Source organism: Vicugna pacos, chromosome 23 (assembly GCF_048564905.1).
Source record: "Vicugna pacos chromosome 23, VicPac4, whole genome shotgun sequence".
Classification (NCBI taxonomy): domain Eukaryota; kingdom Metazoa; phylum Chordata; class Mammalia; order Artiodactyla; family Camelidae; genus Vicugna; species Vicugna pacos.
In genome coordinates this window covers 25,976,125-26,048,213 of record NC_133009.1, presented here as the reverse complement: position 1 = coordinate 26,048,213, position 72,089 = coordinate 25,976,125, and the positions used below count along the sequence as shown (strand labels likewise).

The following is a 72,089-nucleotide window of genomic DNA, read 5'->3' as shown; positions in this document are numbered from 1 at the left end:
AAAACCATTGGGTTCCATGTTCAACTTTAAAAGATAATACCAGGTAATTTTCCAAAATGATTAACCAGTTTAGACCAGCAATAGCTAAGAAATCTGACTGATCCATAAACTCTCCAACTTTTGGTCTAGTTTAAATTCCCAACTCTTGCCAATAAATTGAGCATAAAATGGTGCCTGTAATAGCCTTGATTTGCAATTCTGTAGCTTAATTTGCTAGGCTACATTGCTATTAAGAAGCTGGGACACCTGCCATATGTTTTTAGCTATGTGTTTTTCTCCTTCTGTGAAGGGTCTGTTCCCATATTTTGATCTTTCATTTTTTAAATCTCTTTTTCTCCTGAGCTGTTTGAATTTTCCTTACTCTAGGAATCTTTACATATCCTTGATACTAAGCCACTGCCAGTTATATGTGTTGCAGATGATTTTCTTTTCATTTGTAGCTTGCTTTCCCACCTTCTTTAAGAATTCTGATGAACAAGATTTCTTAATTTTAATAAAGTCAGAATCATAAATCTTTTCTTTTATGGTTTGCACTTTCTGTGCCTGTTTAAGAAATCCTTCCCTACCCCAAGGTCTGAAAGCTATCCACCTATATTTTTCTACTGAGTGTTTTAAAGTTTGCTTTTGACATTTAAGTCCCTAATCCATCTGGAGTTGATTTTGGGGTATGGTGTCAGGGTGGGATCCAAATTCATTTTTTTTCCAAATGGACAACCAATTTTTCCAGCTCCTTTTATTGAATAATCCCTCTTTTCTCCACTTAAATGCCAGGCCACCTCTGCCCTCATTAAAGTTCCACATATGCATGGATCTATTTCTGGGTTCTCTGTTCTATTCCACTGGTTCCTGTGTCTACACCTGTAATGTGGTGTTTTGATAACAGCACAGCACTTAGAAGATCTTGTCACTTATAACCAAGGAAACTAGAACAGGTCACCTGACTATTCTGTTCAGTTTTCTTATTTGTAACCCATGAGCAACAATCCCCACCTCACAGAGATGTTGTGAAGATTAAAGGGATATCACAGATATGTTTTGTCATCTACGAAATTCTGTAAAACATTCTATATTGTTATTTGTTTTGTAAATAGTCTCAAAGTGCTTCTTTCTTCTTCTTTTTCTTTTTTTTTTTGTTGGTGTTTCAGAAATCTTTTGGTTGCTAGTAACAGAAAACCTGAGTTGTACTAGCTTTAAAAATAAAACTTAATGGCCCACATAACTTAAATATTTCATTGGTAAGGCCAGCCTTAGGTGATGCCTTAAAACCAGTTACTCTTTAAAGATTCCCAGAAAGACTTTTCCGTTTCTCCTCCCTGAATCCTGCAGGGTTGCCTTCCTTTGGCGGCCTTGTGGTCATAACGTGGCTGTGGGTGGCTTCTGGGGCTACATGTGGCCTTGTTCACATCCAGCCTTAAGACAACTTTCCTCCCAGTGGCTTTCAGAAAAGAGAGGAATCTCTTTCCCAGACATGTGGGGCAATGTTCCGTGCCTCACACCTCACGGACCTCATCTGGGCCACGTTCTCGGTCCTTATTCAAGCACTGGGTGGGCAAAACGGGATGTGAGGATGGGGCCTCCTTCCTGTAACACATAGGAACTGTGTACAAGTGTTGAAAATCTTGTTACTATTACTAAAAGGAAGCAGAGAATGAATACTTGAGCAGGGGTACCCCCATAGTAAATAGTCATAACATTTTTATTTTCATTTTTTTGATTGAAATATAGTCAGTTTACAATGTTGTGTCAATTTCCAATGTACAGGATAATAGTTCAGTCATTCATACTTATATTCATTTTCATATCCTTTTCAATTATAGATTGCTACAAGGCATTGAATATAATTCCCTGCACTATACAGTATAATTGTTGTTTATCTATTTTATCTATAGCACTTAGTATCTGCAAATCTTGAACTCCCAATTATCCCTTCCCACCCTCTTTCTCCCCGGTAACCGTAAGTTTGTTTTCTATGTCTGTGAGTCTGTATCAGCATTGTGAGTAAGTTCATTTGTGTCTTTTTTCTAAGGTTCCACTTATAAGTGATATCATATGGCATTTTTCTGTCTCTTTCTGGCTTACTTCACTTAGAATGATGATCTCTAGGTCTATCCATGTTGCTGCAAATGATATTATTTTATTCTTTTTTATGGCCGAGTAGTATTCCGTTGTATAAATAGACCACAGCTTCTTTATCCAGTCATCCATTGATAGACATTTAGGTTGTTTCCATGACTTGGCTATTGTAAATAGTGCTGCTATGATCATTAGGGTACATGTATCTTTTTGAATTAAAATTTCCTCTGGATACATGCCCAGGAGTGGGATTGCAAGATCATATGGTAAGTTTATTTTCAGTCTTTTGAGGACTCTCCATACTGTTTTCTACACAGATGCCAATATCCTCATAACTCAAGGTGTTATTGATTAGTTTTGCTTGTTGTTGAACTTTATATAAATGAATAATATAGCATATACTCTTCTCTTCGGCTTCACTCACTCCGCATCATGTCTGTGAGATTCATCCATGTGATTTGACATATCAATAGTTGGTTCTCTTTTAACTGCTATAGATTAGCTCATATTCCACAATTTACTTATCAGTCTTCATGTTGATGAACATTGTGGATTGTTTGCAGTTTGAGGCAATTATGAAAAATGCAAATATGATCATTCAGATACATGTCTTTTGATAGACATGTGTACTAATTCCTCATAGGTGTATATATGTCTGTAAATGAAATTGCTGTCACTATATTTAACTTTCTAAGAAACTGTCAAACTTTTTACCAAATGGCTGTACCAATGTATACTCCCACCAGCAATGTAGAGGGATTCCAGCCCCTCCGTAGCCTCAACAGTATGTGTCACTGTCAGTCTTTTTAATTTTAGCCCTTCTGGTGGGTGGAAAATGGTATTTCACTATGGTTCTGATTAGCATTTTTTCTGATGAGTAATTATACTGAAAACTTTTTCTTATGCTGTGGCTCTCTGGATATCCTCTTTTATAAAATGTCTGCTCAAATCTTTTGTCCATTTTAAAACTGAGCTCTATGCATCTCCTCAGTCATATTTTTACTCAAGAGAGAGACAGAAAGAAGAAGAGATACAACAGCAGAGGAAATCCTTATTTGTTAAGCAGTTATTTCTTAAATACAAATGAACAATGAGAATCAATAGATAAATGAGAACAAACGACATGAAACAGAAAGATGAAAGAAAAACAGAAAACTTGATCATAGAGAAAAAAATATATTATTCAGGAAACAAAAGGAACAAAAATAATGTAATTTCAGTAATTTGAAATTGCACTGTATCCACAAAATAAGTATAAGATACTCTAAAAAAACAAATCAGAGGACAAGAAAGTCTTAAAAAGTAATAAAATGACTACCAAAATTAAAAATAAAAGTTCATGAAAAATAAAGCCAGGGAATCACTTAGTACATTAAAAAAAAGTGGCAGAAAAAATAAAAAGCATGAGAAAAATATAAGAAAAATTAAAAAAACACTGTTATTCTCAGATGAAATAACTGGGAATACTAAACAATCCAAAAGAGACTTGCTATAAGGAATAATAAGTAAAGTTAGCATGAACACAGGATACAAGCTCAATATACAAATCAAGTATTTCTATATACTAGAGAGAAAGAAATGAAAAATGAAATTTAAAATTTACCATTTCTAGTAGCAGCAAAAGATGATCAAATACTTAGGAATAAATCTAATGCAAAATCTGCAAGACTTGAAACTACAAAACATTACTGGGAGAAAACAGATATGTCTAAGATAATTGGAGATTCATAGAGAGATACAACATATTCATGGATTAGGAAGTCTGTCTTTTTAATATATCCAAATTGAACTATAGGTTTAATGCAATCCTAATCAAATAAGAGCAAGACATTCTGCGGAAATTGACAAGCCGGTTCTAAAGAATATAAGGAGTGTAAAAGACCTGGAATCACCAAGAGTATACATCTTTTCATTTGTATGTAGGAGGATTTATGTATTCTGGACACAAGTACTTTTTAGCTGTATGTATTGTGAAAATCTTTCTGCGTTCTGTGGCTTGTCTTTCAGCTCTCTTGATGGTATTTTTGTATGAATAGGAGTTTTTCATTTTAACGGAATCCAAGTCCAAAATCTTTTCATTTACGATTAGTGTTTTGTGTGTGCATTCCTTTGCATGAGTAAAAAGGGAAACAGGTTCAGACTATTTCCCTTTCTATTGTAAGAATGTAAGGAGAAGGACTTAAATCTGTGATGCCTACCTGTACCGTAGGCATTTACCTAAATGGCTTATTCCTGTTTCTTTAGAGACGAAGCCTCCATGTTTGGATAGGAAATGACAGCCTGGCTGCCTGTGCCAGGCGAGGGAGGTTGAGGGCAACTATTTATTGTTTGATCCTCCAAACACATGTACTGTCACTTCTCTGAAGCTCTCTTGAGGCGTATTCTGAGCAGTGGCTTTATTATGCACTATTTCCCTCAAAACACCAGAAAAACCAAAATAGAATCTGTTAAAAAAAAAAAAAGATTATCTTAGGGCATGTGGTCTAAAGATATGTGCTGAGAGAGGCTTTAAAAAAAAAAAAGCTATATACGTTTTTACTCTTCCGTGATGACTCAATGTTTTTGTCACTTGCAGATATTTAGTCTATATGTTGATGCCAAGATCAGTTTAGATTGTAACATTTAGTGAGGGAAATCGTTGGAGGCATCGGAACAAAACAAACCAAAAGTTAAAAAGTTAAATGTTAAAAAGTTATATCTGAGTAGAGGGAATAATTTGGGATGATATTTTCCTGTGTGTATAGTTTTTGATCATAAAAATATTACAAATGTAATTTTTAATAAATGGGATAGTGAAGAAGAAAATCATTTTTAAAAAAGGAATGAGATCAAAGATTTATCTAAACCAATGTCTGGAAAACATATAGTGACTGGTTCAGGCAATGTCCTGCACCATCTTTGCCCCCAAACACAAAAATGAAAATACATGGTTTAATATTGACCTAATGGTTCTAAAAATCCTCAGACATCAAAGAAAGATGCAGCTATGTTAGCTGCATGGAATTTTGCCAAGGGCATTTTATAAGGATTATTCAAAAAGTGTTGAAATAAGAATGATTTTCTGACTAACCTGCAATTAACCATAACATTAAGTGACTCCAAGTGTTCCAGTCCCTTAAAATTCTGTGTAATTATACTCTTCCCAGTGCCTCATGCTTACCTCCCTAGAATTCTTTGCCAATGTGTTATTCTATATTTTAAACCACCAAAAGACAGTCCAGTGATTCAGAGCTAAGGAAGAAAACCCAACTTCTCTCTATACTTTAAGTAACTATGCAATCTGGCTCTCTGGGAATGAGGAGCCATGTCCCAGTATCAGCACAGGGAGTTACTATGGTCCAAGCAGGTGAAATTAATGTACTGTTCCAAATGCACCAGTGATGTTCTAAGATGTCTCCATCCCAGTCAAAATCTTCATATGTGAGCAGCCCACCCTCCCCCCCAAAAAAACATGACAGAAGACACAGCAGAAGAAAGCAAGGTCTATCTTCGAGAAGGTTACCACTCAGAAGACAAGACCAGATATAAATATAGCAAATCATGAAAAAGCTTATGAACAAGTTATATTAGGACCCTCTCCATGATGCACTGTGTGGGAAGGTAGAGTACAAATGTTCAAAGGAATCAGAAAATACAGTCAGGAATTTGAACTATATCCAGCTTTTTATGCAACTGTCATAAAGGCATCAGCATGAGACTAAAAGAGATTCAGATATGTTTGGGGACATCTGGCAAAAGGGCAGTGTCCGCCTCTGAAAATCTGTTTGCATGAGGACTGGGGAATCTGGGAGAGAACTGATCCCAAGGGAGGGACGGTCCAGGCTGGATGAAGTGACTCAGGAAAAAAAGCCTTAGTCATTGGATGAGAAAGAATTCTGATCACAGTGAGTCTGAGATTTATCCCCAACTTAACCTCAGTTGAGCTTGGTCTGAATATTATGGAAAGCAAACAGTTTTAAGTAAATACTGAAAGAGTTGTTTTACTTTGAGACCTAAGCAACTCTACTTTGGACCCCCTGTAGCAAAACTTCACAGGAAGGGAAAGTCTCTCCCCACCTCTTTTCTGTAGGGCATCACACAAGGTTGATGCCCTCAGGACACCAGCATGGTGCCAGCAGAGCCAACAGTGAGTTTACCATGCGTTGTCAATAGTCTGAGGTGGTCACCCAGGAGGAAATGCCACTCTTTTGTATTAGTGACAGAGATAAGATACCCAGCAGGGGAATAAAGGCAGCATCTGAGACAGGCTTTTATACCCAGCACAACATTAGCAGATGCCAATAAAAGACTGCTAAATAAACCATCTGGATCACAAGTAAAAGTGCCAAATCTGGCAGAGTAGAAATGTACCTTTCATGCCCAGGAGAGCAGCAGCAAGCTCAACTGTGCCCAGTACCACGAAATCTGACTTAGTGGCCACATGAGAATGCAGGGCCAGAGTTCCCATAGGGCAAGAATTTCCAGGAGTCTAGGGGATCTTCTATCCTTATAAAAAGATATGAGATAGTGACAATTAAGTCTTTAACATTAGCCTACCCCAGGCTATCTGCAGGAAGAAGAGGTCTTGAGAAATCTAGGATGTACAATTAATTATGTCTCAAAGGATAGAAAAGAGTCCCTGTGATCTTCAAGATTAGGTTTACAATGAAGGCAAAAATGATACTAAGCATGCATAAAGAAGGAGTATCTAAGTGCCCCAGGATGATGACTTACTGTATGGAAGCTTTAGAGGATCACAATCCTAGGGGGTCACAAAGGTAGAAATCAAGTAGACCATTCATTTCATGTTCAAATATGAACGTGAGACCCTGGAGAAAGCAAGCTGACCACAGACAGGGGGTGAAACAGGCAGTGGGACAGAAATCTGACTTACAGTCCAGGGCTCTTTGAATGGCACCATGAGGACTCAGGCAAACCAAATGAGATTTAATAAGCCTGGCCTTTTGATTCCCAGATCCTGTTAGCAAATCACCTATAGCCATTCTGTACCAGCAAAAAATCAAGCTGGGAATTAAACAGCTAGCAAAATGCCCTCTCCTTGAACGTCAGTGGGGTTACATATATTTCTGAGACTTTGGAAATGTAAATTCCTGCATTGGTTTCTGATATGACTCCTTAAAAATTAGAAGTAGCATTAGAATTAGCTCAAGAAGAGAAAAAGGTTGTGCAATGTTTTGTTTTCTTTTACAAATGGATGAAGGAAACATGGCGGGAAATGAAGAAAGAACAGAATGCAAAGCGAAAAATGAGAACCAGAATGAGGAACAAAAATAGAAGAGTAAGTGCAGGAGAAAGAGCCAAATGAGAAGTCTGGAGTCTTCACATGAAGGAGATGGGTGGGTGAACTCCACCAAGAGTGTACTGAACATGAAGTTGGTCTGTTTTAACTGGTGTGATTTTCTTGACGTAAGTGACAGACCGAAACGGAAATAATCATCATCTGTCAGACTATCAGTTTGACTGTTTCGTGACGGTCCTGGCTATTGTTTTCTTTCCTTTTTTTTTTTTTTTTTTCAACCTAACCTGACTGTTTCCTTGACCAGTCAAGTCAAAACAAGACACTCAATTTGTACACGTCAACACAGGCTTGCTCTTGAGTTAATGGCTCAGAGTCTGAGTCACTGCTATGAGAACCCTAGATCCTAACTTTTCTCCTCTTCTAAATTAGAATGAGATGGCCTCTGTTTATACTTTCATTAAATAGAACCACATGATTACAACCTTTCCACTGGAGGGCGGTGGGGTTGAGCAGAGAATTTATTAACATGAGCCAGTACCATTGACGACATGGCTGCTTTGGTTGTAAGCCGCCAGTGGCTGAGATACACTCCAGCTTTGCTATTTTTCCTCATGAGTTCTCGTCAATGCATGGCTTCTAGAAGCTTCTAGGGGCTTGTGTCTAAATATTGAAGGAAGAAAGAAAGATATTAGTATTTCTTCCACGTAGCCTAACTACTTCTGTAACACCTATGTTATCAGAGATTTTCATTTGAAACCTGAAGCTTCTCTTTTACTTGTCCTGGGGGAAATTATGCTCAGATTCCTGGGAAGTGGTGCTGGCTTATCAATTTGTGATCTTTTATTATGTATGATAATCAAACTGGAATCTTTTAAGGGTGTCTTCCTTTTATTGCAAAGTTCCTTTCTCCATCAAACTCTCCAATATCTGTTGAGACCCAGCCTCTATAATGACCTCCTTGACCATCCTCTCACCTCAAAATCCAGATACTCTTTGAAATTAATCTCTCCTTTCTCTGTTCCCTTAGTGCTTGACTTCTGCATATCCTGCTGTGAATCCTGTTGTATCTACATTGTGACCGTTTCCTGATGATAGAAACTATGTTTTAGCATCACCACTTTCTTAATGAGAAATTAATATTTGTTAAATTAAACTGAACTGCAGAAAGCTAACAGGCAGGGTGCTGAAGAAGAGGTAAGAAGAGAAGGACAAGGTTATTGGTAGTTGAAGGGACTGTAGAGAGATTAAAAAAAAGATGGGACAAGATTGCTTGACATTATCACAGATGGGGATTCAGGGTGACAGGAGGTGCTTGCAGGAAAGACAAAAGGATTCTCAGAAGGTGGATACTGGGTTGAAGACAGAACAGGAAGTAGTCAGAAGTGAATAAAGTGCTGCCATTATAGTAAATGCCTTAACTTATGCCCTTGTGATGGCATCTCATTCTTAGAGGGAAAGGAAAGAAAATCAGGAGAGTAGGAAAGAGCAGTCTTCCCTCCCCCCAGAATACTTCTCCTTCCCCCTTCTTCCAGGCAGTCCAACTTGTTTCTCAGGCTCCTGAGCCTCTGAGATGCCTTGCTGGCGTTGTACCCAGGTGCGATGCAGTGATGCACGCCTGTTCTCCCCATGGCTTCATCAACACATTCTGTGATGAAGTTCCCTAAGTTCATTCCTCCTTTTAAATGTAAATGAAACATGTGTTATTAGATTATAAAAATATACAATTAGCATGTATGTGTGACCTTATTTTTTTATCTCTGTCTTAGTAAGGTTATAGATGGATGGATGGATGGATAGATGGATAGATAGGTAGAGACTGATAGATTGGTTGATAGAAAGAATAGGGATGTGAGTCTTCTGATTTTTTATTTCCCTTCTTTTATGATGAAGTAATCAAATTCATTATGAAACCTTAAGAAGGATATTAAATAAATAAGGATGATAAAATTGAGAATAAAGATGTGCTGTGCAAAAGCAACAGGTGTTGACAATGAAACCAGTAGGCCAATCCATAGGATCCTAGGAAGAAAACACAGGGGTGACTGAGAGAAGCCTGGACCGAGAAATAATCTTTGAAGATTCATGTAGGATAGACGGTCCCCCATACTAAGCAGCCAGCCTCTTGCCTCATCTGTCAGGGCCTCTGTTCCGACTTCTTCATTGCCTTCCAGTCTCCCAACCCCTTCCCTCCAGATGGGGACCACGTACAGAAACTTGAATAGGCAACAGCCCCTCACTCTTACAACTGACAAGGTTTAGAAAGGAGATAGAAGGGAAACCTGTGGTTCTGTTATTTCAGGGGAAAATGAAGTCATTTTTAAATGGTTTCATATATATTATCTTATTTGATCCTTGCAATAATTACCCAGTGAAGGACAAAAAGCAACTTTTATTACCTGCCCTCTTCCCCGTATTCAGTTAAAGAACATTAGGCCTGAGAAGATTTCTGGGAATTACCCAAGGTCACAGGAATGGTGGGAGTACAGCCTGGCTTTCTGTGACAAAAGGTGGTGTTTGTTTCATCAACCTTTCTACTTCTTGGTTCATCCATGATGGCTGTATGCTGTCAAAATAAGCAGTGTTTATTGGATACATTATGGGTCAGACAGATTTTTGTAAACTGGGATGACCTGGGGAGCTAATCATGAGGCATGACTTTATTTTATTAGAAAAATTTGTTCTGGATTCTAAACAACTGATTTACGTACAGTATTTTAGTACACAGCTCTTTTAAAGAGGACTGCCTGTACTAAGCTTCTAGCTTCTAAGGATAGAAAGATAGTACTTTTTATTTTTCCTGTTCTGCTTTTGGAAACTACCAACAAGGGTGCCAATTAGCACCAGATGGGACAGGGACTGTGTGATGTGGAACTCCAACCACTGGGAACTGGAAAAAGTCCACTAATGTATTAAGCAATCGAAGAGCCAGAAGTTGGGCAGGATTTGAGTTTGGCACAACGTAAAGTTCTGATCTGTAAAGGCCCAACTTTATACACAATTTCTATCCCTCTCCACTCACTGCCTGTGAGGAGTATCAAGGGATCTGGGAATTTGAAATTCTAGTACCTTTGCGGCCATAGACTTTCACAAGCATATTGCCTTTCTCCCTGAATCCTGTCTCTATTTGAAACCTGAACTAATCTTTACAGAATAAATCAGTAAAGGTGCAAATGCCTGTTGTCTCGGAAACTTGGATTTTTAGGTATATAATTCTTACTTAGCTGCCTAGATTCAAGAACATTTTCATTTTTTAAATTATAACTTTGCATTTGTACAGAGTCAAGTGTGGAACTGAAGCATTAGATGAGCAACTCAAACTGAAAGTTATCTCTGTTTTACTGAAAACAGAGCTATGTGAAGCAATATAGAACTTTCTATTGATATTCTCCAGATAAATGTCTTTCTTTTCTTCACCTAGCTAGTCATGTACCTCTGATGTAAGTGAGTAGACTGCAGCACAGTCCATTTGGCTTGCTGAGTTCTGTCACTTACCACTCACTACATAAACATCAGCTCTCCCAGGCAGTGATCTGTGTCACCTTGAAGACAGATGAACACAAGACAAATTGAACACAGTTTTGCCTCCGCCTTGGTATAAGCCTGCATTTCATAGAAATGATCAAAGTTAGGCTTCATTTATAAAATGAATGGATTAGATTTAAACATTTCTTTGTGACTTTTTTTTTCTCATTATGGCACACATAGAAAACGGTATTATTCTGCAGAGCTCAGTGGGCCAAAGAGATAAGACAGCTCATGACCAGAGGAAAACAACTGGGGGCTGCCCAGTCAAACCAAGAGCTGAGGAAACCAATAGCTTGGTTCATCTGGAATTCATCAGTAACACACCAGTGTGTCAACACTTACCACTGGGCGTACAACATTGGAAGCTCTGGAGTAAAGGATGTTTATGGACCCACTGGGGATTCCATGACTACTTTTTAGCGTACGTTCACTGTGACTTAATCACTGAATTGTGATTTGAGCACCATGGTCCCAAACCTTCTAGATCATAAACTGGTCCCAGGATGTGAGTCTCTTGGTTAAGACCATTGATAAGTCGCCTAATGCTGGGGTGACCAACTGTTTCAGTTTGACCGGAACTGGGGGATTTCCCATGACAGATGTGACAATACCAGTGCTAAAACTAGAACAGTTCTAGGCAAACCAGGAGAGTTGGCCCTCTAGCTACCATATATTAAAATAATCTATCGAAGAAACAAAGGAAAGAGAATATACACTTTCTGCTTTCATAGGCTTAAGTAATCATTGTTGTCTTCCCAGACTGTTAGAACCAGAGGCAACATCCCCAGTACTGGTCATTGAGTCCAGGTCTATGGTTTACAAAGCAAAATCCTATGACTTTTAATATGACATGTTTTCCTTTGTAGAGTTGTTTTTGCCAGTTTAAAGAGGAAATAGTGGGCTGAAATCAAGTGGCATGACTGAATGACTAGTGTTCAGCAAATGATTCGTGCAAAGGCTTCATTGGAAACATTTGGACTCATAGCAATAGTAGTTCTGACATGACTGCCTCTTGCCTGAGAAACAAATAAACATGGCCTCTAGGTTATACCTTTTTTTTTTTAGCAGCTGCTGGTCCTTTAATTTAATTATAAGTTATAAGTATACTCTTCTTAAAGAGTCAATGTGTGTACCAAACAGTGTCCAGAGTACACTCTGTTCACAAAATTTAAGACAGTCAGCATTGTTGGAATTACATGTTCTAATAAGAGTTGGGTGGACTGGTGTGGGAGAAATAGGAGCCACCATGCCCCTCCTCCCCCACCCAAACTTAAACCAAAATTGTTTTTGAGGTTCAAAAATATTCACATGACAGCTTTCTATGTTTGGCTGGAGTAGACCAAACTGCAATGCCAAGAAAATGATTTCTTCTGTCTTTCATGCTAATACAGATGTCACAGGACTTAAGAGATTCTACAGCCCTGGCTCTTCACGGTCACTCAGAGCTGCTCTTTCATTTTTAATGTGTATTGTGCACCAATTATGTGTGCAGAACCAAGCTCTGTCCTGAAGGGAATGAGACCTAAGCAAGATGACATCCTTCCCTTGATGCCCACATCATGTCTTGAGGGAAAAACCAGCTAAGCAAGTAACTTTCACACAAAGCATAATAAAACCAGCACAGCAGAAATGTGCAATCAGGGAGAGAGCAGGAAGTGGTATTTGAGCTGGTAGCAACTGGCAAGGTAAGTTGGCAGTGAAAGAGGTGAAATCTGGAGTTGTAAAAATAAACCACTGGACGTCTTTTCCCTTGTGATAGGCCATCGAGACAAGCATGCCCTTGCTTCCCTGACTGCCGCATCATTTAGGGGCTCCCTTTTCTGAATGGACATTGACCTTGAAGTCAGATAGACTTGAGTCTGAATTCCATCTCCTCCTTGTATTAACTACTGGTCTGTGTCAATTATTTAGCTTCTCCAACTCCATTCCTACACTATAAAAGGGAATTAATAACAAAAAGGTTTTATTAATATAGAAAAGGTAAAATGAAATAATAAGTGTAAAACTATCTTATACAGAGACAGTGGGAGCCCGAGAGAGCCAGAGAATTCTCTGGGCCCCTTACCCATCTCTTCCTGTTTCTTGTGGAATGCACTGTGTTTACTCCAAACTTGTTAAGTAATGGGATGACTTGTATTGAACTCTGAGTAGTGTGTAAAGAGCTCCCATTTCTTTTATTATCAGGGAAACCAACAAATGCATTTAAAACTTAAAACTAGTCAAATTATATTCATTGTTTTAGTATAAATGTCTTGTAACATGGAAGATGTGGAATTAAAGGTGGGTAGAGGGGGTGCTGGTGAAAAAAAGAGGGGAGAAGATATCTAAGTATGTAGACAGCCCCCAAATCTAAAACAGGCACAGCATGAATCTTATTTCAGAGGTCTCAGTCCTCAGAATTAAACAGAAAAGTTTGCATTTTTAATACTAAATATTTCAGTGAAATCCAGTACCTACTCCTCTTTCCCATGTCTTTTATAGTATCTTTGGTTACTAATATTTGGTCTAAGGTAAACAAAATGTTTGCTGAACACACACCAAGTACCACTTTTTCTGGTGGAGAAATTGTTGAGGGTATTGCAATGTGGGTTTTGCAACATGAACAGCATTCTGACACATGGCAGTGATAGGACTGCAATAATTTTTTTTCTCCTGAACATATTCCAGATGCTTATTTGAAAATCTAATATAAGAGAACTAAACAATGGTTTAGGGCTGGCAGGTAGGATGCGATATCTGTAAAAGTTGAGTTTCTACATTCCCCCTCCTGTAGTCATCATTTCCACTGCTTAATTTCTTTTGCCATTGGTAATATTTTTTTTTCCAGATCCCTACTTCAGCTTTTTTCTTCCTCAATAAATATCCATCTTTAGCAAGGACAAAAAACCACACTCATTAAAACTGCAAAGACAATATTATGTTTTCCCTTTTAGACTCAAACATGGAGCGGAGCCATAGAATAAGTAGAACTGGGTAGAGGGAGAAATTGGTGCAGAAGTGAGAAAGGGAAAGAGAAGAGCAAGCATCAACTCCGTCTCCTTTGGGGCCCACATTCCATTTTCTCCTTCAAGTCTCTGATCAATTAGAAAGCCACATGGCAAAATGCTATGCCTTCTACCTGGTGTCCATTACAGTAGAAGGAGACCAGTGCCCAAAACACACATCAGTGTGTGACTTAGAAAATTCAGGGGTAAGACATCCCAGCGGGTGATATTGGTAGATAAGTAACAAATCACATTTCCACCAAGACTTTTTTTTTTGAGTCTCCACATCCATTTCTTTTCTTGTGCTGACGGAGTCAAATATCTACAGCTCTGGTTCTGTCATACTTGGCAGAATAACACTACAGTTATTGATTTTTTTATGGTTGAGAAGAATTCTATGATCTTCAGCAAATTTGCCTTGCTCCATTACTGGCTCCATCTCTTTGGAGTTTTTCTTTAAATTATCATGATGTTCACTGTCATCAGTATAAATGGCAGTCGTTGTAGGTCTATTATTTTTATAAAATGCTAAAATTCCTTTTAAAAATCTTTTAAGGAATTAACTAATGAATACAACCAATGTGTGGAGAAAGTAACCTACATCTATTCATTCATCTACGTATTTATTCATTCATACAACAATATTTATTGTGTCCCTACCATGTACATGATTATAAGCATTGGGAATACAGTAGTGAAAAAAAAGGAAAAAAAATCCTTCTTATCATGAATTTTATAATCTGCTGTGAGGAGACAGACATAATAAATAATTGGATTACATAGCTTTTTGAAAGTGATAAGTGCTGTAGAGAAAAATGACAGACTAAAAGAGATAGAAGATGATGAATGGGTAGAGTGGCCTTTTAAATGGGATGATCATAGGTATCATGAAGGCGATACTGAAGAATTCAAAGGAGGTAAGGAGTAAGCCAAACGGATATCTGAAGAAACACTACTTCCGGCCAAGACCCTGAAGGGGTCTTGGGATTGTGCAGTGTGCTAATTACAAGACGTGATGGTTAATTTTATGTGTCAACTAGATTGGGCTAAGGGATGTCCAGACAACCGCTAAAATGTTATTTCTGAGTGTGTCTGTGAGTGTTTCTGGAAGAGATTAGCATCTCAATCAATAGACTGAGTTAAGACGGTCACCATCACCAGCACAGGTGGGCGTCAGCCAATCTGCTGAAGGCCTGAATGAAAAAGGCAGAAGAAAGGGGGATTCCCTCTCTCTGCTTAAGCTGGGACTTTCATCTTCTCCTGCCCAGGACACTGGCGTTCCTGGGTCTTTGGACTTGGATCAAGACTTACACTACTGGCTCCCCTGGCTCCCAGGCTGATGATTTGAATGAATTACACCACCAGCTTTCCTGGGTCTCCAGCTTGTAGGTGACAAATCTGGGGACTTCTTGGCTTCCATAACCATGTGGGCCAATTCTTGTTTCCTTTAATAACCCGCCCCACATTTGTTTTGTTTCTCTGGAGAACCCTGACTAATATACAAAATAATACCAGCCACACTGGGTGACCGTATTAATTCAGGGTGTACAAGAGAGCCAGGGACACAATTTTACCATAGCATTCGAAAGTCAAGCTAATAAAACATGTTGCAGTAAAATATCACTCTATTTCCTTCACGTTAGGCTCAGAAAAATTTTATGCTAAGTGAGATCAGTGCTCCCTCTGTTTAGATTTATCAATTAGTAGGTACAAAACATCAGAATACAATGATGCTGGAGCAAGTGTTAACATTATTCAAAATGAGATTAATAGTTTTTGTTTTTTGTTGTGATATAATGATTATACACAAACACTGAGATATTTGTTTTTTGGAAAAAGTTACCGTTGGAGTATATTCTACAAACATTGTGTAAGTTATGATACAAAGTTACATTTTATAGGCAATTTTATTGGTCTTATATCCATCATCCAAAAGTCTCAGGTGCTTAGGTTGGTGGAAAAATAAGCTACTGTCTGTAGAATTTTCAATAAAACAGTCAAAAAAGAGATTGATGTTAAAGAAAAATTGACATAAAAGCTAATATTATTTTAGAGACTCAGTGATTTTTTTCTTTTTTCCTTTACATTGTACACATTAGACCACTTTATGAATTTATTTCTCTCAAAGGATGTAGATTTTTCCAAAACGTCAATTTGGTCTTCAAAGTTGAGTTTAAATTAAGATTGAAAAAAAAATATTTTAAACTCTTGCAATGACTAATTATTTTTAATTACATCTTTATTTGACATTTTGGTTATCTGCATGGAAAACATCAAAAAAGACAGCAGTGGTAGAAAAGTGACTCTTGAACCACCAGCAGAAGGAAAACTTATATTTTCAACGGGGACTCTAAGTAGAACTAATATAGCCATCTTTTTCCAAAACAAAGTAGGAGAATTAACTGCAGATAATTAAATTGGGTTTCTAGGCTGAATGATAACTTTGGAGATCTGACATCTGATCACTGAGCTCACCTATCCAAATAAACGTAGTATTAGTTGGTCTGTTTTTCTTTCATTATATTTGAAGCTAGGAAAATCTAGATGGAATAACCTGTCTCTCACTGACAATTTTGTTTTTTTCCACTGCAAATGAGCTAATGTTCTGTCCTCTTTTTTTTCTGTTTAAACAAGACTCTAAATAAGCGTTATGTTTTTACAATTTACGTACACATACCCAAGCACACCCAACCCGAAAGTAAGCAAAGTTAAACTTAAGTAACCTCCTTAGTTTGAAGTCCACTCGCAGTACCTACTCTCTCTCCTGCACCAATGTCACACCAAGACTCAGGAGTCTCCACATTGCCTGCGGAATCTTGTCATACCTCCCCTCCATGAAGCTTAGTCCTCTGAGTACCAGTTTCTTTAAGTTCTACTAGGAAACTGGCTCATTTGTTGAAGGTAGCCCATGCAAACATGATATTAGCATGTTGCTTCTAACATGAGGATCATCACATCACTAGGGCTTCTCAGAGACAATTATCACAGTGTCCTAAGAGAATCAAATGCAGCAAGAATATCATGATAGCAGATTGGAGAGTGTGGTGACTGAACCAGTAAAATCTTATTGGAGAGAGAGAGAGAGGACCAAAGAGACAAGTCAATGGCAAATGTTCTCACTGACTTAAACCAAATATACTGGATGGGGAAGGACCTTCTGGGTCAGGTCTCAAAAAGGACCACGGAGACTAAGACTGGCAGGCACTTATTTTAGTTAATTAGTAAATAGGAAGTTGGAAAAATTTTAGACCAAAAAAACACTCGTTTTCTTCCACCTCAATCCTCAGTCCCCATCCACAGAAATAAGTACTGATCAGTTTAGCAGTAGTAACACCTACAGGATATGTGTATATGAGATATGTGTGTATATACGATATGCAAGATAGAGAATAATACATATATTACTCAAGAGACAGAATTTGATATATATAATGCACATATAAGACATACACACATAAATATTATATATAATAAATACATATGTAAGTATATATAGGCACACCCACACCACCCACTGCTGGTGTTACTCAAAATGGAATGTCTCAGAATTTGGGTTTTTTCCTATTTTTTTAATTAAAATAGAGTTGTATAATATCATATAAGTTACAGGTGTATAATACAGTGATTCACAATTTTTAAAGGTTGTACTCCATTTATAGTAATTATAAAATATCGACTATATTCCCCACTTTGAACAATATATCCTTGTAGCTTATTTTATACCTAATAGTTGTATCTCTTAATCCCCTACCCCTATAATGCCCCTCCTCCCTTTCCTCTCCCAACTGGTAACTACTAGTTTGTTTTCTACATCTGTGAGTCTGCTTCTTTTTTTATATTCACTAATTTGTTGCATTTTTTAGATTCCACATATAAGTGGTTTCATACAGTATTTGTCTTTCTCTGTCTGACTTACTTCACTTAGCATAATGCCCTCCAGCTCAGACTTTGAAACACATTTTCCTCTGGGTTATTGGGTCCTCTGGATTGTACTGGGGGGATTGGTGAGGGGAAAAAAGTTTTCTAGCACAAGACCAAATTCAGAAGTGAATTTTTCCCCCATGGAAAGGAGATGGAGAAATTGATACTGAGAAAATTTCAAGATACAGGATTTCTCAAGGGATGGAAAGCAAAAGCATATATCAGGGAAGAAGAACGAGCTAACATCTGAGGCTTGTTATGGAATCCTGGCTTTCACTGGCTTCTGTGCTGCAGAGGATACGTGCACCTCATCACAGACCGTGGTCCCATCTGGGGGTAGAAGAACAGCGAAGCAAGCAGTGGCCCATGGTGACCCTGGACAGAGACTACTGAGAGTCAGCTGCCAAGGGGATGAACTTGGGAAAGGACTAAGATGATCCTCCAGTTTCCTAGAAGCACAAGAGGAAAGCCTCCCTTGGGATAGGCTGATACCTGGGATGTAGAAGACATAAGTGATTATAAGTTTACAAAGTGGAGCCCATTTCACATTATATTGGTGCACAAATCACCTCCTTAGACAAATGCTTTCCTGTGCCTTCATCTGAAGGTGTGAGAAAACTAGGCCAGTCAATGGAAGAACAAGGAGTTTTATTTAAAATTCATATAAAAATACATTTTAACAAGTTATTCAAATGTGGAATTAGTATGGAACATTATACAGTTATAGGAAGGGCTGGAGTATAACACACACAACAAGGGAAAGAAGCCAGTTGCAGAGCCTGTTGTATGATTCTGTTTATATGAAATATTCAGAATGTATAAATCCATAAAGACAAAATGCAGATTGGTTGCTGCCAGGAGCTGGGGAGAGAAGAAATGGGGCAAAATTACTGAATGACTGGAGAGTTTTCTTTCAGAGTGATGGAGATATCTTGGAACTAGACAGTGGTGGTGGTTGCACAGCATTGTGACTGTTCTAAGTGCCACAGAATTGTTCACTGTAAAATGGCTAATTTGGAAATAAAAGAGGGGAAAAAAAAGATGTTGTAATTAGTCTTAGGATGTTGAGTTCTGCATCCCTAAATTTGTTTGCCCCAGCATAGCCCAGAGGTTCACTTCTTAGAGACACAGTGACAGGAAGAAAGTCAGGGTTTGCACTAGATAAACCAAGGTTCCCTCTAGACTATGATTCTGTTATAATTTCACACGATCTCTAAAGATCTTAGAACAAAGACAGTGATCTTTCATAAGACCCACAAGTCCTTCACTATCTCGCCGGACAGACCTCTACCCACCCTCTAGGCTCACCTTCCCCCAGGCTTCCTCTTGTTTTAACTGCACCGCTTTCTTTCAGTCCCTTCTACTTACCACAGTCCTGCCTTTCTCTGGACTTCTGTGCGTGCATTTCCACTCTCTTAATCTGGTTAATTCTTATTCACCCTCTACGCATCATTCCTCCAAAGCAGCCTCTCACACACTGCACCGAGACTCCAGTCTGGGGTTAATTCATTGACTGAATTACAGAGGGTTTGCCAAATGCAAAAGATCTACTTATCTTCTCACCATAATTTGCATAATTTACCTAATATATCTTACAAACTAGGTATTAAAGTGTATTATATTAACAATCTAATGTCAGTTGCTTGTCTAACTGCATGCTACTTAGAAGCAAATCTTATCCATCTTTCTTGGCTACATTTACCTGCTCCAAAGCCTTATGCATGGTCAGCATTCTCTCTAAATAAATACATATTGAATGAATGAAGGAATGAATGACTATTTGCTGTGGCTTATTATTTAAGTTTTCAAGTATGTTAACAATCCCCAAACTTGTAAGATACTTAAAGGGCTGCGTATTACACTTCTTTGTAGCTTTCCTTGGGCTTTGCAAGTGCTAAGCATACACTAAGGCTCAGAACATTTTTTGAGGAAGAAGTGAATGACAAATGAAGAAATAATTTCAGAATAACTCTCCAGGAGAATTCAGAGTTTATTCAATTAACTGTCAATTTCTAAGAGCATAATGAATGCATTCAAATGAAAAGCTACACAAAATCTATTTAGGGAAGGCAAGCCCGGGGCTGGAAGGAGACAAGGGAGGGATGGTTATTGCTTGATCACAGCTGTCACATTGTCACATTGTGTGTGGTGTAGTTCTGGAACTTCACAGCTGTGCATCCCAAAAGTACCAACAGCTCCTCTCTGTTATGAAGAATCCCCCTCCTGTAGTTAGTGGTTGCTTAGTTTCAGCCATCGCGGTGGTCAGGATTTGTGATACATCTCAACCTTGCATTTACACCATCTCCCTAACACATTCACTAGACAAGGAGTTTCCCAACAGATCTCATCAGTAAGCAACATGGTATAATGGAATGAACCCGGGACTGAGAGGTGAAATCCTGGGTTGCAGCCCCCAATATTCCTTTAACCACCCAATAAGACTTTAGGAAAAGAGAAGGCAGCCAGTGGTTTGCCAAGCACCTATTCTGTGCCAGACCCTTCACATGCCATTTACTTAATCAGCAAAACCTTTGTTAACATTGCCTCCTTTTCACAGTGGAGGCAACAGAATCTGGAGAGGCTAAACGTTTTGCCTGAGGCCAAATACTTAGGATGTGGTAGAGTCAGAATTGCACCCAGGTTTTTCTGGTAAACCATGTTTTTTCTTTCTGGGCCTCAATTTTATCTCTAACATCAAGGGATTGAGCTGCAAATGATTTAACATCTGCATAATTTTTCAGAGAACACTTAAGCTATTCCCTGATGTGTAACCTTTACCACAGGAAGTAACCATTGTGGCAGGAAATCAACCAGAAACTGACAAAAAATAGGCAAACCTATGAGGCACAGTAAACTGAGTAATATCTTTGAATATTCATTGTGAATAAGGTAGATCATCTTTACACATATGCCTTGCATGTTGCATCGAGATATTTGTGATAAGTTTAAATACAACGTTACAGTGATTCAACAAATCATTTTCATTTTCTGAAACATTGCCTTACTTATTGCATTAAGATATCTGTAACAAGTTTAAATATAACATTATAGTGATTCAACAAATTATTTTCATGTCTTGTCATTTCATTTGCTCAAAGGACTGGTGTTTCAGTGCAGCTATGAGTGCAAAGAAATCTCATTTTGGTGCCTGGACTGAAACTTTAAAGGAAAAAAGTTTGAGAACTAGTGAATAGATACATGTCAATGCACACCATTAACACCAAGAAAAGGCATCCTCTGCTTTGTGCTCATCCTCTCCTGTGTAAGTCAGTCTAAACAGGAGGGATTAATATCTTTCTCAGATGAAAGAACTAGACAGCCTGGTAAGCTTATTTTACTGGCGCGTAATAAAAACTTGGAAGCCAAGGACCAGGCTGACATGAGTCCCTGGGTAAAAGAGGTGTCCCCTTCTTCCTCATCTCTTCCCCCAAGCAGAAGGCAGATGGGGCTCTTCTGCATCATTATATTGATTCTGGGGATCAAAAGTCAAAGTCAACCTTCGGAGAAGCCAATCTGGCACTCACAGAAGTATTAGGGTCACTTAAGGTGTATGTGAAATAAAAAGAAGAGGGAGGGGGAAAAGTGACTTGGGAAAGCCATCAAAGACGGCATTCTGTGGCCAGGCAGAAAGTGACAAAGGAGCCTGGGTTTTATGTGCTTAAGCGACTTGAACCACGTCATCATTAACAAAGCCATCAGGAAACCCTGGCTCACATGTCATTCTGCCTGTAAGTGCAATTTCTAAGAGTGAGAGTGGATGCACCAGGAAGACTATGATTTGTTTGGGATTTTGCCCCCAAAGTGTAAGAATAGCTTAAGCGTTAGGTATTCCTAATTTGTTATAACTTGTGAGCAACTGGCTAAGTTGGCAACCGTGAAGAGGCTGGGACTGCATCGGAGTCTAATAAAAGCCCTAATAAAAGTTTTAGACTAGTTCACACATCTGCAGTCTAACGGGGTGGGGGGGTATTACCTAATCCATGCCTTTGCCACAGCCGCCCCACCCACCCGACAGGATACTTGCTGGAGAATGAGGGTGGAGAGGGTTTTGGTGCACCCTTTCCTCAAGGCGGAATTTACGGCTTCTTAGAGAACCGCAGCCCTCTTCAGAAGGACCATGACGGGATTTATTTAAAGAAATATGGCTAATTCTATTGGGTTCCCATAATTTGCACTTGCAAAAATCCTTTGAAAGGGACTGACGTCTGCCTCTTCAATGGAGAGATATCTTCACCAGGAGACAAAAAATTGGAGTCTGGCATTTTAATGCCTCCCATGCAAAAAGCATCAACTATGTCCCAGGGTCCCCCCAAAGGTTCAAAGAGAGCTCCCCTCCAAGTGTGAGGATTACCTGATTTCACTCCAGAGCAGAGGAAGAGGCAGCGAGCCAGTGGCAAGAGGTGGGGAGCGCAAGATATTTTTCCACAGTTTGGAAATTGATCTAGAACCTTGGGAAAGTACCAGTGGTGGAATTTTTAATTAAAATGTTGAAGCTTTGCAACATGTTGCTATTAAATCCAAAAAAGAAAGCAAGAAAGCAAGAAAGCAAGAAAGCAAGAAAGAAAGAAAGAAAGAAAGAAAGAAAGAAAGAAAGAAAGAAAGAAAGAAAATAAAAGAAAAAGAAAAATCTCCCATTCCAGAATTAGATTATATTTTTCTGAGAGAAAATATGTGCACCATAAGCCGACATGATGATATGTTTAATTAGGTGATTCTAGAGGTTATTCTAGCGCTGGGCATAAACCTGTCCCACATAAGGCCACTGGGTATCGATGGTGTGAACGTGGTACTTAAATGTGAACAGTAGCAGCCTTCAAGACCTGCGCCCGCCAGGAACACACAGATCAAATCAGCTCTTCGAGTCTAGCCACACATTTCTACTAAAAGGGAGAAAAGTCACCTTCTGGGATTTTTCCAGGGCTTCAAATAGTCTCCCTTCTCTCAGCTCATCAAGCTTAGAACGGCTTCCTTTGTTAAGCCTTCAGCCACCCTTGCTTCCAGCCTAAGGAGATTTGAAACCCCTCTCCCCAGGTTACGGAAGATACAATGGACTTTTCAGTTCACCGTATTTTCCTGAAAGAAAATCTCTCTGTCTCATAAAAGCAGCCCCAAACCACACAAAAGTGTGCGGGCAGTGGGAAGGAGAGAGGCCAGGTCCAACTGTTGGTGCCATCACCCCATTAGCCTGGCTGCCAGCTGCCAGGTGCCCGTGTTGGATGAATAGCACCAGGTGCCCCTTGGGGCCAGGCAATTAGCGAGATGATCTGTCTTATTCTAATAAGGAAACTCATTGCAATGCATTTATTGATCAGGTTTTTACCTCTGTGTGTGCATTTTCAAACAAGGAAATACAGACCTATGGACCTGCTTTCACTTCGGTGGAGAATATCCCCTTCCACGTCATGCCCAGCCAAGGGGAAAAGAAAAGAAGAAAGAAGCATTATTAAATTTAAGTCCACTAAGGAACCACAACTAAAAGTATGTTAATTCCACTTTAAAAGCTTAAAAGCTCTGCTCTGTAGTTGCTGTCCTTTTTTTTTTTTCCTGTTCTCTAATTTTCTCATGAAAATTAGAGTGGCGTGAATGTGAGCTATTAAATTAGTCCCCAGCCATTTCATAAAATCACAGCACGGTTCTTCTGTGATGTTTTCATTTGTTCTGCTTGTGCGCCAGATAACCTGGAGTCTCATTCGGTTCCTAGACTTCTTAAGGATGTCTGAGGCACTGGCTTCAGGTACTGGGGAAATCAGGACTTAGGAAGATCAATTCACACTATCTACTAGAAGAGTTAAGATTCAAATGCAACTCTCTCTGGGTTTAGAAGCTATTACACACTTCAGTCCTTCCCAAGGCTTCTCCCTGACGAGCAATGCATAGTAGTCCTATAGTTTCTTTTTCTTTTTAGATTCCACATATGAGTGATACCATACGGTATTTTTCTTTCTTTTTCTGACTTACTTCACTTAGCATGATAATCTCTAGGTCCATCCATGTTGCTGCAAACGAAATTATTTCATTCTTTTTATGGCTGAAGTAGTATTCCATTGTGTACATATAACACATCTTCTTTATCCAGTCATCTGTCGATGGCCATTTAGATTGTTTCCGTGTCTTGGCTATTGTAAATAGTACTGCTATGAACACTGGGGTGCAGGCATCTTTTCAAATGATAGTTTTCTCCAGATCTATGCCAAGGAGTGGGATCGCTGGAGCATCTGGTAATTCTATTTTTAGTTTTTTAAGGACTTCCCATATTGTTTTCCATATGGCTGCAGCAAATTACACAGACGCTTTAATATACATTTATCCACAATTATGATAATGTTGAAATAAAGAAAACATTAGATATATTATTTTTCCATTTCAAGAATTGCTTTTTTCTTTTCTTTTCTTTTTTTTTTTTTTTTGGCTTACTTGCATCTTTTTCATATGTATTTAAGTGGATGTGGGAGTATCCTGCTGACCATGTTGTATATTAGTTACTTTTCTGGTGCCTTTGCACAAATAAGGAAAAGATGACTTCTCTGGATCATTGCTTGACAAGAGAAAGGCACTTTTATTTAAAAGTCTTTCCTCCAGGCCGGACTGAGCACAGACTTGATTTCTGCTGCCCGTCACTCCCTCTGAGGGGCATTTATAGGTAGTGTTTGAATGTGCAGCTTGTGCTTGTAGCCCTGAAGGTTTGCCCACAGTCAGCTCACAGTTATTCTTTCACCCCAATGTCATCCAAAGAAGTCTCTAAGGAACATTTCTGAACTCCGCCGTGGTGTTTTGGTTGAGATAAAGTTAGAGACATTTCTAGCATTTAATGAGAAAAGACCAGGTATGTTAGATGTCTTGCAATGTTCAGGGAAGTGTCAAACTACAAATGTTTGTTCCACATTCTGCAGAGTAATTTTTTTAACTGGTATAATTACCTGAAGTTTGGCCCTAATTTGTTTATACATATAAATTAAAGAATTTATTTAGCAGTTTTTATATATGTTAAATTTTTCCCAAGATGCAACTACTGTGTAAATCAAGAAGGGACTCTATTTTGTTACTTTACAAAGAATGTCTGAACAATTTGGAAAATGACACCACGAAAAGAAACTCTGGTCATAGGATTCGTGTTTCTAGTACAAAACACTTGTGTCAGTTAGTATAAGTAGTTGTTCCATTCTGATCATATGAATGAATGTATTTCTTTCGGTCTTATTTCAAAACATCAAATATAAAGGAAAGTGACAACAATATCCCGCTGACTACTTTAAATTGAGTCTTATGGTTTTGCCCATAAAGTTGCCATTGTGCCTTCAAATTCTATGTTTTATTTTTCCAAATGAAGCAACAAAATCATTAAGATTAAAGAAACATTGTGCAACAAAACATCCTAATAACACTGTTCAAGATATGCCACATTTCCAAGTAATCTTGTCTCTGGGATGTTTACAAATAGTCTTTTAATCAAAAAAAGAACAAATCTCAGACAGTAGTATAAATGATTGCAAAATGTGGTAATCTAAACAATGCTGGAGAAAAGCTAATCTTATTAGCTGTACAAGAATTTACTAGAATGGTGATGGAAAAGAATAAAAATAACATGATTTTTCTTTTTACTTTTTCATTAAGCAATGTTACTATTTCAAAAAGAACTGATGAGATGGGAAACAGTACTGAGAAATTAGCCATGTAATGAACAGCAACAAGCAAATTTTTGACAAGTGTATGGAAGCATCCTTTATGACAATAAAGATTTTCTGCTCACATACATAAGATTTGAAAGGAAAGAAAAAGTTATAAGAAACTATTGTTGTCAAACTTACAGATAGAGGACAAAAAAAAAGGATGTCAATAGTTGAAATTCTTAAAAACATATTAAACAGAAAAAAAATCTCATTTCCAATATCATTGCTTGTATTATAATTAGACCAACTATGATTTGCTAACAAACAAGTTTTTATACACAACAAGTATCATAATGTTTTTGCAGTCCATCCTATTTTTCATAAAGAATTAGTAGACAAACATCTTGGTGAAACATTTCACAAATCAATAAATATTTTTATCAGTCTTAAAATTAATAAAATTTAGGCGAATCCTTTGAATGACAGATTATTTAGAAATTTGTGGCATGACAAAGATATTAAAAAATTTATCTGACACACTTAGTAATTTTTTCCTACATTTGAGATGGCTCCCAGGGGAAACTGCTTATAAATATTTTGTTCACTATTTCACACTGTTGTAGAGTTATTCATCCAACCAATGAAAAGTTAGACAAATTCAATGCCAAAATTAAGAGACTGAAAAATGATGTATTTATTTTTCAGAGTTATTGACAAAGTTTAATGAGGTGATCCTTGAGATGCAAGGGAATGAGATGAATCATATTAAAGTGAAAAGAATTTTCATAGAAATTATCAAAAAACTAAATTTCTTTTTAATAAACTTTTTCACTGAGCATTTTCTTTGTTCTTCTTTCCAGCTGTTGGATCAGGTTAAAGATAATAATATTGATTTGGAAATATATTACTCTAATATGGCTGAACCCAAAAGATGAGATGTAAAGATCTGAATGAATTTTCAGGAGTGATTGCATGGGATTTATTTATTTGAAACAGAAAAGGGCATGTCAGTCAACATTTGCAGGCAGAGTTACCTGAGAAAGGAAGGACAGGGGACAAAGAATTTAATCAGTTACAGAGTTATGAATTTCAAACCTACATCTTTGGAAATAACCTAAATTACTTACTAGAGCATTTCCAACTCCTTATTTAGTTGGAAAGCGATTCAGAGTTATCACACAGTTACTACAAAGTACAGTTACTATAAATATATTGCAATGGTCACTGCTTAAAAGCATACAGCAAAGATGATGTTAACTGTTTTAACAAATTTAAAGCCCAACATTGTTAAATTAGTGGAGTTACATAAGAAAACATAATTGCATTATGTTTTAAGGATTATTTGTAAAATATTTATTATTATTATTATTATTATTATTGTTATTACTCATATATATAGTAGCTCAATAATAAGAGAACTGTGCTGTAAAAAAGTGTGTATTTGTTTTATTTATTTGGGTTGCCTTTTTTTCTGAGAAATGAAGTATTTTATTGAGACAGTTGTTAGAAAATTAAGATCATATATAGTTTATGTTTTATATGAAATATGTATCATATGGTCTACTCTCAAATAATGTTATATTCACTTTGCAAGTTACATAAGAAGTTTATAGCAGTGTTTCTCCATTTTCCCCTCCAATCTTTGGCAATGTTATTGTCATTTATTTAAACTCTACACTACATTGTTACTTACTCTGCTTTAAACAGTCACCCATATTTGGAGAAATTGGAAAATGAAAAAAAAAGTCTTTAATATTTGCCTGGTATTTGCTATTTCTAGTGCTCTTAATTCCTTCATGTAGAACTCAGATTCTAAGCACTTTCTCCCTTAGACTTAAGAAGATCCTTTAACATTTCTTGTAGAACTTAGAAAACAAAGTCTCTCAGCTTTTGTCTGTGTGAAAATTTCTATTTCATTTTTATTTCTGAAGACCTTTTTGCTGATTTAGCATTCTTGATTAACAAGAGTTTTGTTTTGTTTCAGTATTTCAAAAATGTCATCCCTTGTCTTCTTGGTTTGCACTATTTCTGATAAAGTCAACAGTAATTGTTACCTCTGTTTCCTGATACATAATGTGTCTTTTTTTTCCCCTCTGGCTGCCTTTGACATGTTTCTCTTTCTCATCAGTTTTCAAGAATTGTATTACAATGTGCCCCTTTGTAGTTGTCTTTGTGTTTCTCCTGTTTGGAGTTCATTAGGCTTCTTGGACCTGTGTGTTTATACTTTTCCTCAAGTTGGGAAACTTTCTGAACATCATTTCTTCAAATATTTTCTTTTCCTGGGACCCCAGCTTGCACATTTGTTAGACCTTTTAGATGATCGGGGGTGACTGGGATTCGATTTGATTCGATTCTGAACAGCGTGAATGTTACAAAGTCGATATTCTCCATTTTGTTGTCTTCCTTTGAAAAGTGTTGAATTTCTGTTCCAGCAGCAGCTAAATTGTGTGTGGATTAGCTTGATTCTTTGGAATCTTGTTATTAAGCTTTATTAGGTCACCAAGCCTCGAGTAACCAGTTTGGCCCTCCTCACAGGGCATGGCTTTCCTGGGGCATCTCCTAAATGCTCCAGATGTTTAATGATGTCCTTCCACTCTGACGGATCAGATTCAAACTCTTCTCAGCCTGTAAGTGCTCTAGGATCTGCTCACCTTATTGCTTCCAGGTGCTTGTCTTTCCCTAGTAGTTATTTTTCTCCAGCCTCATGGAGTTCCACCCTCAATTTTGAGGACTTTGATGCAGATTTTCTGGAGATTTCTCCACAATTTTCTTTCCCCTCTGGTTCTCTGCCCTGCAAATTCTAGCTCTCTCAGCCTCCCTGGGCTCTGATCTCAGTCCCAGGCTCAGCAAGACAGCTGTGCTGCATGTAGGCTGTGCCTCCCAGTCCTGTGGTCCAGAACCTGGCTCTGGACCCCAAACCAGAGCTAACAGATGACACACTTTCCTTGTTTTCCATCTCTTGGGAATCACTATCTTACACTGGCTCTTGTTAATTACAGAACACATTTGTTTCTTACACTTTGTACAGATCTATGTTGTTTATGGTGGGAAGGCTATTCCAGTACCAGTCCTTCATCTGTGTCTGGAAGCAAAAGTGAGTTGCCTATTAATTTTGATTTTCCTCTTATACTTCCCCCAGAAACATATCATAAAACAGTTTTCTACAGACTCCGTGTGGATTACTCTTTTTTTTTTTCTTAATCCACCCTCTTCTCCCTACCACCTGCCAAAATATTTGGCCTTCAAAGTCTTAATAAATAGCAGAAACTGAAATTATTGTCTAACAGGTGGCAGGAATTTAAAATAGAAGATATGTTTTCTGTGCTCCCCTGTCACGACTCTGCCCTCAGTCATTCTGCATGAATTCTTTGGATCCTCCCCTTACAAGTGAGATACGGCTCATTTGTCAGACTGTCACACTTCCTCGTGTCTCCATTTTATTGCTTTGCAATTTTCTTTGGCATATGATTCCCAACTTCAATGAAGGCAGTTTCTCTCTTTCCCTTATTATACACGAATGAATCTAGGTCGCTACAACCTATCCAAACACTCATTTTCATTTGAGTGTCACACCTCTGCTGTTTCATGTTCCTGCTTTTTATATGCAGCATGGTTTCTTATCTTCTTGCTTGTTGAGAATCCAAACATAATCATCTAACTACTTCACTGCATCTTCTAAGTAGTCCTGTTCCAGGCGTTTACACAGTGAAATGCATATTGTTCTAAATTGCTTTTCTCTTCATTGTTTTTTTTGAGGGCATTGTGTTTACATGGAGAGACATTAATGTTTTCAAAATTATGTGTGTAGGTAGATGATATCATTTATTACTTTTCTTCCAGCACGGTAAAAACTACATGGCAATATATTGGCAAGAGGGCATTGGGTCCTATAGGGTTGGAGATGACGATTTACTTGGTTAATACAAATTAGTAATTACTTTCCATGTTCAAAGCATTGTCTCATGTGAAATATAAAGGTGAGGTGGGTGGCCTCAAGGAGTTCAATTTTATAAAACAGATACCCCAGAGCTCCATGAAAATAGGACTCACATCTATTTTAGTTGCTACAGTATCTCCTGCTCCTAGAACAGCTATCGACACAGAGAAGATGGATATATGCATCCTGAATTAATGAAGGTAGTCCTTCAAAAAGCCTAATCAAGGGCAATATGTAAAGAATGACCTGATCATGGTATGAATGGGACACTGTAGGGGTTTGGGAGAGGAAAATACCAAACCTGCACTGACCATAACAGGCCTCTTACAGAAAAAGACTTTTCATTCAGACCATGATGCGTAAGCCAGATTGACACACAGGAAGTTGACAAGGGCATTCCAAAGTGAGGGGACCAGCAAATGCAGAATGACATGGAATGTTGGAAGAATGATCAGTAACCAAGTTTGTCTGGGCCTCAGCAGCCAAGTTTAAGTAGAAGAGTAAGGAGAGAAGAGACTTGAAATTTGGGGCAGGTCAGATGGTAGAAGGAACTACACCACAGACAGGAGAAACCGGGCTCATTTATGACACAATGAAAAGAACACCCAAAGAAGTTTACTTTAGCTTCAGTGTGTAAGGAAATTATGATGTCAGGAGACAGGACTTCACCTAGGGGTCCTTCTCCTGATCAAATGTCCACCAAATATGTGAGCGGCAGGAAAAGCTCTTTTTTGAAACCAGTAAACCTCAGAATAACATTATTATTTTTAATATCTTGTACCTGTGATGAAGACACAAAGAGAAATTAGATGGATTTTAAGTCATATATAGGTTTAGGGAAAAAACAGACTGCGTTTGAAATAAGAGAGTAATGTGATGAGATTAAGAGGTCTTCCCGGGAATGTGGGTGTTCTGCCCCTCTTCATTCTTCACAGTGGACAATTTTAATATCATCCTGGGCCCAAGGCACTGGGAGCAATGCAAAGTCACAGTAGTTCAAGCTTCAAGAAAGGTGTCCCCTTTCAATAAGAAACATTTGAAAATAATGATTGACACAAGGAGAATGTCACGTACTGAAGTTGGCCGTTTTTAATCTTTCCTGGATGCTTTATCATTTCTTCTCAGTAACTGAGACTCTGACATCCTATGTATACGTCCCTGAGAGCCATGGATTCATTCAACCTCTAAGACAATGGCTAATAATACTTTATTTATTCTGAAGCCCAGGCAGCAAGATGAAGCCCCTCTCCGCAGACTGCAGCTGAGATGACACAAGGAGGCTGCAGTGTGGATTCAAATCGGCACTGGTCAGAAGGGATGGAGAGCCCTGTAATCTTGTGGTATAACATTCGGTTCTCAGTGAACACCGCAGAGTCCATTATGGGCCCCAGAAATCCCCTGGTTACTTCCACTCCCACACCCTATGAAAATAATTGCTAGTTCATGCCCAAAGATTAAAACAGCCACAGCATGAAACGGCTTCAGTGTTCCTCTTAGCGTACTTATTTGCTTAAGCCTTCTTCCAGAATATCCCATCAGTCAGAATTCCAGGCAGTGCTTAAAATGTGCAAAGTTGCTAAGCTTTCATCTCTGACTATTTTGACTCGGTCCCAGTCTCTTCCTCTAAGTGGGGTGTGCTTTTTATTTTCATTCTTTCTCGTATATATCATACCTTTCTTCCATTTGATGCCTCCTGGTTTAGCTATGGTAACCAGGAATGAGGCCTCTTCCAAACTGAGTAGAGAAGTGGGGGAAAAAAAAGGGTTATTAATGGTTTTTTTCTTAATCTGAAACTGCACAAATAAAATCTTTGAACTCTGAGTGAGCAAGAGGAATAACCAGCATTCTCCAAATGGATGGGGTGATTCGAATTAACTTTAGTAACTGAGATATTCATTCTATCATTCTAATTAATTCTAGTAATTAATTTTAATTCTAATTAATTCTCATGGCCTAACTCTAATGGACCTTTAGTCCTGCATGACAAATGGTGATTATAATAGAGGTACAGTAATAATAGCACGGTAAACCAACACAGGAATGGTATCTCCCTATCTTCCTGTGCTATCCTTTCTTGTCTCTTTTGAAGAGCATAATAAATAGAAATGAGTTTATTTGTTGATGTGAAACTGAAGCAGGAGAGTATGGGATCCAGAAGGTTGAACGATGGTGAATTTGTAAAGAAGGACCTCAATAAAGCATAATGGATCCTGGGAACTCAATTATTTAGCACGACTTCTTCTGTTAAATTATAAATAACAAAAATACCTCATCTTTATCAAGCACTTACTTACTATGTGCCAAGTAAGTGTTTTCATGCATTTTCATTATTTAATACTAATAGTCTTTTTATTACATAGTTCTGTCCAATTTACAGACACAGAGACTAAGCCTGAGAAATGGGAACTTGCCGAAGTGAACTAGTGGGTGATGGGGCTAGGGCTTAAAACTGACTCCTTGTTCTTAAGCCCTTTGTTATTTTACTTTATATATATATACATACATATATATGTATATATATATTATATTACAGTATGATTTTTTCATTTTTTAAAATTTATTTTTTTAAACATTTTTTATTGAGTTATAGTCATTTTACAATGCTGTGTCAAATTCTAGCATACAGCACAATTTTTCAGTTATACATAAACATACATATATTCATTGTCACATTTTTTTTTGCTGTGAGCTACCACAAGATCTTGTATATATTTCCCTGTGCTATACAGTATAATCTTGTTTATCTATCCTGCATATGCCTGTTACAGTATGATTTTTAATTATATCTTTAACATAGCATTTTAAAAGAATCTTACTAATTTTTTCATCATCTATTGAACAGGTAGGACTACACCTAGTAGCGTTAGATACAGTTAAATGACCTAAACAAATTGAGGGAGGTTCATTTTCTGGCATAACGTGAAGTCTGGGGTAACTGGCTGCAGGAGTAGGTTCAGTAGTCGGCAGTGTCATCAAGGACCCAGGCTCTTTCTGTCCATTCATCACCTTTAATGCAGAGGAGCGTCATCTTAGAAGTGTGATAGCCCTCGGGCTCCAAGCATTAGGTCCATATTCAAGCCAGGAAGGAGGGGAAAGCCTGGATCAGCTGGACCATCTATTGCTTTTGTTGGAAAATCAGAAGCTTTCTCAGCAGTCCAAGCAGACTCCTCTTACATTCTGCTGCCCAGATCCGTCACATGGCTACACCTAGCTGCAAAGGAGCCTGCAAAGGCAAGTAATATTTTTAGCAAATTCTGTGGAAGCAGGCAATGGAGAAGGGGATTGGGACTGGGCACTAAGCCAACCAACAGTATCTGCCAGAAGTAAATGTCCAATACGGAGAGTCTTAATCACTTCAAGCTGCTATAACAAAAATACCTGAGTAGTGGGCTTAAACAACAAACACTTATTTCTCACAGTTTTGGAGGCTGGGGTGACCAAGGTCAAGGGTGCTGGCACAGTCAGTTCCTGCTGACAGTCCTCTTCCTGGTTTGCAAATGGATGTCTTCTTGTTATATTCTCACCTAGTGGAAAGAGAAAGATCTTATCTTCTTTTATAAGGACATTAATCCCATCATGAGGGCTCCGCCCCCACAACATAATGTAACCCTAATTACCTTCCAAGAGCCCCTCCTTCAGATATCAGGGATTAAGGTTTCAACATAACATTTTAGGAGGGGGACACGAGCATTCAGTCCACAGCAGAAAAGATTATTTGATCAACATGTTATAGCTTTTATTAACTGGTAATAGAATTCTCATGAAGCATATTTTTAAGAGGCAAAGTCTTGTGGAAAACATAGTTTTCAGAGTGATAACGGTCCTGAGAAATACCTGCTTGCGAGTGCATGTCTGAGGCACACAGAGAGTTAAGTGTGCACAGTCGGTACCTCCATACTCTTGACAAGGATGGAGAGCAGATGAGGAAGCAATTCAGGTTAACATGCAAATAACCAGAAGGTCTGTATGACACAAACAATGAAATAGTGGCAAGCAAAATGCAGACTTCAGGGAAAGGAGAAATTATTTTTCCCTAGGGAAAAAGTTTTGCAACAGAAAGGAGTTATTTGCCTATTTGGTAGAGAGTGGAAAGAGAATTTTCAAATAAATGGCTCTCTAATGGTAAAACTTCAACTAGGATGGCAAGTATGCGCAAGAGGTAATGCTCCTAAACTGCTGGTGGGAATGTAGTTTGGTGCAGCCATTACGGAAAAGAGTATGGAGAGTCGTTGAAAAACTAAAAGTAAACTTACCATATGATCCAGCATTCCCACTCCTGGGCATATATCCAGAGGGAACTCTAATTTGAAAAGATACATACACCCCAATGTTCATAGCAGCACTATGTACAATAGCCAAGACATGGAAGCAATCTAAGTGTCCATTGACAGATGACTGGATAAAGAAGTTGTGGTATATTTATACAATGAAATACTACTCAGCTATAAAAAACAATAAAACAATGCCATTTGCAGCAACATGGATGAAACTAGAGATCGTCATTCTAAGTGAAGCAAGCCAGAAAGAGAAAGAAAAATACCATATGGTATCACTTATATGGAATCTAAAAAAATAAAACAAATGAACTTATTTACAAAAGCATAGAAAATAAACTTGAGGTTACCAAGAGGGGAAGGGGTGGTGGAGGGATAAATTGGGAGTCCCAGATTTGCAGATACTCTATATAAAAATAGATAAACAGCAAAGTCCTACTGCACAGCCCAGGGAAGTATATTCAATATATTGTAATAGCCTATAATGAAAAGGAATATAAAAAGGAATATTTATATGTATATAACTGAATCACTGTGCTGTACACCAGGAATTAACACAACATTGTAAACCAACTATACTTCAATATGAAAAAATAAAATTAAAAAGAGGTAAAAATGCCCAGTATAAGTAAAAACACCAAAAACTGCTGGATGAATCAGAATCTGCCTGACAGTGTTTAAGCAGCGTGGCATCGTCCGCCACTGACTGGCGCACTGGATTTCCTGTGTGACAACATGAGTGTGACCATTTTTGATCACCTCTGATGTTTCGATATCCCCATTTGGGCACCTCTGGGATTTTCCTCTTTCTTAATTGTTTCATCAACTTGAGATTCTAGGGTGCTTGGGGACAGAAAATAGTTTGGAGTGTTAAAAGAAACACATAACATTTTAATTGTGCTTGGAGACAGAGAGACTCAATGAGGGAGGCTAATTAAGAAACAAATAAACGAGGAGTTCTGCTTTGCCTCACATCATATCACTATGGTTCAGAATGAACTGCCAAGCTTTATTATGAGTCAGAGAAATGGTCAGAGTCGCTGCCTTATTGAACAAGACTAAGGGCTGTATGTAACATATAAAGCAAAGAGTGGAAGCAACTAGTATACTATTATAATTACTACCTTTTATTGTACATTTACTTGGGTCATCATAAAAAACACTAATTACATACAGGGCAGACATCATGTGCTCCAGCATTATCGGTGAATACATTATTACATTTTTTATTTAATCTTCGCATTCAACAAACGAGATGGATATTCTTATTACCCTCATTTATTAAATGAAGAAATAAGAAGAGGGGATTCAGGTGTCACACGCACAGTGATATATTCCTCTCTGGGTACAACAGCCACTAAGTGACACATCTTGTTTTGAAGCATGACGTATTAGCCACACACACTCCCAGCCCTGTTTGTAACCATCGTGTACACTTTGACATTTCTGTAACCCAAAGAAAAGACAAAAGAACTTTGAATTCAAGAAAAGACTGGCAGATTCCAGGTCTAGAGAGGGTTGTCTTGGAAACAGCAAGTAAATGTAAACACGTTTGACATGGAATATTAAAAAGCACATAGAAACTATCCCATGATTGGATGCATTTATTAATACAATTAGCAACACTATATGTGAATGCTTGTTTCCATAGCAGCATAATTAATGATGCTAAATGTGCGGGGCTGGCAAGCTTTTCCTACAAAGGTGATATAGTAACTATGCTCAGCTTTGTGGGTCACAGTTTGTCACAATTTCTCAACTCTGCTGTCATAGTTCAAAAGCAGTCACAGACATGAATGAATGAATTTGTTTCCAACAAAACTGTATTTACAAAAATGGGCAGTGGTGGACTGGGACTATTGTCCATAGTTTGCACATCTTGGTGTCAGAGGGATAAAATCATTCCATTTCACTGAGGAACTTCTAAAGGAGTGGTACAATTGCAAGCAAGGAAAAACAACAGATATATTTGGAATTAAGCAATACTTGAATCTCATGTTTATAAAGGGAAGAAGGCAACATGATTTTTGTTTATACTTTCAATTGTATTAAATGATGAGTAAGAGGAAATGGACTTATGTTAAATGATAAAATAATTCAGTAATTCATAAGGAAGACTTCCTTAGCTGTCAGGTTGACTAAACATTGGACAATACTTCAGAGGCAATATTAGCACAAAAAATAATGTTTACAAGAACTGGAATAAGACTCAATATCAATCAATCTACACATACTTAATGCTGCAAGTCCTGTTGGAGAAACACAAAGATTTTTTAAAAAGTAAAACAGAAGAAATGAATATTAGAGAATTAAATATATTTAGTTTATGAGCACTTATGTGACTAGTTATTAAAATTATTTATTTGGTGAAGTGGAAAACACTTCTGTAGTTAAGAGTGCCTAAATTACTTCTATAATTAAAAGTCTGTAAGGCAGCCCTCTTGAGAGATAGCAAAGGAGAAAACAGATCCACCTTAACACATTTAGACTTTTTAATCATCTGAAATCATGGAACGGATCCATATAACCTCTTGAAATTAGTTATAGCTCTAATAACGCCACAGTTTTATAAAGCAAGCACCAAAATGACTACATATAGACATACACACAGACATATGCATATACATAGATACTGTGTGCGCATACACAATTTATATATAAATGTTATATGTATGTGTACATTACTTATTCCCTATTCTGTCTAGTATATATATTATACATAACACAATATGTATATGACATATTTGCTACATATTATATATAGTATGCAAAATATAAATCTACATGTGTATAGTGTACACATAGTATATGCAGTGGATATATACACATATATTGCATTCTGCACATATAGAAAACAGGCTAATAAGTGATGTACAGGTTACCAACACTTCCACATCATTTATCTCATTGGATCTTCACATCAACAGATGATACCAAAAAAGGCAAAGTAACTTAAAAAAAGATAATAGTGAATAGATTTTAAGAAGACCAATTTAACTTTGCCTGCACGTAATAATTGGATGGTTTGAAGCTTCCGTCCACTTCTTCCCCCAGAGATGACACAGAAGGAGGAAAATGGACTCGCATCAAGTTATGCTCCAAATCATCTATCTTCTATAAAATGCAGGAAAACCCTTGAGTTGGTAAACATGACTTTTGTAAGCATGCCTAAAACATATTCAATATTTGGTGGCAAGGGATTTCCATTAAGCTTTCATGGGAGTCAATAAATCAACAGAAACCACTTACTGAAACATTTTCATGGGTCCTGTGGAATTCTAAGCAAATATCAGGTTTAAGAATGAAAAGTCAGTTATATTTTCAACATAATCTAACGTTCAAAGAAGTGTAAAAGATGCTTAAGTGTTAATATTTTATGTTTCCCTGCTCTCAGCAGTAATTGCAGCCCATTAAAAAGAATGCTAAGCCATGGCTGTTAGCACTGGCACGGGCCCAAGGAAACACTGAACCTTCACAGAAGGGGGTTAATTGCTACACGAAGAGGTAATTTATTAAGGAACAGTGAAGCCCTGTGTGCTCCCCAACGTGAGGCTGAACGGTACGATCCTACGTGAATATTACATTTGATAATCGAGGCCTTTTCTGTGCTAGACTCCAGAATGAGCTAAGCTAAACTACGGAGCGGTGGAGGGGAGACAGGGAGAAAGGAAAATAAAAGATCCAACGCCATTTTTCTGCCATAAACTTGTCCTTGGTGCCCTTCAGTCTGTCGCCCCCACCACCGGGAAAGTTGGCTGCTTCATAAATTCTTGGTGGCTGATGAGAAAGGCTCATATGACCATCAAGTGGAGGGGCGGCTTCTACCATTCTTTATTTGTCCCAACCTGGTGCTTCGGTCCTCTTCTGAGCGTTAAACTTAATTTTCACCATTTGTCACAAGTGGTGTTGTCAGGACTTTATCACACTGAACTAGCCCTTCATTTTGATCACAGTTTAGACCAACATCATGTAGCTCATTACACGTAATATGAGAAAACAATGGCCCCCAGCATCCCTTGCTTACGGTCTCCCTATTGGCAGAGATTCATCTCAGTCCTACGGGCTCCTGGTTGTGTCCCGTGCTTATGATTTTTGTCATGAAGCAAGAGTCCAAAAGCAATTGGGAAGACAAGGTGTCTCTGAGGAATCATTTTACCTAAAGTGATGATGGTATTCTTGGCTGTACTGACAACAAATTCTGAAGCCTCGGAGTACAAGAGAAAGAATTAGTTTTACCTCCTTGCCTCTCTTTTTAAAATCTCCAAAGGCAAATTGACATTGAAGAAAAAAATCCTTTGAAAAACAGGGGAAAGGCGAAACAGTGGTTTCTCTAAAATGCATCACTGATGTGTTCCAGCTTTTTCCACTTTGTAGCTTGGTCTTTTAGCCATCCCTGGTCAAACCCTCAATAAATGAGTGTTTATGGAGTACTCATTTTGCTCCTGGCACTGGGCTGAGAGAGATGCTTTAGCAGAATACAAAAGGCATAGAGCACATGGCCCTACCCTTACAGAGTGTTCAATATCGTAGGAAAGATTAACAAAAAAAGAATTAATGTGGAACAGAGAACAAGTTTATAGTAACTACATTGGGAATGATAGCAGAGAAATACCAGCAGATTCTGATGAGTCTTTATGAGTTAAGTCCTTTGTTGAACTTCTCTCCTGCTTCACTTTTTCTCCTCTTCTGCCACTTTTTCTGTCACTCAATAGCCTCTTCTGTTTTCTCATCTCCAGATGCTCAAAGCCATTATCTAGACCTTTCACTGTCCACTTAACACCATCCAAACATGAAGGGCTCTTTGATCAAAATTATATCTTACACTTGTGCTATTCCCTCTAAAAAACACTCTCATTTCTTCAATACCAATCAGCTAGGTATTTGGGGGAAAAAATACTAATTAAACCAGGTTACACTCAAGCATCCTTGACCTTCATCTTCTGCTTCTCCTTCAAGTTCGGATAGTCTGGATGTGAAACATTTTATCCAATTCTGAGGCTATACCCAGACCGTGCATTAGATGACTGGGACGCTAAGTCTAAACCAAGGGAGAGAACGAGAGGTTTCTTTCTCAGTTTCAGAGGACTGTCCATCCCACCATCCCCTTTTCATGTACCAGCAAGTTCCAAGACTGTTCTTGACCCTTTTCTATTTAGAGTTTGACATGCAGACTGCTGTACTTGATATTTCATCAAGGAGAAAGAGAGAATCTCTCCTTTTAAAGAGCAAAAGGAGCAGGGTGCCCCAAGTCAAGTGAACATAAAGCTAGTTCTGCTTTCCAGCGCCCAGAGGGGATGCACCTGTCCATTGCGACCCCCCTCCCCTGAAGACTGAAGGCAGATGGGATTCCCATTGCAGAGTAAGAAGGAGGTTGGATCCTCCAGGGTGCAGATACATGCGACTTTCTAGGATCTTCGAGTTACTTTCTGTTCTCCCCTCTTTCCTCTCTCTGTTTGGAACTCCACATTCTCACCCTGGCTATAGGCAATTAATACTAAAGATGGTAATGTATATTTATATCTAAAAAATGAGTTTTAAAAATGGTTTTTAAGTTTTACCAGTCAGTTTTTTTTTTTTCATTCTTTTCACCTCACAGATACTTCCTAAATCAAACCAATACATCACACGATTAGAGCAGCCTCTATTCTGGGTAATTTGTCACTTGTTCCTCATCCTAGGTAGATCTGAAAGTCATTAAAGATAACTATTAAGTTCACAAAATGAAATCAAACATACACACACATGAACACAAATCCAAGAAGTTAGTCCTTTCCTTTTACTTTTCTTTTCAAAGAAAGCTTGTCTGAATTAGACCTTATTTCCCGCAAGTACTCCACTGAGGAGTGTTTTATCTTTTTAATCTTGAAGTTTATCTTGGAATTTATCTAGAAGGAATTCTTTTGGTCATCAAGGTCAACACCCCTTTTCTTTCTCCTTGTTTTCCATTTTCTTTCTAAGGAATTGGAAGAAGATGCAGGCAGATGAGCAGTTAAGTAATCCCAGCTCTGTGCATGTCACTTGGACCAGAGCCAGGCACATGTAAAGGTCTTCACTTGCCAAAAACACACCAGGGACCTCTTAAGCAATCAAGAATTGCTACATGTGTGCAAGAGCTAACATCTTGAACACAATGGAAATCTGTAATTCAGTTATCTTCTGTTTCTCATACAATTGCCCTCTGAGCATCCCAACATGATGGAGCGTGGAAATCCAAACTAGAAACTACTGAAGGCTCCCCTTGCATGAGGACGGGCAACAACGGGGTCACTCCTTCCAGTTCACAAATGAGCATAACGAGGAGGAATGGAGACTTGGCTCTCCCCTCAATGAGCCCTGGGGAGACAGGAAGGAAGGGAAAGGGAAACAATAACAAGGAAAAAAGCTAAACAAAGGATAGACTAAAATCAGGAAGAAGAGTTAGAGTAATGAAAACAAAGTAAAGAGAAGCTTATCCAAGTGTTAATTCCCATTGCTCTTAGAGTTCCCTTGGCAGGGCACTGATAGCATTCTTGGGAACTGGTCCTCAAAAAAGGGGAAATTTCTCTGCATGAGATAAAAAGGACTTAATTTTTGCTGCTGGACATAATTTCTACTTAAAAGGAGATTCACCACCTTTAGTCTTCCTCATATGCAAGTATTCTACTTCTGAAAATGGGATCCTAAAATACACAAGACATTATTCACTACCTGCATATGGTATGAGAATTGGAAAAAAATAATCCCCCGGCATTTTTACCCACATTTATTGTAGTGGGCCAGGTCATTTTCCATAAAAATGAATAACTCCCAGCAGGAAAAAAAATGCATAGAATGTGCTGATCTTGAACACAGAGTATTTATATAATATATTTTATCACCCATAGACATTACAGAGCTAGGTTTTTCTCCTGGGATGTACTGTTAATATTTCAACCTCTGCATATGCCAAGTGGAAACAAAGATTGTTTGAAAAGGTAAATACTGTGCTGTCATTCTTCCCCGCACAATACAAATGCAGTATATTTAACTAGAGTTGCTAAGAAAACTACCGGTTTTTTGCAAGAAGTGGCAACTTTATGCAAATGACTTAATCCAATTAAATCCTTTCAAGGGCTACATGTTACTCAGGGTTCTTTTGATTGCAAGTGACAGAAACCTAACTCAAACTTAGAGGGAATTTGTTGGTTGATTCTGAAACATCTCAAGTTATCAAATGAAGGGCTAAATAGCCAGTTCGTCAGAAGGACAAGGATGCTGTTAGCTCTCAAAAACAAATGAACTGAAGTTTCAAAACAGCTAGGACTTCATGTCCCTTAGTTTTCCTTTTCTCTGAATGTTGGCTTCTTTCTCTTTTAGTTCAGATTTTTTCCACGGTGCAGGAAACCACGACCCTTGGTCAGTCCTAGGCTTCATACTCCACAGATTTAACCACAGAAAAAGTTTTAGCCTTTTCCTTATTCCCAGTTTAAAATTCCAGGTGAAGAATTCTGAGTGGCTTGACTGTATCAGGTGCTCATCCTGAAGCCAAAGAGTCACCCTCATATCAGCTACTAGGATACGCTCTTCCCTTGTGCTTGGCATGCCATTTCCACACGTTTCAATCCACTCAGGTAGAGTGAGTGACCTTCTTCCTTTCAGTTCAGCCCCAAGAGCAGCATCATGGTAAGGAATCCAGGATGCCCAAGGTTGTGTGTGGGAGTCCTGGATGGGCTACCTGTGAACTGAGACCTTGAGAAAAATCACCTACCTCTTTGAGTTTGAGTTTCCTGCTCTATAAAATGGGAAAAGACACACTTTCTCCAAAAAAAAAAAAAAAAAAAAAAAAAAAAGCAGACTGATGCAACAACATGGGTGAGTCTTCATTTAGTCAGAACTCAAGAAACCACAAGCAAAAGAGAGCATAGTATGTCATACCAATTTTTTAAGTTTCGGAAATTCTGGAAAAGGCAAACCTGTCTTATAGTGATACAGACTCAATCAGTCATTGGAGGTGTGTTGAATGAAAAAAGGAGCGAGGGTAAAAAGCAACCTTCCAGCTAAAAGATGAATGGTGTCTGAGGATCTAGTATACAACACGGTGACTAGAGTTGAAAGCATTGTATTGTATAATCAAAACTTGCTGAGAGTGGAACTTTAATGTTCTCACACACGCACACAAAAGGATAAATATGTGAGGTGATGGAGGTGTTAATTAATTACATGGCTGGGACTGGGAGCAGGCCAGAAGCCTAGCAGGAGGGGTCCAAAGCCAGGGTATAAAGTGTGTGGCGCCCTCTGCAGGGCCACCAGGGTCTCCAGTGGCCAACTCGGCCAGGTCTCTCCCATCAGCTTGGTTCCTCTGAGCCACATGTATCCTTCACTTCTCTCTTTTCTCCTAATGAAAGCTTACTGAGTCTATGACAAATCCCTCTAGGATCAACTGAATCATAAAAGGATTTTAAAGACGGACAGTGGCTTCCTGTGTCACCTCTCCAAGAGACATCTGCATTTGAATACTCAGAGCAGAAGCAAAAGACCCCAGAGGCACGAAGCTCTAACGGAATCAGGCAGAGGCATGAGAGAGATGCTTCGGGGCTGAAGTCTCGTCCCAGCATCCTTCGTGTCATCGGATGTATGCAGTTTCTATGTGCATATCAAATAAATTTGTCTTCTTCAAAAACTCCACTCATCTTCTCCTAGAAACTTTTTTTTTTTTAATGTTTGGTGAGTGAATATCAAGAGACATATCAGAAGAGAGCCCTTGATTCCTTGTGGAAGCAAGCCGCTGAAACTCCCTCATTTGTTTTTGTCAGAGGACTCAACTGCAGAACTTTGGGTTCTGGGAATTGATCAAGACCAAGGGTTTGAGGGGGAAATGAGGTCAAGGTCACTGCAACGCCACATGGCTGGGGTTCAGCTGTTAGTGTGTGGGTTCGCTTTAACGATGTGGAGCAGACTCATAAAAAAGAGCACACTATATTCTGCAAAATGAATGAAGCCCAGGACTGGGAGACTCTTGGGTGGAGTGTGTTAACCCTCTCCTGAGCCAGAAATGGGACCTCTGAGGTTTCTCGTGGAAATTAACAATATTTGTGGAATCGAAAATAGAGAAGTGGCCAAATCTTCGAAGCTGAATGAGAATGACTCATTTGGGTAAGGTACTTTGCAGGCTGTCCAAACATTACTCAGTCACTGTCAGGACTAGAAATGTCCTTAGGTGGGCTCTGAAGAAAGCGCTTTGGTTCCAAATCCTGGTGACCACAGAGAAATGAACTTCTCTGCATCTTTGCTCCTCTGTTTTAAATAGAAGGAATAAATCTACCTCAGGTATTGTGAGAAAAGAGCCGGCTCTGGAGTGTTTTGAAAACGGTGTGTCATACAGTAAACGTTCAGTAAGTGTTCCTCACTATTATATAAGCATTGTCAACTCTTGATCACACTTGTTACGCATCAGAATCGCACAGACATCCCCAATGGTGATGACCGCACAGATGTCTACCTATCGTTGGAATGAATCATCTGCCCACATTTAATTCCTGCAGCAGCAGGTTTAGTTTTCCAATTTTGTTGCCCAGGCTTGGCAGCCTCCAAGCACAGCCAGCCCTCAGTGAGGGGGACAGCCCAACACGCTCTCTGATGGGAAGAAGGTGGGCCCACCCCTCAGGCCTCTTCCAAATGGAAGATATTGTGGTTTGGGGAATACAAGTTTCAGGTGAGTAATCCGCAATGTGCCGTGCATCTCCAATGGCGAACGAGGCACCGACTCACGCTGAGACAGCCTTTCCTCCGGGGCTTCCCGCGCCGCGCAGCAGCACTTTCCCTCCTAGTCCAGCTAACTGTCTTTCTCTCCTGAGCACCTGGTATTCGTTCCAGGACCAGGCAGCTGTGTTTCATCACCAGGTGACCCAATTGTTCTTTTATCTGAGTCAAAGTCCAGAGACCATTCTGGACGGTCAGCCAGGAGTGTGTATATTTTTATGGCAGGATATAAAGTAAGCAAACACCATGATAAATAAAATAGAAACTGGCAAGCTGAAGCAGCAAAAGCACCACAGGGGGCCCCAGGCAGAGTGTTAAAAAATAAAACTTAACCCTTGAGAATACTCATCAAAAACTTATGATACAGGCATAATTCATTCATTCACTCTGAAAATGACCTGGGTATTTTCAGCAAGGACTCAAAAGCAGAGCTCAGCATCACTGATAGAGTTTCTGAGAATAGCTTTCTCAAACAGTGACAAGTGCTCTCTGATCTTCCAGATTTGTGGGAAGAAGAGAAGAATTGATTTCTATCAATTCAAAGATAGAGGAAAACAGCATTGACGGTTGTGAATAAACAACTAGTCCAATTTTTTTAAATGCAAGGCAGCTGAAAAACTCTGACTTATCCTTTCAGCAATGAAAGCATTTTGAAGTTTTTATTGAGAAGTGTCTGCACCCAGCCCTCTCTACATGTAGAGCATGCAGTGGGAAACCACCCCCCGTTCCTATGGTTTAAAATCTGGTGAAAATGATATGTAACACACAGATAATCAGACAAATACACGGTCCAGGTTCAGACAGTGCAATGAATAAAACTGAAACAGGGTAAAAGGTAGAGATAATGGGATCCGAGGGCGTTGTAGCGAGGGGCTAGGACAGACAGAATGGTCTGGGTCCCTCCTTTCTCAAGCACCAGTGTTGAGTTGACTGAAGTCCCTTTGTGTGACACTGATGGAGTCAGATCCAGTGCCTCCTCCTCAGATTTGTAACTCTTTCTGACCTTTGGCCAAAGGTAGAGAAATAAGAAATGGCAATATGTATAACTGAATCACTATGCTGCACACCAGAAATTAACACTATTGTAAACCAACTATACTTCAATACAAATAAAAAATTTGAAAAAACCCAAGAGCTTCTTCTCCCCTTTCTAAAAAAAAAAAAAAAAGATTAACATATTGGCTTTCCTGAAATCCAGCGCTAACAGACTTTTTGAAGTTTCTTCCAGCCCTGTAGCAAACTCCCCTGTATCTATTTATCTTCGGAAGCTGAGATTCACTTGTCCCCAAGCAGCTTGAAAACTAGTCAGAGGGAAACAGTGACAATGCTTGAAAGGGTTTGCTATTCCTCGATTTGCAGAGTCAGTATAAATAGACTGTTTTAAAAGGTGAACTAAAAAAAACCCCCAAAGGTGGAAAAATAGAGAAGCTAAAAATAAGTGACTAAAAGAGAAAAGTTCCTGTAATTTTAGGTTTAAAATATGAGGTTGAGTAATCAAGGAAAGTATTTTTACTGCCTTGTCAATATTTTTCCTGGAAGCTCAAGTAAATAGACCTTCTTCAGATCTGCAGTGTGCGTGCCTAATGGTCTTAGGTGTCTCTGACCACAGAATAACTTTATCCCAAAGAAACAGAGCAAGCAGGAACTCTGAGGTTTTAGCATTCCCCACAAATAAGCAAATATATGGATGTATATAAAAAAGGTTCAGTGCCATAGGACCGATGATTTGGATCTATTTGAGAAGTGTTTCCCCTCCGGTGGAATCTTTCATATGAACCTTTCCACCCATTGAAAGATAGCTCTGCTTTCCAAGGGTGATCTCCACCATATTTTCTGCATCATTTGTACTCTCTTCCAGTTTACTGTTGAATGCCCAGCAGCCGTGCAGAAAACATAAGAGAGGTCGTCCCTCTTCTAAGTTGAGTCCTCGTTCATTTCTCCTGCTGGTGAAAACCCACTGGCTTTTCATCTCCTTTCATCACCTGAATCTGTAGCCAGGAGAAGCAGGGGGTCACAATGTTGAACAGAGTTTAAAAGGGGGGAAAATTATCCTAAGAGCCTTCGAGCACACGTTGCTCCCCAGTTCTATCTGTCCCTGCGTTTTATGAGGCATTTGCCCAAAGCCCTGCTGTTCAGGCAAGGGGAACAGCACGTGGCTTTGTTGGCAGCCAGGAGCTCTGTCTCTAAATGGGGCAGGCATCCACTGGCTGATTCATTAAGTTACTCTGATCCTAGGGTTTTACCCAAATCTATCACTTGAATAACTGGCACCTCTCAACTCATGGAACCTTGATTATTTGTTGCTGGGTAGAAAGTAGGTGCTGGGAATTGTCAGGGGAAGAAAACAAATAACATATCAGATGCCCATACATCACCTTGAAGGCCATGGATACAGTGTGTGCTTTCCAGTCAGACATGACTAATAGGTCTTCAATCTGGACTTGGCTAGTGTGCAGCCTGCAGGGTTAACAGAGACGAAGGCTCACTCTCTCTTCCAAAAAGGTCTGATGTGAACCAATATCTCCATTTGTCTGATGGCTCCTGGCTGAAAAGATTTGAAAGCTCACTTGGAGACTGGATTTTTAAAATTGGTAGATTGGTAAAATTCATAATTTTCCCCCAGAAGGAAAAAATAATGTTGCTTTTTGAGATTATTTGGCAACTTCTGACTTCATCAACACGCCAAAACTTCCAGTTAATTCAGTCAAAAAAAAACCAGTCAGACCAGTCATTTTCAGGCAAATAAAAGCAAATACTTCTTCAAATAGCAAGTATTTCCAAGACATTGTGTGGGTTGAAAATATCAAATGCTCTAAGAAAACATTAGATAAATCTACAGTTAATCAACCTAATATAGTTTTTCATGGAAAAACTAGCAAGCATATCCTAAAAACATCCATAACCAGACTAAAATCAAAAAGGACAGCAACTACATTTTTATACAAAGTGGCCCAAAAAGTCAAAATACAAAGATAAACGGGAATTTCTTGATGTTCTTGAATTTGAAATACTGTGGGCAGGAATCAATGAATAAGTAAATAAATAATCAGCTGAGAATTTTTCTGTCATGTTGATGAGCCTTGTTTTTATTGTTCACAGGACATATTTGAGATGACTGCACTGTAGACCAGTTCGTCCTCACCATTTGACACATCTTTGACATTTCTTCCTCCAGAAAAGCAGTAAACAGTAAGCAGACAAGCAAGAACTTTTTTTCCCACAGTGTCTTGAGTCTGGTCCTGTTTATCTTTCTATAACAATGGAAACAGATGTATTCCTGTTGCTTGCAGCTTCCCAGATGCATTACTCTAAAATTCCATCTGCTGTTCAGAGATGTTGCTAGTTTTTAAAGTAGTGAGGGCTTTGCCAAGTTAATTACTTGACTCAAGACATTGCAATTTCTGCATGCAAAGCCCACACTGCAGTAGTTGGGGTCCTGTTGTAGTGTGTGATGATCATAAACCCTCAGCAAAGGAGACGTCCAAGTGGAACTTAGAGTTCCTGGAAGAACTGTTTGACAAGAGTAAAGCAGGTGTGGTGCTCAGTCAGTGATGAATAAAATTGCTTTAATCCTGCCATCAGCTTGGGTCAGAATTGATTCCAAGGCCCTGTGCAATAGTCAATGTCAGACTGTGATCGAGTATCCTTGGTTATGGGAGAAAACAGAGTTTGAACCTGGATATAAAGGAGGCAAAACCTGACAGAGTCACACTTCAATTATTACAGAAGTCTGGTTTTAAAAGAGCGTATTTCCTTTTCTCTCAATTATAGTATTCCTTCACTAAACATGCTTGTTTCTTCCACTAACTTTAGCCTTTATCAAAAAGGTACATATATTTTTCTTTATAATTCTCTGTACCAATACACTGAGCAACATAAACTGTAAAACGATGTTCAATTTGAAGCTGTGTAAAACTCAACACTTACAACAACAGTAAAATATACACTTTTTTTTCAGTTGCACACAGAGCATTTAGCAAAATTGACTCAATTTTGGGGCCATAAAACTAACATTAACAAATTTAAAATAATAGAAATCATACAAAGTATGTTCTTCGATTATAAAAGAATTAAACTAGACATCAATAACAGAAAAATACTTGAAAAATTCCCTAAATATTTTGAAATGAAAACACACGCTTCTAAATAACCCATGATTCAGATAGGAGGTCTGGAGGAAATTTTAAAACACTTTAACCTGAAAAATAATTAGACTACGATGTAACAACACCTGCTGGATGCAGAGAAGGCTGTGATTACAATTTGCCTACATCAAGAATGAAAGGTGAGATGTCACTCCTGACCCCATAGACAAAACAATAATGAAATACTACAAACAATTCTATGCCCCCAAATTCAACAGTTTAGATGAAACTGACTTATTCCTTAAGAGACACAAACTACAAAAATTTATTTGAGAAGAAATAAGTAACAAGAAATATCTATTACAGAAATTGAGTTTATAGTTAAAAACCTTTATACAAAGAAAATTCCAAGCTTGGATGACTTCACCAGGTAATTCTATCAAACATTTAAGGAAGAAATAATACAAATTCTAAATAATCTCTACTGGAAAATAGAAGGGGAAGAAACACTTCCCAACTCATTGAATGAGCCTATTATTACCCTAATATCAAAACCAACAAAACACTACCAAAAAATGCTACAAGTCAATATTCTTCATTAACATAGATACACCTCTCAACACAAAATTGACAAATAAAATCCAGCAATATATAAAAAGTTTACTGTATCGTGATTAAATGGTGTTTATCGTAGGATTACAAACTGATTCAAAATTTAAAAAATTCAACCCATGTAATTCACTATATTCACAGACTAAAGAAGAAAAAATGATATGACCATTCAACATATGTAAAAAAGTTTTTGACAAAATTCTACACATTGATGATTTTTAAATCTCAGCAGTCTAGGACTGTGAGAGAATGTCCTTCACTTCATAAAGGGCAGCCGTTACAAAACAAAACAAAAAAGAAAACAAAACAAAACCAAAAACTCTGCAGGTAACATCTATATGCTTCTCCCTAAGATCAAGAACAAGGCAAAGATATTCCTTTTCACTGATTCTACACAGCATTACATTAGATGTCCTAATCAGTGCAATAAAATCAATGCAATACAAAGAGATAAGGTGTATACAGATTGGAAAAGAGAAAAATAAAACTGTTTCTACTCAGACAAGATGATTTTCCACACAGAGAATTCTAAAGAATCTACAAAAAGATAAGAGAACTAATAAGTGAGTTTACCAAAGTTGCAGGAAACAAGGTCAATACACAAAAATCAGTTATATTTCTATAAATTAACAGTAAAGAGTAGAAGTTCAAAAAACATACCACTTATAATAGCACTAAAAATACAAAATTCTTAGGTATACATCTATTTGAAAATGTGCAAGATCTCTCTGTTAAAAAGTACAAATCACTGATCAAGGAAATCAAACAAGATCTAAATAAATGGAGAGATATAACTTGTTCATAAATGGGAAGAGTCAATATCGCTAAGATATTACTGCTCCTCAAATCAATCTATAGATTTAACGCAATCTAAGTCAAAATCTCAGCAAGCTTCTTCGTAGATATTGTCAAGCTGATTCTAGAATGTATACAAAAAGGTAAAGAAAGTAGAAGAGCAAAAATATTTTTGAAAAACAGCAAAGTTCAAGAAATAAAACTATCTCATGTCAAAAGTTACTGTATTCTTACTACAGCCCAAAACCCCATAAACATAGACATAAAAATTCACAAATGAAGTCCAGTAATATATAGAAAAGATTGATATCATAATCAAGTGATGAGTATCACAGAAATTCAAAATACACAACCAATAATCAAAATAGTATGTATTAGCAGAAAGACACACCCAGGCCAGGATCTCATAAAGTTGAAATCGAGGTGCCATCCAGGCTAGGTTCTCAGCTGGAGACTGGGGAAGAATCTGCTTTCAAGCACATATGGTTGTTGACAGAAACCAATTCCTTATAGTTGTAGAACTAAGGTTTCCTTTTCTTGCTGTCTTACAGAGACCAGCTGCAATCTTTGTCATGTTCACCTCTCCATCTTCAAGCAAGCAACAGCATATCAAATCCTTCTCATGCTTAGAATCTTTTGGATTTCCTCTTTTGCTACCAGCTAGAGAAAACATTCTACTTTTAAAGGGTTTTGCAAATTAGCATTTTGTTTGGATACTGCAAGGTTAAAGACAAAAGTAACTGCACACAAATACTGTATTCCAGATAGTAAATAAAATGAGGCCCACCTGGATAATTTCCCTGCTGGTAAATCTGAAAGTCAACTGATTAGTAACCTTAATGATATCTATATAATCCTTTATGCCATGTAAATTAACATAATTAGGGAGTATTAAGTACATTCACAGTGCCACAGATTAGAGCAGGAAATCTTGAGGGGGCCAAGTTGGAATTCCTCCTGCTACCTCATCTATATGCAAAAGAATGAACCTCAAGCTGTTATTTGAAAACTTATACAGAAATTAACTAAAAATGGATCACAGACCCAAATGTAGAGCATAAAACTTCTAACATTTCTAGAAGGAAATATAAGAGGAAGTCTTTCTGATCTTCAGTTAGGCAATGAGATTTTCTGTATGACAACTAAAGTATAATTCATTTTAAAAGAATCAATTATTTGGGCCTTTTCAAAATTGAAAACTTTTATGCTCTGAAGACACATTTAAAAGAATAAAGACATGCCACATTATGGGGAAATTATTTGTACTTTCTATTTCTGACAAAGGATTTATTTTCAGATTATATAAAGAACTCTTGAGACTCAACAACAAGCAAAGAACCCAATTAAAATTGGACAAAAAAATGTAAACAGATACTTCATCAAACAAGATATGTAGATAGCAAATAAGTATTATTAATCATTAGGGAAACGCAAGTTAAAATCATAGTTAGATATGACTGTACCCCATCATAATGGGAAATTTTTTGTAAAAAGCTGACATACTAAATACTGGCAAGAATGTGGAATATTTGAAACTCCCATACATTGCTGGTGGGACTATAAAATTGGTACCATCACATTAGAAAACAGTTCGGTAGTTTCTTATAAAGTTAAACATACACTTGCCACATAGTCCAGGAATTCAATCCAAAATAAATAAAGACTAATGTTGATGTAAAAGCTTACATGTAAATGTTTATAGCAGCTTTGTTCATAATCACCCCAAACTGCAAACAATCCACGTGTCCTTCAACTGATGAATAAACAAACTGTGGTATATTCATAGCATGGAATAGTACTCAGCAGCCAAAAGGAACAAACCATTGATTCAGGCAACCACATGGGTGAATCATAAGTGTGCTTTGCCAAGTGAAAGAAGCCAGGTCTCTAAAATTCCACATAAAAGTCAGATCTGAAAAAGTACATGCTGTGTGATTCCATTTATATACCATTCTGGACAAGGCAAAACTATAGGGACAGAAAATAAATCAGTAGTTTTCAGAGGCAGAGTGTGGAGAGTTGATTTAAAATAAGCAGCAAAGGTAACTTTGGAACTGAAGAAATTGTTCTGTGTCACGACCATGATGGGGAAAATATATTCATCAGAATTCACAGAGCTATACACGAGAAAGAATAAACTTTGCTGTATGTAAATCTTTTAAAAAATCAACCAGGATGTTGTTGTGAGGACCCACCATGGAATACAGACTTAACAAATGAACCTAACTCTATCACAAACTAATAGCATAACTACACCAAGTGAGTAGAGAAGAATTAACTTGTTATTTTGGAAAACAGTATTTTGGTCAGATATGGTAAGACTAAGGAATAAAAGAACTGTACAATACTATAGTTAGTAAATTTGCTTTTCTTAGAGGAATAAGTTACCAATTCTGTGTTTGTACTAGGGTTGAACAAATAAGTAAATATATTGGAAATAATGAGAGCCAAGTTTCCCACTGTTGGAGAAAAAAGTTATAAATAAGCAAAGGGGGAGGCTAGAATGAATACCATGGTTTTGGATTAGAATCAAAGGTATCACTATCAACTCATGTTTTAAAATATATATGCAAATAGAAACAGAAACAAACATAGATGTATGTGCATGCATGAGTTACTGTATATATACATATACTTCCAGTCTCTGGGTCTAGAAGTAATGGCATGCTTGTAACAATGAGCACACCTAGCACCCAAATCTTTCTTTCTAAGTATCATTCTCCAACAGAAGGAACCAGGGGCCTTTGGAGAAGTGGTTGATTCTAGGGCTGAGCAGAGAAAATACAAAATGAAACTTCATGCCAGAAAGTAAGGAAATGGTCCCAGGGGATGGAAGCAGGGATACAAGAGCCAACCTAAACAAACTCCGAAGGACCAAATCTGGACCAGTTTTGGCAACAAAAATAACTATTAGATTTATCCCATAAAATACAATAAATAATCTTGTGTCTATACCGATGTGAGTAAATATTGAATAAACAAATAAATGAAGAAGGGACAGCTTTTCCTTACAGAAGAATTCCAACTAATAAGTATAGAAGTATAGAAAATTAATATTAGATCTATTAACTGATGCTAAAATTAGTAGGTGAAAATTTGAAAAGAAGTAGGGTATTTGTGCAATCTCAAAAGTACTTCTTCAAGATAATTATTTATAAAGGAAAACATGGCAGCTTTACAGTGGAGAAACCCGTAAGACACCACCTTAACCATGTAATCAAGGTTATCACCAATAATGAGATCTATTTATTTCATATACTCGTTGATAAAATGCACAGGAAAGGACACATCACTTCTGTGGCATTCTGGTAAAAAATGAACAACCTCCATCTAGTCATAAGAAAACATTAGACAAAGCCAAATTGAAGAAAATTCTACAAAATCACTGAACAGTACTGCTCAGAACGGTCAAGGTCATGAAAGACAAGAAGAGGCTGAGGAAGTGCACAGATTATGAGGAAAGTTTTAAAAAATGACAACTAAATGTGATGGAGGATTCCAAATTGAATCCTGAAATAAACAATGAAGACATTAGTGGAAAAACTGGTGAAATCCTAAATTGTTTACTTAATAGACTGTACCAATGTTAATTTCTTAGTTTGGGTAATTGTTCTGTGATTATGCAAAATGTTAACTTTGTAGGGAGCTGGGTGAGGGGTATAAAAGAGCTCTACATTCTTGCAACTTTCAGGTAAGTCTAAAATTATTTGGAAACAAAACTTTAAAAAACAATAAAAAGGGAAGAATGAGAAACACATACCACTGACTGGTCACTCTATAGGAAGGATAGAATTCTGATGGGCAGGATTTTGACGTCTTTCTGCTCTGGCAACAGAGATAATCTTTGTTTACGCAAGTTCTGCTCTCTGAGAGGAAATTTCTTGATTATTGTCCTTCAACCTCTTGACACTGAACTCTGATAAGTTCTTTTCTTTTTAATTTCTGATTTATTGAGATATAATTAAAAATAAAATTGTAAGATATTGAAAGTGTGCACTGTTGTGATTTGATATATGTATACATTGTGAAAGGCTTCTCCCCATTTAGCTAACATATTCATCAACTCAGTATTTATCTTTGTGTGTGGGTGTGTGTAAGAGAACATTTAAATTCTACTCTCTTAGCAAATTTCAATTAAACCATACAGTGTTATCAACTACAGTCACCATGTTTTAGATAAGATCCTCAGATCTTACTCATTTTATAGTCTAAAGTTTGTACCCTTTGACCAACCTCTCTCTGTTTCCTCCATCCCTCAGCCACTGGCAACCTCCATGCTACTCTCTATCGAGCTTGAATTTTTTTTAGATTACACATATGAGTGATACCATGCAGTATTTGTCTTTCTCTGTCTGGCTTATTTCACTTGATGCAATGCCTTCAAGGTCCATCCAGGTTGTCACAAACAGTAGGATGTTCTTTCTCGTGGCTCAATATACTCTATTATATATACATATCACATCTCCTTTATCCCTTCATGGTTGATGGACACTTTGTTTCCATATCTTGACTACTGTGAATAATGCTACAATGGACATGGGAGTGCAGATATTTTTGATATCCTGTTTTCATTTCCTCTGGATTGATACCCAGAAGTGGGATTGCTGGATCATATGATAGTTCTACTTTTAATTTTTTGAGGAACTTCCATTTTTCCATAGGAGCTGTACCAATTTATATTCTCACCAACAGCAACCAAGAGTATCCTTTTCTTCACAACTCACCAACACTTACCTCTTATCTTTTTAATAGTAACCATTCTAACAGATACGAGATTATGTTAAGCACCTCTTAATGTATTTGCTGACCATCCATATGTCTTCTTAGAAAAAAAAGTCTATTCAGATCCTCTGCCCATTTTTTAATTGGATTTTTTTTTTTTTGCTATTGACATATGTAAGTTCTTTTGATGTTTTGGACATTAACTCTTTATCAGATATATGATTTGCAAATAGTTTCTCCCATTTGGAAAGTTGCCTTTTCATTTTGCTGTTTATTTCTTTTGCAGAAACTTTTTAGTTTGATGTCATCCCACTTGTTTATTTTTGATTTTGTTGCCTTTGCTTTTCATGTCAAATCCAAAAAATAATTGCCAAGACTGATGTCAAGCAGCCTATTGCTTATGTTTTCTTCTAGGAATTTTATGGGTTTAGGTCTTACATTTAAGTCTTTAATCCATTTTGAGTAAATTTTTGTGTATGGTATAAGATAGTTATTTGGTTTCATTCTTTTGTATATGTCTGCCTAGTTTTCCCAACACCATTTATTGAAGAGACTGCCCTTTCTCCATTGTATATTCTTGGCTCCCCTGTTACAATTAATTGGCCATATATCTACGGTTTTTTTATTTTCTGGGCTCTCTATTCTGTTCCCTTGATCTATGTGTCCATCTTCAAAACCCTGGTAAGTCTCTATTATTCCACTATCCTTCAAAGCCATATCTAAAATGGAAGATGGGAACTATGTTCCCTTGGCAACTGTACAACATGTATACCCTCCTTCCTGATGGAGCAGTTTTGATGTCCTGTGAATTGGCTAAATCTTAGACAGTTGTTTCTCTGACAATATAATTCCCTTAAAAATGTAATCATGGATTTTAGGTATTTTTGCTTCCAGTTGGTTTCATGTGTCAGCAAACTATCTAAAGTGCTTTTTTAGACATTTTTCTAATTTCTGCTTCATTTCTCTATTTCCTCCTGTGACATTTCTCTTGCTCACTTGAAATGATGGTTACTTGGAGGTCCTCCGAACCACGGGCCTGGTTAGAAAGGGCACAGCGTTGGTCTGTTCTTGGCCATCCTCTGTCTCTCTGATGGGCTTAATTTGTTTTTAGGTTTACCTGTAATAACCATCTCTTCTCTTCTATTTGAGGTATATAAGGAGTTAGCTTTTCCTAACATGAAAGACTCCAAATTTTGAGACACTATCTATTCTGTTTCCTTTCTCTTGGCAAATTAGCCACTGCCTTTTTTTTTTTTTTCTTCTGAGAACCTTGCTAACGCAGCAAAGAACTGGAAATATACACTAAACCTCTGGCTTTCTCTTGCTTCTCTTTAATCTACAGGCTCAGTGGACACAGGCCATACAATTTATTGTGGGAAACAGCATTATCACCTGTTTTGACACAGTATTATTAAGGTCCTAGCTTCCGCGCCTGTCCATACTACCTGCTGCCTGATCACTAAACCAATGCCATGTATATTGGTTTAGTTGGGAAGAGACCCACTTTTAGTGCCAATGTCTGAGCTCAGTAAAATGCAGCTGGGCAAAAAAATATATAGTGTCTTAAAGATCAAAGAGCCTTAACAATACTGTCTTTTAAAGGACAAAGACTTCATTTCTTTCACGTATAACAGTCCAAGTCTGAGGCTGCTCTCTTCCATCTTTCCATCTTGTTTCTCTACCCTCCCTTAGTGCATTGTTCTTATCAACATGATGGAGGCTGGGGAAAGAGCATGGGGGAGCGCATGAGCCATGGGACTAGGCGACAGCTTGGAAACAGCACATGCCATTCTGCTCACATTCCACTTGGGGCACTTAATACACGGCCACACTTTGGTGCAATAGGTGCTTGCAAATTCAATTTTTCAAAGGATGGGCACTTGCCCGGCTACTACTCTAATTCTGGGGAAGAAGGAGAGACTAGATTTGGGTGGATACTTATTCTCCATCACATTTTTCTCTTGGACTATCCACTCCTGCACTTTCCTGGTTTCCCTCTCACCTTCTACACCATTTCTTTATTCTCTTTTGCTGACTTCTGCTCCTCTGCTTACCCCCTAAATATTTGTTAGGGATAAGTGCTCCGGGGGCCAGACCTTGGATCTCTCTTCTTCTCTAGCAACACTTTCTTTCCTGATTATCTCAACCCGTGCTATGTTTTTCAGCAACAACAACAACAAAATGCCAATTTCTAAACTCCTTTCTCTAGCACTGTCCCCTCCACTACATTCAGAATGTGTATGATGGCTATCTTGTAACCAACTACTTGAGATCTCAACTTAGCAACTGAAAATTATCATGAACAAAACTGAACTCTTCAATTTACTCCTTAACAAAATGACTTCCTCCATACTGTTTTGTTCATCATGCTAAGTAGCTCCATCATCCAGCCAGTTGCCCAAGCCAAAAACACTTAGGAGATATCCTTGATTTAGAAATCCTTCGCTCATTCCTCCCATCCAATTGGTCAGCCAAGTCTTACTGGCGCTGCCTTTAAAATGTATCCTGAGTCTATGGTGGGTTGAATAATGTCGTGCCCCTACCAAAGATTTCCACATTGTAATCTCCAGAACCGGTGTTACACTGCATGGAAAAAAGAGCCTTGAGGTTGAAATTAAGTTAAGGACATGGAGATGGGGAGATTAGCCTTGATTATCCAAGTAGACCCAATGTAATCACAAGGGTCCTCATAACAGAAGCCATAGCATTAGAGTTAGATCAGAGAGAGGGAAAAGGTGATGAAGGTGACAGGGCAGGCAAAGGAAAGAAGATGCAATGTGACTCAAGGCCGCAAGCCAAAGTATGAGATCAACCTCTAGATGCTGGAATATGTGAGAAAATGAATTTTCCCCTAAAACCAGAAGGAACACAGGCCTGTCAATTCCTTGATTTTAGCCCGGTAAAACTGATTTTATTCTTCTGACCTATAGAAATGTAAGGTCATAAACTCATGATGCATAAGCCATTAAAGTTGTGGCAGTTTGTTACAGCAGCAATGGGAAACTAATACACTAATTCATTTTTCTCCATTTCCACTGTTTCTACCATAACTGAGGGGCAGTTGAGGATGCAGATTCTGAAGCCAGACTACCTGTATTTAAATCCCAGCTCTGCCACTAAATTGCTATGGGCAAGCCACTCAAAGTTCCTGTGCCTCAGCCATCTCACCTGTGAAGTAGAACCGTGACAGGGCTCCTAAGAGAATTCAGTGAGTTGCTATTCTTAAGATGCTTGGAACAGTGCTTGGCATATTGTAAACACTGTGTTAGAGTTTCCTATACACTTACGCGATGCGTTTCCTTACATTATTTCTGTAATCTAAGACTCGAATATTTATAACACAAGCCACTTGAACTTTCTTCAGTTTGCCACATGGCTTTCCTTTCTTGCCCCTGCAACCACTTATTCACAAAGCAGTAAGATTTTACAACATAAAATCATGTAATCCTCCTCCCTATGATCCTCCAAGGGCTGCCAACCACAATCAAAATTAAATTTAAGAGGGGTGGATATAGCTCAGTGCTAGAGTGCATGCTTAGTATGCACCAGGTCCTGGGTTCAATCCCCAGTACTTCTAGTAAAAAGTTAATTAATTAAATTAAGTTAAATTCTCAATTTTAAATATGACCTGAGAGGCCTGCTGGGATCTGGTCTGCTCTCTCTGTTTCTCACTCCCTGTACCGCAACTGTCATTCTGTGCCTCAAACACACCAAACTTACTTCTGCTTCAGTGCCTCCAAGTGGGCTGTTCCTCTGCTCAAAGTGCCATCTTCCCATGTCTCTGCATGACTGGTTTGTTCTTGAAATTCAGTTAAGTCCTCCTCCTCTGAAAGGCTTTCCCTCATCACTCAAACTAAAATGGCTGCCTCTAATCACTGTTTACTTATTTATTTCATATTTCCCTCAGGAAAGGGACCTACTGCCACATCCCCAGTGCTCAGAATGCTGTCTGGCACCCTGTAAGCGCTCAATAAATATTTCTTAAATGAATAAAGTGTTGGCTGATGTGTGTGGAGGCCATTTGTTGAGGTATCATATTGGTGACTCCCACGTACATCATGACTTAGATTAGGACAGTTGTAAATCTGCCTAAAGACAAAGTAATTTTCCAGTGATGATTATGTAAGTCTATTTTCTCACATTTTTTCGTGTTCTCTTAACCCGTGCCTCTGAGGACGTTTTCTACCAAATCACTGAAATGGGGACTTTTCATAGCATTGTGGGAGAGGCTGAACTATGTTTAACCTCAAAGCCCCATCCCTTCTAACTCTTAATTCAATTGGATTTTTATCTTAAGTTGTTTTGGGAAAGAGTGAAAACCCATGTGGTCTACGGCATCGACTTGAGGCAATACTGCCAAACTGCACAGCACTCCAGAGACTGGTTGTTGAAAGACCTGGGACCTTGCCGCTCAGAAGATGCAAAGAGAACTGAGATCCAGTAGAAAAGGAGGGTAGATCTTGTACGGTGTACAGACTAGCTCCCTTGATGTCCTCACACAGCGTTGTCCCATGGAATGTGGGTTGAGTCTGTATGCCCCGGTGCCCTGTTCCTCTATGTTTTCCTCCCTCTCTCCTTCTCAGCCTAAGGCTTTGTCCAAATAGAAAGAGGGCTTTTCTCAGTTTGCATCTCAAGGCTTTCCAGCAACACCCCTTAAAATGCACAATACTTCATGCACCTAAACCATACTTTAATACTGATGGGGCCTTCTGGGTGTTTCAGTGTGGCTCTTACTGGCTAATTTGGAGCTGATAACCTCTCTTTGGTCATTTTTAAGATGTAACAAATTGTGACATGAGGGTTTAGGGTTAATGGGAGAAAACAGACCCTTGGAGGGTGATTCACTCTTTTTCTCCTTTAAGACAATAAAATGTAATCCTGGGGTGGCCTTGTCCACACTGCAAATGCATACCTGGCATTTCAACTGACAGCCAGAGAGTGCCTGCTATTACTCAGAAGAAGAGATGGTGTATCTGATAATCGGAGAGAACAAAGACGCCAGTTACTTCATCTCTCTTGCCTGAGGGTCTGGAATTAATTGTGTTTCTTTATACCCCATCTAATTTTACGAAATCATACTTCTCCATGGCAGTTTACTAATTTACCACCTCATCTAAGATAAGACTTTGCCAACAGTAATAACATTCAGAAAATGTTGTCAGACCTGCTGAGAATGTTTCCTGCCCCTCCCAACTCCCCCCCCCACCACATACACACACTCACCCCTACACAGCTTGCTCAGCTTTTAAAGCCAATAGACCTGGCCTCTGAAGACACAAACACATCAGAATGAATGATCTGGTGCCTCAGAAATTCAGGACAAAATCAAGAATAATTGAATCTATTCAGAGACTTCTTTGGGCATCTGCTTCAGTATCCATTCAGAGTAAATTGAATAGAAAGAAGTAATTCAATGTCTTTTTAGAAAAACATTTCCATATATTTACATAATCCACATTTATTGTGTACTTTCTGTGTAAAAACCACTATGTGGCTTACCTACCCTCAAATATGAGGGGAAGGAAGAAGAGCACATAAGTGGCAAAATTTGGAATGAGCATGGAAATAGTAAGCCTGAAGATTCTAAGTAGGAAAGTTGGTGGCATGGTGTTTGGGGGGGAGAAGGGAGGTGAGACTTCTGACATTCATTACGATTGCATAATCAGTTTTATCAAATCCTACTCTATTCCAGCAGGCTCGGTATACATGTGTCTTCCAAATTCCATCACTGGAGTATGGCACGTACATGAAGACCCCAAGGAGGACAATAGGGCAGAGCTCACCAAAATCATGTGTTCCCACTAGACTGTATTCTCCAGGCCATCAACCAATACACCCCTGATCTTTCAGCATGATATGGTGTGTATGCATGAGATGTGTGTGTGCATGCGTGTGAGCATGTGTGCTTATGTGTGTGAATGGGGTGGAGTTCAAAGCAAAGCAAAATAGTATATGTTTCCCTTTTAGCTCAGATTCCATTTGTAGATATAATTATTGGTTTAACATAGTCACACCATATTATGTTACATTCTATGATTTATTAGCAAAAGCATGCTTTTTAAACTCCACTTCCCCAAGCAATGATGATTTCTTGACATGTTTCATTACTGGGGACTAACACAGGCATTTGTTATATTCTCAGACAATAAAATATTGCCTTGCTCGGATACCTTCATGGAATATTAAACAAAATGAATGTGGTTCCTTTTCCTGTGTTTATCATATCACATTAAAAGTGAAGACGTAGCCTTTATGTTTTCTTTCCTGATAGACGAGACATTGGAAAGAATGAGTTTAGTTTACCCTTCATCCAACTGGCTTCACTTAGCCATGTCCGAAGCCTCCAACGGTGCTGTTATAATATCATTTCAGTCGTCCCGCTTCTCAAAAGTCACTTCTAATACACCTTTCTTTCAAATCATCCAAAATCTCTCCTGTAAACTTGCTCTTGGTCTCAACTCCAGATTCAGTTAGTTTCAGGCAGTGATGGAAATAGCAAAGACTGGGGAGAGATCCAGCAGAAGGACTGAAGAATGAATCTCCTTAGAAATTGATTCTGGATCAGCCTTACAAATCTGCTGTAAATATTTACCACTCACCCTACTGGATCATTCCATGTGCACATGAAGACCATATAAAACATACAGAAATATCAAAAAGTGTTACCTAATCTGAGTGAGTGAATACCTCTTCACAGGGTGGAATATGGATGCCCACAACTACACAGATACACACATTCATTTCAGAGAGTGTTTCCTAATCCTATCGACTCTGTGTAAAGCAAGTTCACATTAGAGAATAGTGAATTATCCTTAGAGTTCCATTATATGTATTGTATACAAAGTGGGACTTTTCAGGTCTACACGTAACGTTAAGTTGAATCCCTAGTATGTCTGTTTTTCTAGCTCTCGGTTATAGAATCAATGTTAAACTAAGAGGAAATTTGGTAAACATCAAAAATTTTAGCTAAGGAAATATACATACTTTTTGACACGATTGTGGAAATAGAGCCTAAACAATCTAAAACAACCCCAAGCTTAAAGTCAAATGGTCCAGGTTCTATGCTTGTTTTTGTTACTAGGTTGTTTGAACGTAGGCCAGTAAATCATATTCTCTACATTGGTTTTCCAGTATTCACTGGAGAATAGACTTGCTCTATCTACTTTTTTCTTTTTTTATAAACTTTTTCTTAATTGAAGTATAGTTGATTTACAATTTTGTGTTAGTTTCTGGTGTACAGCATAGTGATTCAGTTATACATATACATATATTCTTTTTTATATTCTTTTTCATTACAGGTTACTATAAGCCATTGAATATATGAAAACATAGGCAGAATACTCTGACTTAAATCACAGCAATATTTTTTTGGATCCATCTCCTAGAGTAATGGAAATAAAAACCAAAAATAAACAAATGGGACCTAGTTAAATTTAAAAGCTTTTGCACAGCAAAGGAAACCATAAACAAAATGAAAAGACAACCTACGGAATGGGAGAAAATATTTGCAAATGATGCAACCAATTAGGGATTAATTTCCAAAATATACAAGCAGCTCACACAACTCAGTAGCAAAAAGTGGCAGAAGACCTAAATAGGTATTTCTCCAAAGAAGACATATAGATGACCAACAGGCACATGAAAAGATGCTCAACATCACTAATTATTCAAGAAATGCAAATCAAAACTACAATGAGGTATCACCTCACACTTTTTGTGTGATGGCCATCATCAAAAAGTCTACAAATAATAAATGCTGGGGAGGGTGTAGAGAAAAAGGAATCCCCCCTACACTGTTGGTAGGAATGTAAATTGATAAACCTCTATGGAGAACAGTATGGAGGTTCCTTAAAAAACCAGAAAGACTTACCGTATGATCCTGCTCTATCTACTTTAAAAGGTGGTTGGCAGAATGAAATAATATTACACCATCAGGGCAAGCATTGTAGGAATACAACCAAGGCAGCCGCATAGGGCTCTGCTCTCGGAAGGACCACGCACTTGGCCTAATGCTTTTCTGTCACTTGAAATTCTTAATAAGTTTATCTTTGGAGTTGTGCTTTGTGAGTGAAGTCTGATGGGAGAATGAAGCATGAACAGAGCAGGTACGCCAGGTGTCAGCACACATATGTGCAGACTCGGGTCCTCTGGTACAGGGGACAGTGGGCAGAAGTATCAACAGTGGCAGTGGTGGCCACGGTCATGGCTGAGGGAGTGAGTAGGGACTCCTTAGAGCCGCAGCACCGAGACCCATGGCAAGAAGTCAGCTTGCCCATTTATCCCCATACCCCGTCCCTACAAGCATCTGTACCGAGTGCTAGAACAGGAAATACCTATGCTTAAGCAGTACATTTTGTTCGTAAATTATTACAGAATAAGACTGTGCACACAGACGTGGCAATAAACCATATTCGTGAGTTTTTCAAACTCTTGAAAGGATTTAGAATCTCTGGTTTTGAAGACTTCCACAGCATTGCAGAGCAAACCTCCACAAACTTAGATCCAGAAATTAAATTTAAAGATTGTCACTTTCAACAAAAGAGAACATTTTTCTCACATGAAGCTTCAGATAAACTATTAATAAGGGAGACAATTTTAAAATTATTTTTCCCTTGGAATTGACTATATCATAATATAATGTATAAGCAAATGTTTTGAATTGTATATAAATCTTGAAGCCACTTTTGGTTTTTTTATATGACCTCTGCAAGTTACAGGAAATGTTAGAGAAAATGATGAAATGCCACTGTATAAATTTATATCTAAAATTAAATTCAGACTTACATGATGTGTATAAAAAGTTAACCTTTTTTTAAAATGATTCTATAAGAATCATCAGCTCTAGATGATTTATCCAAAGGTTGTCAGTCTGTAAAATACTATTAACAGCTCTGATAACAGTTGCATCAACAGAAAAACATTCATCTTAAAATCAAATATTCAAGAATTATTTGCAATCTTGCATTTGCCAAGAGAACTGACACTGCTTTCAATTACATCGATTGAAAATGAAATTTCTAAAAGTATAAATTTTGAGGACCTAATAAATTTGCAGCAAATTGTGTCAGAAAAATTTTATGATTAATCAAGCTATCACATGAATAAAGTATTATTGTTTATTTAAAGTTATGACACCAAGATATTATTGCAGTTTTCAGTTTATGTCATTACTCAGGTATCACTATCAGCCCTATTATGTTTTATGAGCAACAAGATGTTTTTAAAGAAAAAGCTTTTTATTTTAGTGTTTTTAATGATTTTTTTTTCTTGCTTTTTGAACAGGGAGCCCTGCATTTTCATTTTGCACTGGACCATGCAAATTATGTAGCCAGCCTTGGATATAATATAGTTCAGATTTTTGCCACAAATTTGCTGAGTCCTACTTAACCAAAGTGGGGCTCATTTTTCTTTAAACATTTTAAGCCTGCTCATTATATGTTATTTATCCAACAAGTCTGCCTCGTGGATATTTGTTTCTTTGTGTGTTATATAAACTCTGAGCAGTGTGTTAGTGTTCAGCCTGTATATATCTCTGACAAGCCTGTTCATCAGGGTTGAAATCTGCCCCTCCAATGGGAATTTACACATTTCCATCAGACACCCTGGGTTGCTGGTGGGCCACCGTGTTAATACTTTAGCTTAGGGTTTTGTAGGTCAGTTAGGTAATGTAAAATTGGCCCTCAACCCATTTGACAGTAGGTCTGTGTTAAACACTGTCAAGAAATTTGTTTTTCTACCCAGAGCCCAAACAGAAAAGGGCAAGTTTTCTCATCATTTTCTTTTCATGAGAATTTTTTTTCTCCTAGTCCACATTTTCATAAGGGTGTGTTCCTTCAAACATCCCAACTGGTCCCCTTGCCCAGTTCCCAGACTTTGCTCCAGAATTCTCTCCCCACCTGAACTGAATGTTCAAAACCAACATTTAGGTTAAGAAGTGTTCAGCAAACACAGTGACCCTTCACCTTCTGCTTAAATTTAGTCCCTGGTGATCAAAGCTACCCTGCACACTGGAGATGATGTTGAGAACGTTTTATATGCCTTCTTAAAGGGTTTTGTAGGAGGCTATCCTATCTGACAGAAGGCCAGGAAAGGAGGTTGGGCCTTCATTTTCCATTATGTAATATGAAAGTGTTGAGTTAAATAAACCCTGAATTACAGTTCACTCTTTCAGTCTTCCCCTCAGTGTTTGTTGAGCATTTACTATGTGATGGACACATGGTACAAGGTGCAAAAGATACAGAGATAGATAAGACATGGCTTCTGCCCCCGGAGAGTTCACAGTCTAGTCGGGAATAAAAAGACAGAAACACAATTTAAATTAAATGTGGCAGTACAACCGCAGACTTATGTATAGGGTAGCATTCAGTGTGGGTCAGTGAAGGCTTCCAGCAAGAACTAAACACTAAGCCAAGTGCTGAAGGATAAGTAGAGGTTAACCAACTAGGGGTAGCAGGTTGGGGGAGCGGCACTGCTGGAGTGGAGAAGGTGATTCCAAACCAAGGGAGGATCACAGGGACAACTGATATAAAGACGCACAACACGAGAGCTGTGAGTTTCAGTTTTATTTGGGGACTTACTGAGGACTATAGCCCGGGAGACAGCCTGTCAGATAGCTCAGAGGAACTGCTCCAAGGAGGTAAGGATCAGCATATGAGTGATTCTGGAGATGGGGTACATGCAATCAAGTGCACGTCTCAGTGGATGGCTGCCTCTAGTCATGAGGAATACGTATCACAGTTGATGGTTTTAGTACTTTTCTAAGTATGGGAAGATGCAAGTAATCGGGCTCATAAAATTTTCTTCTGAAAATATCTATGTGAAGGCCAGTTCTGCCAGTTTTCCCAGAGCACAGAGTACCTCATTCCTGATCTCAGTCCCAAACTCCTTTCAGGCCATGTTGAAGGTCAGTGAATGCAGTCGCTCATGACTCAACCGTGGGAGGGCCATGTAGGGGGAAACCTTCTTTATTTGGCAATCACAAAAGGACAGAGGTGAAAAAGAACATGGTGGAAAGGAGAGTTGACTGATCCAAGGAAACAGCCTTGTTCTAATCATTTTTTTATAAAGGATACTCACTAGATCTATGAAAATAGGAACTATAATTGTCCTATTGGTTCTCCTGATTTAAATACTTCTTAGCACAACCGGGGGAGATTTATTCTAACTTAAGGTTTTATTTCTTTAACTTTACTACTTTTTTGAAATTTATATAAACTAAAACTATACCCTGGAATAACATGAGCTTTTAACAGTTCAAGCATAAGAGTGTACAGCAAATTACAAATCACTTGCAGATATAAGAACAATGTAGTTCTGGTGGAAATTAATCAAATCCCTTCTCTAGGGTGTCGGCGAGACCCTTGGCCAAGCTGTCAAGAGAAATATTTTTGCTCCATTTCCTGTTTCTGTTGTCTTGATATTGTCTCCAATCCAACTTGCATGTGGCTACGATTCTCATTGAACCAAGCTGGTCTGATTACTTCCCTCATAGAGTGCACAGTCCTCAATTCTCTGCAACTGTTCCAGGTTTCCATCTTAAAATACAGGATTTTTGGCTCCAACTGCCCTAAGATTTGCAACAGAACAGTTACTGCTTTTGCAACTGTTACTCCTGTTCCTAATTTTTTATTGCACAATTCCATACAGTGTTAAACCTACAAGAGATGATGTCCCTCTCAAACTCAAATGGACTCTGTCCTATGACTTTTAAGTAGGAATCTTTCCTAGTACTCAGATAGGTTTCTCTGTGGCTTTAGGTAATTAGAAAGCATTTTTCTGAGCTGAGTACTCTCTGTCATTACTCAAATGATCTTCCCTTTAACTGTTTCGTCCCCTTTTTTCAGCTCATAGTCGTTCCACTGAAGAAGAAATTGCTTATCTTTACAGCTGAATTGGCTTGAAATTCTACTGTTTAGCTGTTCTGGGTCCACTGTTGTTGGGTCACAAATTCAGTTTAAAATGGTTAGCAGTGGTATATATAAATGCAAAGGACTGTTATTACATGTAAATTACTACCCACTTTGTATAATTCTTTCCTTTCTCTCTTCAAAAAAATACATACTCATATTAAAGTTTAATATGTATGTTTTTCCTGCAGATTTCTGTGACTAGCTATACGATACTCAAGTTGTCAGGATTCATTTCAACCCAAGTGAAATTTCATCAGCTTTTCATTTTCCAACAATGCAAATGCCAAATTACTTTGTGTTTAAAGATTACATGAACTACTGTGCTACAGAATGTGAAACTTTCAACTTTGAGGGGTTTTCTTAATGTCTTTAAAGGGCAGTGTCATGATGTTTGTAGTTTATGTTAAAATATTATTTCAGCATAGATATTATGATGTTATAAATATGCCATTTAATTGAAGCTTCAGCTCTAAAGCAGTCACTTCCCCAAACCGAAAATCTGCACTCCAGAAAAATCTATTAGTACTATATCAGAAAGTTCACATACGGCTGCTATGAGCACTTCTATTAGTCATATCTTGATCCACCCGTGAGACTTTGATGTTTAACAGACGTATCAGATTCTCAGAGCCAGTATTCAGAATGATGAATGTTACATTTGGGTGCTTATTAGTGACATTTAAATATATGAGCTACATAGATTGGGTGAAATGTTTTATTAAATTAAAGGTATTTAAACTATGTAGACTGGGAATTGGATGAAATATTTTGAACTGGTTCTTTATTCTCTGGTGAACACTGTACAAGAATCTAGCTAGATTCCAAACCTGAGCCCTCAGGGATGTTGGAAAGAATATATATTTTTTAATAGTTAAAATCATGACTCCATGATATAAAATGAGCATGTATCAAAGGTTTTATTTGACTCATTAGTTAATGAGAAAATCAGAAAAGAAGTTGCAATTTGTTCAAAGAAGACCTCAAACACGAGACAAATAATATGAGTCCATGGGTTATACTGGAATGAATTTTCTTAACATGTGTAAAACTGGCTGCTTCTACTATAGAAAAGGAAAGCCAGTTGAACCTCCTCTAGATAGAATGTATTTGCATGTGCACAGACAAGGATTATTTGCATTACAACCAGTTTTCTACAAGTTCACTTAGATCTACAGAATTATAAAATAGCTCAAAGGCACTGAAAGGCAGAATCCCCATAGAATCAAACAACCAAAACGCATATGCTCCAAACAACATAGCACTCTACTAAAGACACCTAGTCATCTTTCCGTCTATTTAAGTCTTTCACAATTTTCCTTTCAACAGACCTATCTCCAGCCACTGGTTTAGAAGGCGTTCTGGTTGCTGCAACACAGGTAACAGAAGGCTGCCTCAAGAATGCTGCCTAGTTTTCCTTCAGCTAAATTTCCTTGAAAGACATTGGTCAGAGGAACTAAAAGAAGAGAGAACTGGACCACACTGAGCTTACAGAATGGACCGTATTGTGCTTGCTTGCTCATAAAAGTTTGTTTAAAAATGTCTGTGTCTATGATGAAACTTGTCAGGCACTTGCTTTCATTACATCCTCGTAGCAGGGAGTTAGGGGAAGAGGAGCCCATATCAACCTCAGACCTCTTGGGTTATTTCCTTAATCTACGAAAAAAAAAAAAATCAACCTAGGAGTTGCACATACCCAATTTAACTTAAGTAACTTCACAACAGGCAGAAACTGGTATCAAGGTTAGCCTTTTCTTTCCTTTTCTTTTTTTCCTTTGAGTGAGGGTTATTAATTCTGCTTATCGAGAGTCAGAATTATCCTCTGTAAAAGATTTTGATGGACCTATAATGGATTTTAGCCTCTGTGAGGGCTCAATCTGGCATTTACACTTTGTTTCCAGCCGTACTGTGGCATGGACCTGACCCGCTCAAAGTAAGAGGAGCGAGAAGACACCGGTTTTATTTTTTACACATCCCCACCATGCCCCCTACCCACAGCGCCCAGTCTCCATCTCCTTGTTACAACCTCCCTCTACCCTGTGTCCTGGTGAGGTGGCATTAGGAAGAGTTGGGAGGCAGGTGTGGACCCCCAGGCTCAGAATCTCTGAGTCAATATTTTGTGCTCTTTTTTGAGTAAGATTATATCACTGGACTATAAGATACTTTGGCAGTAACTACACCAAAATGTAAACACATATGACTGGTGAGTAAGCTACGTTTGGCTTATCCAGTTCGGTTACAGAAGAATTAGAATTTCCATACACCTCCAAATGAACTCTTAAAGGCAGGCCTCAGTGAAAAGGAGGTAAAACAAAGACTACAACATATGGTTTATCTTTTCAGTAATTACATTTTCAAATGTAATCCTATACACTTTTTCCCCTTAAATAAAGTCTTGTTTAAAACCAAATGTTTCTCTGTTAGCACAGAGTAGGCAAATGAGAGTCCACACGCGGATATTGAGATATTCCGTGGTTTCATGGTTTTGAAAAGTTTGAATTAACATGCTGTACTTGTGGCCTCCTGCAGAATAAGGCTGTGCAAAGGGAAAAGTGGTTAAGGACTAGGCTTGTGTCTTCCACATGGACAAACTCTTTTCAGGCCACACTCAACTGCAGAATCAGCATTTTTTTTTTTTCAGAGAGGACAGAGCAACTGTGCACTATAACATAACCCACATGTCCACATCAGAATGGCATATTACTGAATTCCAAGTTCCAAGAAGAAAATCTACCTTCAGATTCTCCCCTAACTAAAAGGCTTCCACTGAGCCCTTTATATCTCTAAATCACTTCAAAGGGAAAAGCATGGATTTTTAGAAGCTTTAAACCAGTTAATAGGGCAAACCATCTTTATGAATAACTTACATGGTTCTTTTCTCTTTTTTTCTTAATTAGCTGGAATACAGAGCTTCAGTAATAATATATGACATTATAATTAAGTAGAAAGCTTAAAATATTAAAAGCCTTAAAGCCCACACACACACACACTCACACATACATTGAAGGGCTCTTGGTCTTACGGGTTCTTACATGTAGAAGGCACACAGTATGCCATCCGACACCTGCATTGCCCATTGCCATCTGCTCCTGCAAAATCTATTTCTATAAACAAGAAAATGAGTCCATGCAATTCTATGCCCCAGACTCCTAATTTCAGACCACAGCTGAAGTTAAGCATTTTGAAAACTTTGAGTTTCTCCGTCTTTTAAAGCCAATATGAGAACCATTCCAGATTTTATTTTATTTTTTGCTAGGTTCTTGGGATGACTCTGAAGAGAGTACACGTGATTTTTGGAAACTGTAATCCTTTCCAGCCCCTAGAGATGGGGAGGAAGAGTCAACTGGGTGCCAGAAAAGTGAGCTGAAACAAATTATGCAGTGGGTCTAATAGAAAACCCACCATGTGATGAAATATTCTCTCTTTTTTAATTTATGAAAAGTACTCCCTTGTATGTTCCACACCCATCTCCCCTGGGGCTTCCCAGTCCGTTTAACTGCATCACTTAAAAATTAACTTTTTTTTCTCTACAGCCAAGGCTATTAAGAAAATAAGACAAAGATCAGCATCACTATTCCATTGGTTCAGATGGATTCCCCTCGAACTCCCTTCCAATGTAATTTTAAATATTACCCATCCACCCCAATTTTGAAATGACCTTACCCATTTACCTAGAGGTTAGGGTTGCAGAGCAATAGCTAAAGTGAAGCCACCAGCTCAAAGAAGAAATCTTTTTAGGAAACTACCCCAAGCTCTACTGAACAGAATCATGTCTAATCCCATTGTCATGGTATGGTTTTAAATAATGTGGGAAAACCAGCCTGCTATGGGATCATAGCCAATCCCTTACTCTCTCTGGATCTGTTTGTCCACATATAAAAATAATTAAATTAGAGGAGGAAAAAAGCAATATGAACTAACATGTTCATTGGAACATTAAACATAATGGTGAAAAATTAGGAACAACTTCCAAAATGCTAAAAATCATAACAATAGTTTACTGGATTCCATTAATAATAAAAACAACCAGAATTTGTGGAGCATAGAACTTTATAACATGTTTGCAAGTACGCTGCCTAATTTGTAAGCAGCCTAACAAACACCAGACCAATTTATGGTTTTTATTTATTTATTTTTATTTTACAGATGAGGAAGCTAAGGCTCAAATAAGTTGAGCGATTTGTATCAAGTTACACAGAGAGTACAAGACAGAGCGCTTAGTCAGACCCAGCATGGACTTTGGATCCAGGCAGGGTGGGCTTTGAATATTAGCTCTGCTATCTTCTATCATTATAGCTTTTGAAGCTTATTCATCAGTATAGGTCTCAGTTTTCTAATGAGCAAAACAGGCTGGTGGGTATGTGATCAAACAGAAGAACATACATGCAGTGCAGTACCTAGCAGGTAGTTGTTATCATCAGTCCTCTTTCTCGTTCCCTTCTCTTTTAATTAATCATCCCGTAGCCCTTCTACCAACTAGACCACGTTACCTCTGCCATCACTGGAACTACTTACCAAGTAATTCTGCTTTCTCCGTCTCTCTCCTGTCTGGGGCAGTATTTCTCCCAATAGGCCATCAACTTTATTAATAACCCTGGCCCAGGGCCACTCACATCCAACAGACAGAGGGAAGAAATAACCTTTCCCCTGGCATCAGGGTTCTCTAGTCCTGTTCCTGCGGACTCTGACTTTGGGATTTCTGCTTGCCTCTTTAAATCTATGGCACTTCTTGGCTCCTGAGTTGAGCTCCCTAGTGTCAGAAATCAATGTGGATATATTCATGTTTCTGCCTGTTCAAGGCTTTCTGAGTAATCTGGGTTAAAGGATGAGTGAATAGCAAACAAGACTTGGAAATGAAAGACAATAAATTACCCAAGAGGGATTTACAGATTTATCTCCCCTGGAGCTATTTGTTCACATTCCAAAGGGTTATAACACCCTGAGGACCTTTCTCTTCTCTCCTCAGAGAAGATGTGTTTACCTTAGAGAGCAAAGATTTCTGTCCTTCTCTCAGAAGGGAATTAAAGACACCTGTACAACTACTTCTATATGAGCTCCAAGAGTCATGATTTCAGGGATCCTCTCCTGTCCTATAGCCACCCTCTCCCCTCCATAAAAGGAGGTGACGACGGCCTTTATTTTATCACCCTGAGGGGGGAAATGGGGCACAAGTAAATAAATCAGTTCTCGTCTGTTCCAGGAACCTTATGTTTACTGTAAGAATAAAAATAAATAAATATAAATATAAAATATTATTTCCTTGGCTTGATTTCTTATCCATAGAAGCCTGAAATATCTTTCAGCCTCCTTCCTGCTTGGTTGAACCTGGATTATTTATCATTTACAGAGTAACCTCAAATGAACACATAGGAAATTTTAATCTGATATCAGGTTCAACCTTAATCAAGTAGAATCAAAAGGAAAAGAGAAATCTGCTTATCCTGAGAACCAGATTTAAGGCCCTAAACTAAATGCTACATTTAGGGAGGATGGGGTTTGAGAGAGACCCATCAAATTGACCACTTACTATTAAATATAATATCACAACATAGTACTTAACTATTTCAACCTAAGTAAAGAATGCAAAATGGTCTCTCAGGCCATCTATGTATTCTTCTGCCAGCGCAAAGGTTTTTCCAACAAAGTCATGGCCACAGTGACAAAGAAGCTGGAGAGAACGTGAGAATGATGCTGCTTGCCCTCCTGTACTTGATTCTGCCAAGAAGTTGGAGCAAAAAGTCCTTTTCAACCCAACTGCAATCAAGATCTTCAGGTTTTGGCAGCTTACTTCTACACGGCTCTTTCTTAGTGATCTTCGTAAGCCAAAACTGTCTTCATTCAGAAGCACATAGGAAGTCAATCTCAGTAGGGTTTGGTCAGAGACTTCTGTAATCCTCTAAAAGTGTCCGGGATCCAGGGCACCACAAGGTTGCCTGAGTCAGTACAAGTGAGCCACAGCAGCAAGAACAGCAGTGAGCAGAACTCGAGCCAAGCTGTGACTGATCCCCGTCTCCTACCGCTCATGAGCTCAAGTTCCCAGCAAAGCTTTGCCTTCAGACTTTAGATTTCTGGGGCCCTTCAGAGCAGTCCTTGGTTATCCTTTTGCATAAAGTCCAGAGGGTCCTATTACTCAGCTATATTACTGCTTTCCAGATCCAAAGCACAGCCAGTGACCCTGCTGGTATCTCTTCGGAATCTACTCTCTTGTCCCTCCTCTCTCTGCTCCAATCAGTTCAGCATTGACAAAAGCAAAAACTTGGGAAGCCTGATTTCTCTTATCATCTCAAAGGTAGATTTATTTTATGGCTTTGGACAAGTTCTTCAACCATTCTGATCTCTGTTCTTTTAAAACATAAGTAGCCGGCATAGATTGTCAGCACACAGCTCCTGTGTTTCCAGGCATAGCTTTCAGTGAGTTATGAAAACCCTCTGGAAGTGTTAGTTTATCCAAAGCAGGCAAATTTCAACCTTGGAGAGGTTAATCCCTTCATAAAATAGCATAAAAATACTAAGACACTACGTTTCAGGAGGATGGAATGTGACTGTAGCTAGACTATTCTGCCGGCGTCGTGAGCCAAAAAAACCTTAATGATTAAAATGCATTTGGATAATACAGTGGCAAAACCAACTTCCTGAATGATGGAAATTATATCTACCCCCAATGGCTTTACTCTGTTGGCATGATGGCATGA

General features: G+C 38.2%; 1 long non-coding RNA gene across 1 annotated transcript; it reads right to left on the bottom strand.

The window, feature by feature from the left end:
- Positions 1-32,006: 32,006 nt before the first annotated feature.
- LOC116285255 (uncharacterized) lies at positions 32,007-70,023 on the bottom strand. Its single transcript, XR_012063339.1, has 3 exons — positions 69,913-70,023; positions 32,704-32,810; positions 32,007-32,509 (listed from the first exon to the last, which is right to left on the bottom strand). It is a non-coding gene; the product is annotated as an uncharacterized lncRNA (long non-coding RNA).
- Positions 70,024-72,089: the final 2,066 nt, after the last annotated feature.